The 69,202-nt window shown below is 42.8% G+C and overlaps 7 protein-coding genes and 1 long non-coding RNA gene across 9 annotated transcripts in view; 6 read left to right on the top strand and 2 right to left on the bottom strand.

Moving 5' to 3' along the window:
• LOC136768423 (transmembrane protein 272) overlaps positions 1 to 4,539 on the top strand; it is a 7,431-nt gene extending 2,892 nt beyond the window's left edge. Inside the window, exons 2-5 of the mRNA XM_066722638.1 lie at positions 57 to 143; positions 432 to 482; positions 1,735 to 1,944; positions 3,405 to 4,539. Of these exons, the coding sequence (XP_066578735.1) occupies positions 77 to 143; positions 432 to 482; positions 1,735 to 1,944; positions 3,405 to 3,613 (537 nt within the window). The 5' untranslated portion in view covers positions 57 to 76 and the 3' untranslated portion in view covers positions 3,614 to 4,539. The remainder of the gene's footprint in view (positions 1 to 56; positions 144 to 431; positions 483 to 1,734; positions 1,945 to 3,404) is intronic.
• Positions 4,540 to 8,564: 4,025 nt separating this feature from the next.
• Positions 8,565 to 17,425, bottom strand: LOC136768436 (uncharacterized). Its single transcript, XR_010821970.1, has 5 exons — positions 17,344 to 17,425; positions 12,892 to 12,935; positions 10,969 to 11,232; positions 10,294 to 10,341; positions 8,565 to 8,824 (listed from the first exon to the last, which is right to left on the bottom strand). It is a non-coding gene; the product is annotated as an uncharacterized LOC136768436 (long non-coding RNA).
• A 2,930-nt stretch (positions 17,426 to 20,355) lies between these two features.
• On the bottom strand, positions 20,356 to 26,827 carry LOC136768427 (thialysine N-epsilon-acetyltransferase-like). Its single transcript, XM_066722646.1, has 6 exons — positions 26,708 to 26,827; positions 22,751 to 22,802; positions 22,411 to 22,494; positions 22,049 to 22,150; positions 20,972 to 21,012; positions 20,356 to 20,591 (listed from the first exon to the last, which is right to left on the bottom strand). Exons 1-6 carry the CDS (start codon positions 26,768 to 26,770, stop codon positions 20,412 to 20,414), a joined length of 522 nt encoding a protein of 173 aa, XP_066578743.1. The 5' UTR covers positions 26,771 to 26,827; the 3' UTR covers positions 20,356 to 20,411.
• A 5,270-nt stretch (positions 26,828 to 32,097) lies between these two features.
• Positions 32,098 to 37,411, top strand: LOC136768418 (single-pass membrane and coiled-coil domain-containing protein 3). Its single transcript, XM_066722627.1, has 3 exons — positions 32,098 to 32,215; positions 34,771 to 34,870; positions 36,213 to 37,411. The coding sequence occupies exon 3, from the start codon at positions 36,245 to 36,247 to the stop codon at positions 36,905 to 36,907; it is 663 nt and encodes a 220-aa protein (XP_066578724.1). The 5' UTR covers positions 32,098 to 32,215; positions 34,771 to 34,870; positions 36,213 to 36,244; the 3' UTR covers positions 36,908 to 37,411.
• A 3,890-nt stretch (positions 37,412 to 41,301) lies between these two features.
• LOC136768420 (single-pass membrane and coiled-coil domain-containing protein 3-like) lies at positions 41,302 to 44,403 on the top strand. Its single transcript, XM_066722631.1, has 2 exons — positions 41,302 to 41,363; positions 42,994 to 44,403. The coding sequence occupies exon 2, from the start codon at positions 43,059 to 43,061 to the stop codon at positions 43,701 to 43,703; it is 645 nt and encodes a 214-aa protein (XP_066578728.1). The 5' UTR covers positions 41,302 to 41,363; positions 42,994 to 43,058; the 3' UTR covers positions 43,704 to 44,403.
• Positions 44,404 to 49,860: 5,457 nt separating this feature from the next.
• On the top strand, positions 49,861 to 54,508 carry LOC136768424 (thialysine N-epsilon-acetyltransferase). Of its 2 annotated transcripts, none has more exons than XM_066722641.1 (6): positions 49,861 to 49,992; positions 51,031 to 51,082; positions 51,409 to 51,492; positions 51,615 to 51,716; positions 52,342 to 52,382; positions 54,211 to 54,508. In XM_066722641.1, exons 1-6 carry the CDS (start codon positions 49,930 to 49,932, stop codon positions 54,388 to 54,390), a joined length of 522 nt encoding a protein of 173 aa, XP_066578738.1. In that variant the 5' UTR covers positions 49,861 to 49,929; the 3' UTR covers positions 54,391 to 54,508. The 2 variants fall into 2 exon arrangements, with proteins under 2 accessions (XP_066578738.1, XP_066578737.1); XM_066722640.1 differs by lacking the exon at positions 54,211 to 54,508 and adding an exon at positions 52,845 to 54,129 and having other exon boundaries at positions 49,862 to 49,992.
• Positions 54,509 to 54,771: 263 nt separating this feature from the next.
• Positions 54,772 to 57,528, top strand: LOC136768429 (cytidine deaminase). Its single transcript, XM_066722648.1, has 5 exons — positions 54,772 to 55,043; positions 55,213 to 55,335; positions 55,644 to 55,755; positions 55,947 to 56,004; positions 57,015 to 57,528. The coding sequence occupies exons 1-5, from the start codon at positions 55,037 to 55,039 to the stop codon at positions 57,126 to 57,128; spliced, it is 414 nt and encodes a 137-aa protein (XP_066578745.1). The 5' UTR covers positions 54,772 to 55,036; the 3' UTR covers positions 57,129 to 57,528.
• A 520-nt stretch (positions 57,529 to 58,048) lies between these two features.
• fis1 (fission, mitochondrial 1) lies at positions 58,049 to 62,855 on the top strand. The gene is made up of 5 exons (XM_066722642.1): positions 58,049 to 58,148; positions 59,493 to 59,625; positions 60,354 to 60,430; positions 60,953 to 61,058; positions 61,195 to 62,855. Exons 1-5 carry the CDS (start codon positions 58,059 to 58,061, stop codon positions 61,290 to 61,292), a joined length of 504 nt encoding a protein of 167 aa, XP_066578739.1. The 5' UTR covers positions 58,049 to 58,058; the 3' UTR covers positions 61,293 to 62,855.
• The last annotated feature ends 6,347 nt before the right edge of the window (positions 62,856 to 69,202 follow it).

The raw sequence follows: 69,202 nt of genomic DNA, 5'->3' as shown, positions 1-69,202 counted from the left end.
TTACATAGTGTGTGTGTCTCCCTGTTCTCACTGGTGACTCTCCATCTCCGCCCCAGGTTTCAGAGTGCCCGTGACCATGGACGAACGCAGAGACCTCCTTCAAAACATCCCCAAGCCACCCACGCTCAACACCCCCAGCCTAGGTACCCCTGTGACCCCCGACCCCCTCACCTGAGCCCACACAGCACAACCGCATCATGAGCCAAACTGAACGGTCGTCCTGTGTTTACACACACACACACACACACACACACACACACACTGTATTCTTACTTTATTTTCTTGACCCAAATCTGTGCTCCACAAGCCCAGAGAAAATACGAGTCGACGCACAGGTCCAGTTCAACGCACAGCGTCATTTCAGCGAAGGGACTAATAGTGTTTCAAATCAAGGGGGTGAATAGGTTTGACTGTGACCTCTCTCTCCACAGTTATCTCCAAAATCATCACGAGTGCCATCCCTGTGGCCCAGATTGTGATCGGTGAGTATGGATACAAACTGTGACGCATGCACACACACACCAGACCTGGATCAAATATTTATTTTCTGCATTTCCAATTACTTCAAATACTTTCACAAAATCTTTATTTTCAAATGTATAAATTGTATCCTGTTTCACAATTACTACTTGAATGTATTTGACTTTTAAAGTGTTGACATGTATTGTGCAAATACTTCAAATATGTATTTCCGTATGTGTTTTTCAGTTATTTGTATTTCAATCTATGGCTTGTATTTTCAAATAGTCTCATTTGTACATCACAATAAACTCAGCACAACATATTAACTCCATATTATTAATATAATAGTGCATTACAGTTCCAGCTGGGTAATTATTCATGTAAAGCTTTCAGTATTATTTCATAGTATTTCATAAAACCCTTCAAATGGCAATCTGTACACTGGTTCTTATTTTAATTATATTTTTTGTTAGCTGTGGTGTCAATTTCACCAGTGTACACCAGAGCATTATTAATACATTTTGTCAATGTCACAAACAAAAACGTAACTATTTAATATGTAAAACTAAACGATTACTGATTATGAATCGAGTTATGAGTAGTTCAGTTACAAAAGTAGTACATTGTGATTTGGTACATTTTGTTCCCCTTAGTACGGTACTATGCATAGTTAGTCCGTAGCTGGAGTGGGTCTAAGTTAGTCCCATACTTTGCCTCCTCTAGAGGCAGTAGCAGTGGTTTAGGGGTTTGCTGCAATGGAGACCTTTTTCCGACCGCAGCTGAAGACTAACTTCAGCCGCCGAGTTTGTTGCAGTGGGTATTTAACCTATGGACTAGTTCATTACGGAGCTGTGCGTTAACCACGGGATTGTCTCCGGTTAGTACTGCTTTCAGTTCGTTGCAATTGACCTTCAAGTCTCCAATTGACTCTTTAGACACCCCATTTTTCTCTGTCTCGTCTCCTCCCCCACTGGGTAATAGAGGGGCGCAGAGGAGACGAGTTCTCCCGCTCTCCTTGTTGGGACTGATTGTCATTAATCTTCTTCTGTTGTGTTAATGTTGTGCAGTGCTTGTGTTGTTGTGATTATTGCAATGCAACTCATTGATTTAAATACAAATGCCTGAAAATGGAGAATATAAAATACTAGTGAAAATGCATAACTGAAGTCTTTGCAAATACATATCAATACTTTTTTAAAGTACATGCACACACACGTTGCCATTTTTGTGGAGACTATCCCCCATTGTTTTATTCTTCTCCCCCTCCCCCAGGCGTGCTGTACCTGCACGACTGCCCCCGCCAGCGCTACATCCCCATCTACCTGGTGGTCTCGGGGGTCTTCACGGTGGCCCTCAGCCTGCTGGCCTGCCTGCCCTGCACTAAGAACGAGGAAGAGGGCGGCACCGGGGGGCTGCTGGGCAACGTCTGCACCACCTGGACATCGCTGGCGTCCCTCTTCCTCTTCTGCTGGTTCATCACAGGTAAGGGGCTGTGCCCAGCCGGGGGGGAGACGTGTTGTGGAGTTAGATTCTATCTCCAGGTGTGTAGGAGTAGCCCCTGTGTAGGTTCTGTGTACTTTAATGGCACAGACGGCCGGCCTGCAGTGCGGGTTCGAGGGTGGGAAGGGCTGTAGCACTGCAGTAACAGAGCGGAGAGGTGGAGGATGAGTCTGATCTTGTCAGGCTTCTATGCAAATGAGTGTGGAGCATGGGGGGGAGGGCTGTGCAGTTTTGTGGTGTTCTCGGCTATGTAGTGTTGTGTTCTGTGCTATGGTGGGGGGGGGGCGGGTAAGCGCAGTGATGCAAAAGAACTAATGATATGATAATAAGTAACAAACGTGTGCTTTCAGTTTTGTTTTGTGTGGATGTTCCCTGCCAAGAACTTTTAAGTTCACTATTTGCTTTAAAAAAAAAAAATCTTAAACGATCGTATTATCAAACCGTTGGAGCCCAAAAAAAGCATCCTCTCCTATAATATATATATAATAGTATAATAGCATTACAAATATGTTCCTGTTTAACGGGCTACAAAGAGTCAAACTGAGAATGACACTTGCTCATGGACGACCGTAATTACTCAATGAGTGTATCTGACATAAAAGCTTTACCCGCATAAGTTTAATGTTCTTCAATTAGTTGAGAATAAGAAGTATCCCCACATGGTTTCTGTAACTGTCCGCAGGGGATACTCTTGCATTGAGGTTCATTCAGAGACAGTTGCTGTAGAAATGTTTCCTCTGCGGACACCTATTCCACTGACTCTCACCACAAATAGCTTTAGTTCCTATCGCAGCTTGTAATGAACCCATATACAGAGTGCATTAAACATTTTTATATGCGCTTCTATTAGTATGTCTGTGACACTGGTTTACCTTGCCCGCTCCCTTTTCTGTACAGTGCCGTTAGAATACTGAGTTTATAGAGAGGAACGGGGAGTGAGATGTCGGATAGCGTTGCCAGTACGAAGTACAGCTTTTGTCATCTTAATGTCTTTCCGTTTTTGTGCAACGCAGCATTTAAGTTTGTTGCAACGTGTCTGAAAGACGATGCATGACCGAGCCCAAACCGTGGACTCCTGCCCAATAATAAACCCAGTTTGATTGCCCCTGAGAAAGTTGCCTTGTTTTTTCTCTGCCACAACTTGGGGGCTCGCTGTACAGCCAGTGGGGCCGCAACCCTGGGCCCGAAGTGCCTTCTGTTTTTTTTAACTATATAAAGATATATTAGGTATCATTAAACTGCTCAGTTGACGTGATTTGTTGGGCTTAATCCAGGTGTCCAAGACGCAGTGCATAACATTTCTACTAGGCTAGTTCATCGGGGGCTCCAGGCAGCTGCTCACACAGTGCTGAAGCTAATGAGGGTTGTGTGTGCGTGCCTGTGTCTGTGTGTGTGTGTGTGTGTGTGTGTGCACGTCCATCTGTGCTCTGCCACCCTCCCAGGGAACGTGTGGATTTACTCCATCTACCAGCCCAACTACACCCCCGGAGCCGCCGACTTCTGCAACAAGACGCTGTACCTGTTCGCCTTCTGGACGACCACCCTGGTGTACATCCTGCTGGGGGTGCTGCTCGTGGGGGGGTGCTGTGCCTTGCTGTGCGTGTGCATCTGCGGGGGCAACAACAGTGGGATCCTCAGAGAGGATGTTTAAAATTCCCACCCACCCACCCATCATCCACTCGGTGCGAATTCTTATGCCCAACATGTTCAGTTTCTCTCTCTTTAGCTCTGTCTCTTCCTCACCTGTCGTTCTGGTCTGTATTTTAATTGCACTAAAGTAATTGTTCATTAAATCGACCCTCCCACACACAGACGCACACACAAGTAAATTGCAGCACTGTCTTTTTCTTTTGTTTTTAACAAATTTCACTTGCATAACGATGAAAAAACTTGTCTTTCAAATATCCCAACATGGCCGTTTGCTTCCACAATCTGCTCTGATCTGTGTGTGTGTGTAAGTGGTTTGTGGAGTTTGCTGCAGTCCCCTGGGTTGGCTGTGTGTTGCTCTCTCTTTCTCTCTCTTTCCGAACATGAAATGCACATGCACTTGCTACACTAAACAAAGAAACCCCTTGAAAGGTACCCCAGTATTGAAAATGTTTACGGCTTTTAAAAGAGAGAGGGATGGAGAGAGAGACAGATGTGTACAAATACACCCGTGCCCTCCACTCAAGAAAATCTTCTCCATATCAACTGATGTCCGACTGTCCTCCAGCTGACTGTGACAGCGTGTGATTTTACGGTTTAATTGAACACGACTGTGCCTTCATAATGGGCCTCTAATTAAACTTAATTTCCTGTGAATTCATTACTTTTTTATTTATTTGTATATGTGTGCCAATTGGATTTTCTGTTGTTTACACCATTGTGTTTCACAGATGAGTGGATATTAATGTACCCTCTGTTAGAAAAGCATTAAAAAGCCAATCAGAGCTTAAACACACTTGGAATCAGTGTGTATGACCTGTGCCTTTAAATATTGTTTTGCCTATAGGAGACCACTAGGTGGCGTCTGTACCCAGTCTGCTGAGACTGTGGTGTATTAAATTGTTTGCCAATAAAAGTGTCAGGAATGTCTCGAGTGTCTTGCCGTCTGTTAAGAGTGGTCCCGGTGTGGGGGGAAGTTAGTTGGCCAGAGATTGAACGTGCAGGATGAGGAAATTGTCTCCATAAACGGAGATACAAATACCACTGCAGATGGAAACCTTTTGACAGCTGCACTCCTATATAAATCATAAGGTTCTCAGTTATTTGTTTTGCTTAAATTCTCTTTATTGAAACAAATCACAATGCTTTCATGATCACCTCATCTGCAATCCAGCTTGTCGTCCGGAAGGTGAAGTGACAGAAATATACTGTGAAAATAACATCATAGCCCTTTCCACACCGATGTGTCTCAAAGTGCTTTACAAAGTTAAAAACAAAAACACATCCGTAACATCCATTAAAATACATAATGGTAGAAAACAAAATACATTACAGAGGACCACATGCAGTAGAGAATAAAAAGGTTTTCATGCAATTTTAAAGTGAGAATTCCACAGGGAAGGAGCGACAACTAAAACTACGCCCATGAGATGTGATGCATTCTGGGATTGTGGCCATGCATTGCTTTAGATGTAAGCTCAAATATTTTTAAATAAATGTGGTAATGGACAGGAAGCCAATTGAGAAATTTGAGAACCAGAGTAACGTACCTGTTAAAATCCTAGCTGCCACATCGATCTGCAATCGATTTATAAGACGAGCAGGATGGTTAAGAAAAAGTGCATTACAGTAGTCCAATCAGGAAGTAACAAAGGCATGAATAAGAACCTCAGTATCCCTAGGACACAGAATGACTGACTCCTTCCTTGAGCTGATAAAACCCATTATTTACCATTGAGGAAATGTGTTTTTCAAATAAGGGCCCAAAGTCTAGTTGGACTCCTAAACTGTGAAGTACCGAGGAAGTCTAGATACCATCAGAACATGAGAAACCAGGGAAGGAACAGAGCTTGGCATTAGATACAAAACCAATAACTCAGTTTCAAAAAATAATTTGACATCCAAGTTTGTACATCTTGAAAACGGGCACCTAAGACTGCATCAGTGACAGAATTGATTTTTTAATAAAATAAAAGGTTCCTGGTTAAAGACAGATGTATCCCAACAAGCTGCCGTCTAAAAATGTGCTTAAAATCTAGGGTGAGAACCGTCATCCTCATCATAATAGTGTCAGTATTTAAGTTCACTTGCAGCTGGAAGGGCAAGGGAACACGGGAAAGCAGTATATTATTATATTTCTCAGCAGATGCCCTTTTTGTCCAGGGTGACAAGATATCAAATGTTTACATAAAGGGTACAACAGCAGTGTCCCCCACTTGGAACTGAACCCTTAAACCTCCACTCAGGAGTCGAGAGTCCTAACAGGTAAGTCACATTTCTGTGAGGTCTTGATGTAATGTTCCCATCAAATTCAAAATGAATTGATAAAACAAAGTATTTGGTCCATAAATGACAGTGAACATGACAAAATGTAAAGCGAGACTGGAATACACCAGGAATATTAACTGAACCAAGCAGGGAAGCAGAATCTGCCAAGCTTACCATAAAACAGAAAGGGTTTATGGTGGAAAAGTTGTGTAGTGTCATTTACTTGTGTCACAGCTTTAGTGTCAACAATATTGCTGGTTCAACCTGGGCTAATATCATCATAGATTAAGAACATAAGAAAGTGTACAAATGAGAAGAGGCCATTTGACCAATCGTGCTCGTTTGGTGTCCATTAATAACTAAGTGATCAAAGGATCCTATCCAGTCTATTTTTGAATGTTCACAAATTGTCTCTTCAGCCACATCGCTGGGGAGTTTTGACTGTGACGACTCTGTGTGTGAAGAAGTGTCTCCCGTTTTCTGTCTTTACGTTTATAAATGAACATGTATTCAGACGCTTCTCTGGGTCAAGATTGGGGGTGGATGGTCTCTGGCTGTGGATCCAGGAACCCAAGTCCCTTTTCTAACGTGGTTCCTCTGGGGAAGATGAGGTCTGACTCGATCACATCCCTCCGAGTGACACTGCTGCCATCAGGAACCAATTTACCTGTGATTTATCCCAGGAATCTGCAAACCGAGTGTCCAAAATGTGATGACATCACTCGCCAACAATACAATTACAAAATATATCAATTTTAGGCCTAGAACAGGTAAAAGTTTAAAGTGTTGTTTTCCACCAATGCACGATGTTGACCTGTGTCTGGAAACGAGGAGAGGGGTGGGATGCGGCCAGGCACTTAGTTGGAGTTTTCAAGCATTTGTGCCCTCTGCGCTTTCTTGTAAACCGCAAGCACGGGCGCCAAGATTTCCGCGACAAAGCAACTGAAAATGTCCTGCACGTCCAGGAAGTACGTCTCCCGGTAAGATAACTTGTGGAGCGGTTTCTTATTCCCCACAAACAGCACGTCTGCCCGCCTCATGTTCCCCAGCACCCCCATGTGATACTGCAGGCTGAACTCAAAGTCTTCTGCCAACTGTTCACAGGGCTTGAGGATCTTTGGAAACAGGTTGTTCTTGGTCTTGTTGTTTTGGGCAGTCGTTTCATCCTCCTCGTGCGGAGTTTCAATTCTCAGCAGGACGCGCTCCTTGCGAGCCGTGTCGTTGTACACGAGGCACTTGGTCACGTAGAGCAGTCCGTACTCTTTATGTTCTCTATAATTTATATAACTTAAGGTCGATAGGTCCTTGATGTTGAATTTCCCCAAGTGCATATTTATTTGCTGTATTTCATCCACTTTTTTGATAGCACGTCGACCTCTGTTGGTCTTGCTCCCTACTCCTGTCTTTTTGGGTTTAAGGGTTGTCTCCTCTTTCAACCTGTTCTTGCTCGTCACTGTCGTTGTGGATGAGATGATTGGCTTGTCGACTGGACTGGCTGGCAGCTCTGCACAGGTTGTGTTGGAGGTCTCTTCTCCATTATAGGCAATGGAGTCATTAGCGGTTGCATTTTCATTGCTCTCAGAATTAAGAGCAGCACTGCCCGTCCCAACACTTCCCACTGGAGTGTCCGTCGGCCTCGAGACACTTTCCTCTGCGACCCACTCCATCGGCGTGCTGTCCCCAGTCATGTTCGGTTTGCTGCACGTCTGCGGTGCATCATCCAACTTTTGCTTTTTATGAACTGATGTTGTCCTAAGCCCTGATCTTTTTCGATAGGCAGTAACTTGCTCTTCGGCCCTGGTTTCCAAGGTCCCCTGAACTGTTTGGGAGCTGGTCTCATCTGAACTGGGGGCATCTGTTACCTTTTCCTCAAAATTGCTATTGTCAAAGCCAATGTTTTGTGAGAGGCTAGAATTGCCACTATCGATTGACCCAGGCTGGTAAGGAGGGCGCTGTCTGACAGGCTCAGATGCCAGGGTACTGGCTGTAACGCTGCTGATGGACTCCGGTGGGGCAGTGAATGGGGTGGTATTCAATGAGGGGTTACCATGCTTTGTGCTGCTGCCTATTTTATCCTCATCATCGAGGGTCTTGTGCTTTTGGAAGCTGTCCACTGACTTTTGATGGTTCGACTTGCTCATCAGTGCTCTGCTGTCCAGGGAGGCACCACTGCCTTCTTCTCCGCTCTCCTCAGAGTGCCCAGTGCAGAGATCGGCATGCCAAGACTGGCTTGGAATGCTTGCACCCAATAATCCCGTCTCACGGGAATTGGGCGCTTCCTGGGAGACAGGCTTTGAAGAGTCATCATTGAAGGCAGCTGATTTTGTCTGGAGGGTTGCATGGTGGGTAGGGGCAGTGAAAATATATTGTACAGGCAGGTCTTTTGGGCTGCCTTGCGCCACTGTTGTATCCATGTGTCTTCCAGCTACAGGGGGGCGTAGTTTGCAGGTGCCACCTTCTTGGGCAGTATGTCCGGAGATTACCGATCCTGCACAGTGTCTGGTGCCAGGTGCCAGGGTACTGGCTGTGCCAGACTCCAGTCGGGCGTTCCTCTTCAAGGGGCTGGCAACCTGACTTGTATCTATTGCAGGCTTGGTGTCATCAGATGCGCCAGTGTCTTCGTGGTCTTCTTCTTCTTCTTCTTCTTCTTCTTCTTCTTCTTTATCCTCTTTGCCCATCTTTGAAAACAAACAGTCCGTGGCTTTGCTCAGTGGTACAGTGACGCCCACCCGCCCTGAGGGACTGATCTTCAGGAACACTCCCACTTTCTTATTTGTGTAGATCTTGTGTACTTCACTTGGAGTAAAAGACCATTTTTTCTTTAACCGATAGTGTTTCACTTCGCGTTCAATACGATCCACTTCCTTTTCTCCCACTTCTTCCTTCAGCTGTTGGATTAACTCGGATTCGTGCTCATCCACATACTGCTCGAGGTCGGACTGGTTTCCTTAATAATAATAAGAAACACAAACACACACATCTGAGCAATAACTTCTTTCAGAATGCGTATTTGCCAGGTTTAAAACTGGCTGCTATTCAGAGCTTCTCTCTTTAGCTTACATCGATACTTCTAAATACAGGTTACACAGTGATGTTCTGTGTGGATAAGAGAAACCTTTCAAGAACAGACATGTATTTCTCAGGATTCACACACATTTAGAGCAAATACAGTCCAGGACTTTTCTAAAACTATTCCATAACATAAATACATTTCCAAGACCCACTTACTCTACGTTTTTAATAATTGGTTTATTATTCTATACTGTACTGATTCTGATTGAAATACTTGTTTTAAAAAAGGTTATTAACCACTGCACTACCATTAAATAACTGCTTTATACAGTATTTGTTTCATGTTTTTTGTATTATTGTAAACAATTAAACTGTTTTAAATGAATACATAATAAAGGCACTAATATTAAAATAAAAAGTTGTGTTTGTCTTGTACAGGAATTTCTTTTTTTTTTTTTTTAACATTTCCTGACTGTCACGGCTACCATCTAGCACTTCCACTTTCCCCCACTAGATGTCACCATCACCCTGCCTTATCAGTCACTTCTCTCAGCTCCCTTCAATCAACATTCCTGGAACCCTTGTGCACTTCTGTGATCACCCGCTGCTCCCATTTGCCCTGCACCTCTCATCTTGTTTCTCTGCTCCACATTTAAACCCTTCACTCACTCCCAGTCACTGTGAAGTTTTGTCAGTACATCTCCGAGCAGTCTACCCATGCCTTGATTAGTGCCTTGTTCCCTCGATTGCTTGTCTGACCTCCCGACCACAACTTTGGACTTTCCTCTTGACTTTGTTTGCCTGATCGCCCGACCCTTGCCTGTGACGACGACCACGTCTTTGCCTTGCCCTTGGTTGCCCTTTCCTGATGGTATCTGCCCCATGCCTGTCTGACCACCTCTACCGCACACCGCAACTGGGTCCGCTGTTCCCATTCCCCGCGGTACGTTACACTATGTTCCTTCAGTAACCAGGTACCACATTCCCATATCCCTGCAAAACTCTAATCTAGTTGCTCTCACATCAGTAAATACATACTATTTTGTAACTAAATCAAAGTGTGTGTGTGTGTGTGTATACAAAAAACGTAATGCAAAATGTCTAATACAAGTAGCCTGATTTGGGGTTTGGAAAGAGTATGTGATGTTTATCACTTAGCAACACTGAAAATTTTAAAGATAGTTGACCCAAACGATACTCTCAGAAAGTGATGCACAAATAATTGTGTATTTAAAAAACAAATCAATGACAAATCTTGCCTGTGTGCACCAATAATGTAATTAGTGTCCTTTAATAGCCAATGTTAGTGGCATTTAAAATTCCCCTATTGTGAATGTTTAATGAGCATAAAAAACACAAAAGAAAATCTACTAGAAAATTAAATCAATTTCTTAAGTTTCTTACCCATATGTTTTAGGATTTTTTTTTCCATTTTCTTTTTCTTTTCATTATCTAGAAGGATTAGAACAAACAAATGCAAGTCAGATACAATACATATAACAGTGTGAAACTGCAGTGTAAATCCACATAGACTATGAAATGATGCTCTAGCTGATTTTTTTTTTTTTTTGCATTCAATTTCTTTTTTGTTGTGTTTTGTACATCTGGTCCACTGTACTGTTCCCGGTAGACACCCAAAGTTTTCTGGGTTTTCAAGCACCTGTAATAGTCACTTCTCTGAGCCCATTTTCAGGTCATTTACTACTTGGTGCAAGAATACTACTGCCTGCAATCTTTGACATTTTAAATGACATATTGGAAATTAAAATGGTCACAGTTTTAGTCCTGTATGCCAATGTTTTTTTTCCGCCAGGGGCTCTGGTTTCCTCCCACAGACCAAAGATAGACTCATGTCAATTGTCTACCCTACACAATGAGCCCCATCACACATGGATGTATGCATATTTAAAACCTATGGTATTAATCAAAGTGTACAGATAATTTGATTTCAGACAGTAATTAGTAGAGAGTAATGATCAGGATGGGGTTATAAAGGAGAGGGGAACAGGTCAAAAACACTGAAAAACAGCATCCTGAATGATCATTTTACCGTGTACAATTTTTCCACACTATAATTACCTGCTTTCACCATGGCACTGAACTCATGTTCCTGATTCTCTTTTAGGTAGTCAAATACAATTTGTAGCTGCTTTGCAGGTTTCTCTATGATGATGTACATAAATTCTCTGTTTTTGTCCGTTGTCATAACTTTGCACAGGATCATATTTTTCTCCTCTGTGCTCAACACTTCTTCACTTAAGAGGTGGTCCAGTAGTGATTTGAGAGCCGCTATGTTTATTTTCTCAACGAACACTGCAAGAGAGCTCCTGAAAAACTGTTTATCTAAAACAAAACAAAAAGATTATACATGTGAGCGACATTTAAAGTATGTCTCAAACAATCCGTGTTCCTTTCTTCCTTCAGTCAGAGGAGTGTAAGTTATAGCATAAACACAGAAGTCACCAATACAATACAATAACACATGAGAAAGACCTAGGAGTCTATTGCCTCGGTTCCACTGGCTTAAGCGTCGTGTCGTGCCATGCCGTCCTCAGACGCGTCCCAGAGCTTTTACTGCAAAACCAGGCCGCTGTGATCCGTCCCTCTGATGGGAGGAGCAGCGACTGTGGGTTTGGTTTGTGTTTCGTTTTAAAAACCGAGACAGGAAACACTACGAGCGACACAGCCTGACGAGGAGAGGACTTTTGTGTGTATTTTATTCTTTGTGCTTTACATGATTGTAAACAGCGTAATAAATACACATTTCTGTTAAGAGATATTAGGAAGAGCTGAACGTGTAGACAACATTATATTCACACAAGCATGTTCACATACGTTTCCATGTGCAACAATAAAATAAATAGCAAATATGTATTAGTATTATCGTCATCATTTGTTCTAGTAAACATGTATTTTAAACGGCACAGCGTGACTCCCTTAATTTATTACTCTTACTACAGATTTGTAACTGCAAACGATACTTTTTGCCGTATTATTTATAATGTACTTATCAGACGTCCTTAACCAGGGCAAGTTACAGTTGAAACAAAATACACACGTTTCACGAATATAGCAGGTTTAATTAAACTAAAGTGTGCGCGTCTCAGTCATGGCGTTTATGGACGCATTTATTAAACCAGTCCTAATGTTTTAGAGGGAAACCCAGATCTGCTGTATTTATTTATTCATTAATTTATCTTGTAAATTCATCACGTTAATTGAATCGTGTTCCTTCACACTGACTGTCTCTGCGGATTGTCCTGCACACATTCACTCACACAGCCTGAAACAAGAATTGAGAACAAGGGCAGTGATGTTCAGACTGTACAATGCACTAGTTAGAGCTCATCTGGATACTGTGGACAGTTCTGGGCTCCACACTTCAAGAAAGATATCGCTGCTCTAGAGGCAGTTCAGAGGAGAGCAACCAGACTTATTCCAGGTCTGAAGGGAATGTCCTACTGAGAGACTGAGGAACTGAACCTCTTCACCCTGGAACAGAGAGGACTACGTGGGGACTTGATCCAAGTCTTCAAAATCATGAAAGGCATCGACCACATCAAACCAGAGGAGCTTTTCCAGATCAGCAGGGACACACGCACCCGGGGACACAAATGGAAATTGGGCTTCAAGGCATTCAAGACAGAAAACAGGAGACACTTCTTCACACAGAGAGGCGTCACAATCTGAACAAACTCCCCAGCGATGTGGCTGAAGAGACAATTTGGGAACATTTAAAAATGGACTGGATAGGATCCTTGGATCACTTAGATATTAATGGACACCAAACGAGCACGATGGGTCGAATGCCCTCCTCTCTTTTGAAAACTTTCTTATGTTTCTTAGTAAGTTCCTCAGCTAACTCCAATTTCCAATTTCTCTTGCAAAAAAACGAAACAAAACAAAACACTGCACTGGGGTACAGCAAAAGCCACTGCCGCTACACTCCTAGATTGTGTGTGTGTTTGGTGTTTGGTTGCTTTTATCAGTCCAGTTACTTACGATCTTCCATGGCTTCAGCTGCATGTGCCTGACTGGAAGGAGACCTTAAAAGAAAGAGGAAAACAATAATAAATAGTTTAACCAGTAAAATACTGATATAATTGACCATTATTTATGTAAAGACAACAATGCAAATTTACCATTTATCTGTAGGCCAGTTAAACGATACATAATGTGTTAAATATATATACACGCAGCAAAAAAAGAAACATCCTCTCACTTTGAACTGCTTTTATTTTCAGCAAACTTAATGTGTAAATATTTGTATGAATATAAAAAGATTCACCAACTAAGACATAAACTGAACAAGTTTCACAGACATGTGACTAACAGAAATGGAATAATGTGTCTCTAAACAAAGTCAAAATCAAAAGTAACAGTCAGTGTCTGGTGTGGCGACCAGCTGCATTATGTACTGCAGTTCATCTCCTCCTCATGGACTGACCCAGATGTGCCAGTTCTTGCTGTGAGATGTTACCCCACTCTTCCATCAAGGCACTTGCAAGTTCCCGGACATTTCTGGGGGGAATGGCCCTAGCCCTCACCCTCCGATCCAACAGGTCCCAGAGGTGCTCAATGGGATTGAGATCCAGGCTCTTCGCTGGCCATGGCAGAACACTGACATTCCTGTCTTGCAGGAAATTATGTTCAGCGAAGGTGGGTTTGTGCTCATAGACGACGTTGTTGCGGTGATGTCTGGTGAGGACCTGCCTTACAACAGACCTACAAGCCCTCAGTCCAGCCTCTCTCAGCCTATTGCGCACAGTCTGAGCACTGATGGAGGGATTGTGTTCCTGGTGTAACTCGGGCAGTTGTTGTTGCCGTCCTGTACCTGTCCCAGAGGTGTGATAATCGGATGTACTGATCCTGTGCAGGTGTTGCTACATGTGGTCTGCCACTGTGAGGATGATCAGCTGTCCTTCCTGTCTCCCTGTAGCGCTGTCTTAGGGGTCTCACAGTACGGACATTGCACTATATTGCCCTGGCTACATCTGCAGTCCTCATGCCTCCTTGTAGCATGCCTAATGCACATTCACGCAGATGAGCATGGACTTTGGGCATCTTTCTTTTGGTGTTTCTCAGAATCAGTAGAAAGGTCTCTTTAGTGTCCTTAGTTTTTATAACTGCGACCTTAATTGCCTACCATCTGTACGCCGTTCCACAGGTGCATGTTCGTTAATTGTTTATGGTTCATTGAACAAGCATGGGAAACATTGTTTAAACTCTTTACAATAAAGATCTGTAAAGTAATTTGGATTTTTACAAAATTATCTTTAAAATACAGTGTCTTGAAAAAGGCATGTTTCTTTTTTTGCTGAGTATATACACTCACCTAAAGGATTATTAGGAACACCATACTAATACTGTGTTTGACCCCCTTTCACCTTCAGAACTGCCTTAATTCTATGTGGCATTGATTCAATAAGGTGCTGAAAGCATTCTTTAGAAATGTTGGCCCATATTGATAGGATAGCATCTTGCAGTTGATGGAGATTTGTGGGATGCACATCCAGGGCACGAAGCTCCCGTTCCCCACATCCCAAAGATGCTCTATTGGGTTGAGATCTGGTGACTGTGGGGGCCAGTTTAGTACAGTGAACTCATTGTCATGTTCAAGAAACCAATTTGAAATGATTCGACCTTTGTGACATGGTGCATTATCCTGCTGGAAGTAGCCATCAGAGGATGGGTACGTGGTGGTCATAAAGGGATGGACATGGTCAGAAACAATGCTCAGGTAGGCCGTGGCATTTAAACGATGCCCAATTGGCACTAAGGGGCCTAAAGTGTGCCAAGAAAACATCCCCCACACCATTACACCACCACCACCAGCCTGCACAGTGGTAACAAGGCATGATGGATCCATGTTCTCATTCTGTTTACGCCAAATTCTGACTCTACCATCTGAATGTCTCAACAGAAATCGAGACTCATCAGACCAGGCAACATTTTTCCAGTCTTCAACTGTCCAATTTTGGTGAGCTTGTGCAAATTGTAGCCTCTTTTTCCTATTTGTAGTGGAGATGATTGGTACCCGGTGGGGTCTTCTGCTGTTGTAGCCCATCCGCCTCAAGGTTGTACGTGTTGTGGCTTCACAAATGCTTTGCTGCATACCTCGGTTGTAACGAGTGGTTATTTCAGTCAAAGTTGCTCTTCTATCAGCTTGAATCAGTCGGCCCATTCTCCTCTGACCTCTAGCATCAACAAGGCATTTTCGCCCACAGGACTGCCGCATACTGGATGTTTTTCCCTTTTCACACCATTCTTTGTAAACCCTAGAAATGGTTGTGCGTGAAAATCCCAGTAACTGAGCAGATTGTGAAATACTCAGACCGGCCCGTCTGGCACCAACAACCATGCCACGCTCAAAATTGCTTAAATCACCTTTCTTTCCCATTCAGACATTCAGTTTGGAGTTCAGGATTGTCTTGACCAGGACCACACCCCTAAATGCATTGAAGCAACTGCCATGTGATTGGTTGGTTAGATAATTGCATTAATGAGAAATTGAACAGGTGTTCCTAATAATCCTTTAGGTGTGTGTGTGTGTGTGTGTGTGTATGTGTGTATGTATGTGTATAAGCAATGTTATCTTCCTAAAAGCAAACAGTAGGTGTATTCATTCTAAGATTCACCAATCAAGAGGTTACACAAACTCAATATTATCCTGATGCAGTGATAAAATCAGCATCTGCATATAACACTTCAGTCCCTTACACACATTCCCTATTTCTATGCACATGGCATTACTTTATCACTTAGGCCTACTATCACTTAACTACACGTTTGTCATTATACTGTAGCTCCTTTGTAGTTAACTTGCTTCATTAATGGGCTCTCTCAGAAGCACGCTGCTGCACCTGGGACGATCATGAACAAACATCCCAGCAGGCACTCAACGTAATTTCAACGTAGTTTCGTGTTTGAAATCTAGTTGCGACGTGGTTCAACAAGAATACAACTGCTGTTCAACCTGGTTTTGGCAACAATTCATCGACATCGAAATGTACGTTGCTTTCAGGTCGAATAGACTTTGTGAAGTGTAGATAACAAACAATATCCCGTCAGTGTAAATCCCCCCCAATCCCCAAAATGTTTTCAAAATGTACCATTAAATAAAGAGAGAAAATGTGAATTGAAGCAGTATGTGTGTATTTCTGTATTATATACATGGATTCATCAACCAAAACAACTAGGAGTGATTTGGAGGTAAAGCAACAGATTGATTCTAATGCACAACAGCTTTTTAACACAGCTGAGCTGATGAATCAGTGGTGTATCAGGAGGGTTATCAGGTAATCAGCCAATCAGATAAGAGAACCTGTTCACCTGGAGACAATCCTACAAGAGCCTGCATTTCACACTGGCTATGTGGACCAAAGATTTTTCAAGTAAGACTATTTATTTTTGTATGGGCTATTGAAAATGTTGGTATTTGCTGCTTAAATGTTTAACTATACTGTAGCTATATACAGTAAAAAATTACAAAGTTAAAACTAGTATTTAAGCACATTCCTCTAAAGGAATTTGAAAAGCATGTGTTAATTTAACTAAATTACAATGTGACATAAACAAATGTAGTTATATAAAGATTATTAATAGTACATGGTACTCTTTTAAATAAAGTAATTTGAACCAACAATCTGTTTTGGGGTTTTCATTATAGGTTCATCCAACAGATATTGGTTGCATTTTGCCGATTAAATTGATGTTGAACCAACGTTGATTCCATCTGCAAACCCACCCAATTCTCAACAAACTTTCAACGTTAATTATTCAGCGTTCAATCAACGTTGACAATTCGACGTCGATTCCATTTACAAATCCAATACATTTTCAGTGTAAATTCTAATGTATTTTTCCGGCGGGGGTCTCATTCTTTCTATAACCTTTTGGATAGTTTTTCCAACTTAGAGTTTTGCAATCTTGCAGACTTCTTCACTACATATAGTACATTATGTTCGTATCTTACAGTGTATCTGTTGTCCATATATTACAATCTAAAATGCATACAAAAGCAGATAGGCAAAATACAGTAAACTCCTCCATTGAATGAACCTGGGGTCTGTTGATCTCCTGATATCTCCGATAGATTAACTTTATGGCACTTTAACTTTCGTTTCAGCAAAAAGAGGACGAAGTTAATTTCCGTCTGTAGTAGGTTGCAAGCAAAGTCTGACTATAAGCCTTTTGGTTTGGAGGACTATAACCCCAAATAAAACCTAGTAAACTCGCCAGTCACGACAGCGATGACGCCATATTCCCAGCACTAGAAAGTGGTTACATTGCAGCTTGAGAAGTTATAAAACGGTAAATCAATGCGATCTGAGAGTGACGATTTATAATATATTTTACACTAGCAGACTATGTAAACATCGCTACAAAATCACAAAGATCGTATTTCTTTGAAATCTGTATTTAAAACAATAAGGAGAAAAAGACAATGCATACCTGCACGTAGCCACGCGTGTTATTGCAATGGCACCGCTGAGCTCGGATACGATTCGGGCCGACCAAAGTCTATGGATACATGAGAACCCACCAATCACAGAGCAGCATCTCCAAACACGTCATAGACCCATTCGGCCTGACGTCATCAAGACACCGCTTGCACGAAGAAAACTCTCACTGGTTGCGATGCGGTCCATTCCTCTTATCTTGTGTATAAACGTCCTCCCTTCATGTCACTTACCAACGACGGTTCAGGCAGAGTTTCACAGGATTCACTTTTATTTTAAACATTTTTGTTGCGTTTAAGCAGCATGGAAACACTACACCGATCGGCTGCTGTGGGTCAGTCACAGCGGATCCCGGACAGAGATGTTTTTAGATGGAGAAAGCAGGGTTATTGTTAAAGTTAACTAAAATGAACGCTTTTTCGCACTGTCAAGATATTTGTGTGTCTAATCCTGACGTGCGTGATTCATGATAGTTTAAAAGGTCGTGTAAGGGTTATTTTATTGTGACTTTTCTGTTTTTCTGCTGCTCTTATTGAACTCCCTGGTGAAACAAGCCACGTTTCGTTGCATTTCAACGGGAATGATCATAAACTACAAACTACACCAACAATAGGCATACTATTACTACTCATAATTCTCATCATGATTATTATACTAGTAATAATAATACATTATAGTCTAAAAAGACTGTTAAAAGAGAGACGAAGTGTGCGTCCACATGAGTTACAGAATCAAAATGAATTACTTTTTTGTGTAGTCGTACAGTAATGCAAACGACTGTATTAAAGCTGAAAGATTTTCTGCTTTAAAATAACACGTTGCATCAACAGATCATTAAAATCATGATACTTCATCTTTCAATCTCTCTCTATCTGTGTCTGTGTGTGTGTGTGTGTGTGTTTAATTTGTTAATTCACAGATAAAGTATGCATGCGTTTATAATTAGTGCCGTGATGATGACTATTCATTAGTGTTGCACTAGGATCGTTGCCTTATATTAGTATATACACTCACCTAAAGGATTATTAGGAACACCTGTTCAATTTCTCATTAATGCAATTATCTAACCAACCAATCACATGGCAGTTGCTTCAATGCATTTAGGGGTGTGGTCCTGGTCAAGACAATCCTGAACTCCAAACTGAATGTCTGAATGGGAAAGAAAGGTGATTTAAGCAATTTTGAGCGTGGCATGGTTGTTGGTGCCAGACGGGCCGGTCTGAGTATTTCACAATCTGCTCAGTTACTGGGATTTTCACGCACAACCATTTCTAGGGTTTACAAAGAATGGTGTGAAAAGGGAAAAACATCCAGTATGCGGCAGTCCTGTGGGCGAAAATGCCTTGTTGATGCTAGAGGTCAGAGGAGAATGGGCCGACTGATTCAAGCTGAGAGAAGAGCAACTTTGACTGAAATAACCACTCGTTACAACCGAGGTATGCAGCAAAGCATTTGTGAAGCCACAACACGTACAACCTTGAGGCGGATGGGCTACAACAGCAGAAGACCCCACCGGGTACCACTCATCTCCACTACAAATAGGAAAAAGAGGCTACAATTTGCACAAGCTCACCAAAATTGGACAGTTGAAGACTGGAAAAATGTTGCCTGGTCTGATGAGTCTCGATTTCTGTTGAGACATTCAGATGGTAGAGTCAGAATTTGGCGTAAACAGAATGAGAACATGGATCCATCATGCCTTGTTACCACTGTGCAGGCTGGTGGTGGTGGTGTAATGGTGTGGGGGATGTTTTCTTGGCACACTTTAGGCCCCTTAGTACCAATTGGGCATCGTTTAAATGCCACGGCCTACCTGAGCATTGTTTCTGACCATGTCCATCCCTTTATGACCACCATGTTCCCATCCTCTGATGGCTACTTCCAGCAGGATAATGCACCATGTCACAAAGGTCGAATCATTTCAAATTGGTTTCTTGAACATGACAATGAGTTCACTGTACTAAACTGGCCCCCACAGTCACCAGATCTCAACCCAATAGAGCATCTTTGGGATGTGGTGGAACGGGAGCTTCGTGCCCTGGATGTGCATCCCACAAATCTCCATCAACTGCAAGATGCTATCCTATCAATATGGGCCAACATTTGTAAAGAATGCTTTCAGCACCTTGTTGAATCAATGCCACGTAGAATTAAGGCAGTTCTGAAGGCGAAAGGGGGTCAAACACAGTATTAGTATGGTGTTCCTAATAATCCTTTAGGTGAGTGTACATATTAATAGCGCTCAGAGTGGGACTGATTTAAACTCCCATTTAATGAAGGTATATACGGCTAACTTGTCATATGTATTTTATACGAGTTTACATCAATTTTGGATTCATCTGATGTTTGTATTTACAATAAACACAAAACCTCAGGGGTAAATTGCGAGAACTGAAAGAAGCTTATTTTATCGCATAATCCCAGTAGCCCGAACTCCTTCAGCATCTTCACATGCTCTCTGATGGCATCATCCAACCTACTCTTCTCTATGGTGCCAAAAAACAGTTCTAGGCCCAAACCGAGCACAGGAAGTACAAGACATCCAATACAAGCAGAAACAAGAAACTCAGGTGAGACAGTGTTACAGAGGGGAGACCTGAAACATATCAGTATAACCAAAACAACCAAGGAGGTGCTAGAAATGTCATGCAGGACACCCTTTGCCTTCCTCACATCTCTTGGTAACAACTGCGATCCAGTCTGTCCTTCAGCCTGCTGTCAATCTCCTCGATCTTCACCTGGATCTTCTTCCAGGAAAACATTGCAGTTCTGTTTGCCCTGTTTGCCCTGTTTGTCCTGTTTGTCCACAGCGATGGGCTGGAACTTGCAGTGCTCGTTCAGAACCTCAGAGAGATGGTTGGTGACCCTGGTCCTGCAGAGAGAGAGTCCAGTCCAGCAGGGTCTCCAGGATAACAATAAACAAAACCACAAACGACAGATATAACTGCATTGAAGTCATTTAATTGTTTATTTCTTTAGTATACTTATATTGAGCATGGGAAGGCAGCTGCTTATGCCAAATCATTCAAAAACTGGTGAGACAGAGGGAAGAAGGGAGGGTCAGTTCTCGGGCGCTGCCTGTGCCAGTGTGTCCAGGGCACCCCCCTCAAAGCGCAGGACATGCCAGCCCTCAGCGGCGGTGAGGTCCTTGGCCCCGTGCTGGAGGTAAAACTCCAGTGACGGTCTGTTCCAGTCCTGCACCATAAATTGCAGCCGTTTGCATCGCTGCTCCCGGCTGATCTGCAGCGTACCACACAACAATAGAGCAATCAACAACCACTACAATGAGACAAATGTGAGCAAATTAACAGCACATCAACAAAATAAACAGTGGCCCCGCTGATCTTTGTTGCAGCCGTTGCTGCTCAATGACGTCATTGAGAACTGACTCGGTTTCAGTCGAAACCACTTTGCCGACACAACGTCTGAGAATTCGAGGGTCTGATATCGCTTGACATTGAACTCAAGATCTCTCAACTGTTTAAAATACATATTTTAAAAGCAAAATATCAGATATGGGCATATTATGAGTTCAGTTAATGAGTTCATAATTCAGTACATAAACCAGCAGGGCAGCCCCCCCAGGAGCATGGAGCAGAGACACTGATGTACACACTGACCTGGGCCACTCTCTTCAACAGCGCTTTTCCTAGGCCCTTTCCTGTAATACAAATGTCACAAGCTATGAGGCTGGAATAGCTGTGCACCCAAAGAATCGACTATGCCACTCTGTTTTATGAGAAAGAGGACTCGTGCCACCAACTACCCCCCTGACCAGGACCCCAGGACACCAACACAGGCTCAGGTAAGGTTTAACTATTTTTACAGGCAATAACACACAAGCAATGCAGGGCATGAAAACTACCATTCAGAGAAAACAGTTCAACTATAATAGCTAAAGTCTAATACTAAAATGTAGTAATTAAAATACCTTTAATTAAAATACTGGGTGATAAAATAGACTAAATCCCTAATCAAACAAATACATAGAAGAAAAGAAAACAGTTAGTAAAACAACAATTTAAAGTCTCTTTATATTGCAATTTTACTGTTTCCTCTTCTTCCTCCCTGTAACAGATACAAATAGTCAGTAACAACATTCATAAGGAGTTAAAGTGCAAAGTTTAGCAATGTCCCAACTGTAATCAGTTTGTCCGTGTCTTCTTTCTTTCAGGGGTGTCCTAACTAAATTGAAGAGGGAGGAGAGAGCGGCAGAAGCAATAAACAATCCCAGAACAATCCTGTGTGTCTTCTTTCCCCAATCCTTCTACCTAGCTTTCAGCAAGTGAAAACCAAATATAATGTAAATAACATAATTCATTGTTAATTGGCAATTTCACCATCCATGACACAAAGATAGAGGATTATTAAATATTTGTATTTCTCAGTTGACAGCCCTAACCCTGTTCGAGTTACAGCAACACATTATGTACAGTAACTAATCATTTCCTAAATCAGAGCCTTTTAATTATTTTAAACAGTAGGGTTTTAAGTGAAGTAAGAAATTGTAAAAGGAACTTATCCGTTACACAATTTAAAAAGTCCAATGCAAGCAAGTTATTACTTCAGTTAAGTTTCAGTTAAGTAATTGTGAGCTCGTTTTTAAGAAAAAACAGCAGGGTAGGGGCCCCTCCGGGACCAGGGTTAGGAGCCACTGCTTTAGGTGACACGCGTGTCCGAGAGCACGCCCCACTCACCGCGGAACTCAGGCATAATGTACAGGTCCTCCATGTACAGTGCCTTCCCCTTCATGGTGCTGTAGCTGTAGAAGTACAGCGCATACCCCACCATAGTGTGCCCTGCCCACAGACACAGAGACAATCAATCAATCAATCAATCAATCAGAATTCATATAGTGCCCTCCACATCAACAAAAATGCAGGGACTTTACAAAGTAAAACAAACACAGCTACACACACAAAAAAGAAGTACACAAAAATAGATGTATGGAGAGACAGAGAGACAGTGAACCAGACAGTCACAGAGACAGTCACATAACGATATAAACAGAGAGACCAGGAGACGAGGGAATAGAGAGACGGAGAAGGACGCCTCTTACCGTCTCTGCTCTTGTTCTCGTCAGACACCTCAACTATCAGGCACTTGAAGAACGGCTGGCCAGAGAAGCCGTCCTGCTCCAGCTCTGGAGGAGTGGAGGGTGAAGTGAATTTTATTTCTTTATTGTTTGTTTTTCTCCACCCATGTTTTGCTAGTGGATTAACATTTGGGGGCTTGGACAGTTTACTCCATTTATGACGTCACTTATCCAGGTAGTCTCAGCCCCGTTTAGAGTTTGAGGTTTCTGACCACACAGGACACCCCCCACCACTGAAAAGCTCCCAAGACCAGAGCCCAAAAAACAACCAACAAAGTTACAGAGGCATGTTCACATTCCTTACCTTTGCGAGAGACTTTAACTTGCTCAGGCAGTTTTAAATGAACAGCCAGTTCCTGTGAATAAAACAGGAGATGGATTTACTGAAGCGACACACTAACAATCCCCCCAGACCAAGTATTAATACAAGAGGCACCTGGAAAGAGCGGCTGCGCCTTTTCTTATCTCCCGCCTCTCATTGGTTTGGTTTACTTGGGATTTCGTCTGATCCCTGTTTGAGTTGAAATAGAGAAGTTAACAGTGTGTATTGAACTGAACGCTGAACGATGTCTCTCTTCGCGCGGTTCAGAGAGTGCCTGTCCTCGGATGTGGCAGCCCCCCACCCACACACACCTCTCACCCCCCACCCCCCACACGGTACTCATTTAGGGGAGTATATATATATATATATATATATATATATATATATATACATTCATCCTCCATTTGCAGCAATTACTGCCTTGCAGACCTTTGGGATTCTAGTGGTCAATTTGTTGAGGTAATCTGAAGAGATTTCACCACATGCTTCCTGAAGCACCTCCCACAAGTTGGATTGGCTTGATGCACACTTCTTATGTACCATACGGTCAAGTTGCTCCCAGAACAGCTCAATAGGCTGACTGCTTCTTCCCTAAATAGTTCTTGCATAGTTTGTAGCTGTGCTTTGGGTCAGTGTCCTGTTGTAGGAGGAAATTGGCTCCAGTCAAGCACCGTCCACAGGGTATGGTATGGCTTTGCAAAATGGAGTGGTAGCCTTCCTTCTTCAAGATCCCTTTTACCCTGTACAAATCTCCCACTTTACAACCACCAAAGCACCCCCAGACCATCACATTGCCTCCACCATGCTTGACAGATGGGTCAAGCACTCCCCCGGCATCTTTTCATTTGGTCTGTGTCTCACGAATGTTCTTCTTTGTGATTCCAACACCTCAAACTTAGATTTGTCTGTGCATAACACTTTTTTCCAATCTTCCTCTGTCCAGTGTCTGTGTTCTTTTGCCCATCTTAATCTTTTCTTTTTATTGGCCAGTCTGAGATATGGCCTAGAAGGCCAGCATCCTGGAGTCGCCTCTTCACTGTTGATGGTAAGACTGGTGTTTTGCGGGGACTATTTAATTAAGCTGCCAGTTGAGGACCTGTGAGGCGTCTGTTTCTCAAACTAGACACTCTAATGTATTTGTCCTCTTCCTCAGCTGTGCACCGGGAACTCCCACTCCTCTTTCTATTCTGGTTAGAGCCAGTTTGCGCTGTTCTGTGAAGGGAGTAGTACACAGCGTTGTACGAGATCTTCAGTTTCTTGGCAATTTCTCTCATGGAATAGCCTTCATTACTCAGAACTTGAATAGACTGATGAGTTTCAGAAGAAAGTTCTTTGTTTCTGGTGCTCCAGATACTCAACTAGTCTAAAGAACACCGGTTTTATTGCTTCTTTAATCAGCACAAGTTTTCAGCTGTGCTAACATAATTGCAAAAGGGTTTTCTAATGATTAATTAGCCTTTAAAAATGATAAACTTGGATTAGCAAACACAACGTGCCATTGGAACACAGGACTGATGGTTGCTGATAATGGGCCTCTGTACAACTATGTAAATATTCCATTACACTCAGCCGTTTCCAGCTACAATAGTCATTTACAACATTAACAATGTCTACACTGTATTTCTGATCAATTTGATGTTATTTTAATGGACAAAAAAAATGCTTTTCTTTCGAAAACAAAGACATCTTGACAAAGTGACCCCCAACTTTTGAATGGTAGTGTATATATCACACACACACACATACAGTATATATACACTCACCTAAAGGATTATTAGGAACACCATACTAATACTGTGTTTGACCCCCTTTCGCCTTCAGAACTGCCTTAATTCTACGTGGCATTGATTCAACAAGGTGCTGAAAGCATTCTTTACAAATGTTGGCCCATATTGATAGGATAGCATCTTGCAGTTGATGGAGATTTGTGGGATGCACATCCAGGGCACGAAGCTCCCGTTCCACCACATCCCAAAGATGCTCTATTGGGTTGAGATCTGGTGACTGTGGGGGCCAGTTTAGTACAGTGAACTCATTGTCATGTTCAAGAAACCAATTTGAAATGATTCGACCTTTGTGACATGGTGCATTATCCTGCTGGAAGTAGCCATCAGAGGATGGGTACATGGTGGTCATAAAGGGATGGACATGGTCAGAAACAATGCTCAGGTAGGCCGTGGCATTTCAACGATGCCCAATTGGCACTAAGGGGCCTAAAGTGTGCCAAGAAAAAAACATCCCCCACACCATTACACCACCACCACCAGCCTGCACAGTGGTAACAAGGCATGATGGATCCATGTTCTCATTCTGTTTACGCCAAATTCTGACTCTACCATCTGAATGTCTCAACAGAAATCGAGACTCATCAGACCAGGCAACATTTTTCCAGTCTTCAACTGTCCAATTTTGGTGAGCTTGTGCAAATTGTAGCCTCTTTTTCCTATTTGTAGTGGAGATGAGTGGTACCCGGTGGGGTCTTCTGCTGTTGTAGCCCATCCGCCTCAAGGTTGTACGTGTTGTGGCTTCACAAATGCTTTGCTGCATACCTCGGTTGTAACGAGTGGTTATTTCAGTCAAAGTTGCTCTTCTATCAGCTTGAATCAGTCGGCCCATTCTCCTCTGACCTCTAGCATCAACAAGACATTTTCGCCCACAGGACTGCCGCATACTGGATGTTTTTCCCTTTTCACACCATTCTTTGTAAACCCTAGAAATGGTTGTGCGTGAAAATCCCAGTTACTGAGCAGATTGTGAAATACTCAGACCGGCCCGTCTGGCACCAACAACCATGCCACGCTCAAAATTGCTTAAATCACCTTTCTTTCCCATTCAGACATTCAGTTTGGAGTTCAGGAGATTGTCTTGACCAGGACCACACCCCTAAATGCATTGAAGCAACTGCCATGTGATTGGTTGGTTAGATAATTGCATTAATGAGAAATTGAACAGGTGTTCCTAATAATCCTTTAGGTGAGTGTATATACAATAAATAAAAGTATACAAATCTAAACTGAAGAAAGGAACTCTGTAAAATCAACACCTGTGTCACTATAGGTCAAAGATTAATTGTGATTAATTGCATATATAATTGCATCTTACATTTACATAAAAGTCAGAAGAGGTTGTCGTAGTCTCAAGAGTTTTCTATTTCATTATAAAAGTACAGGGACGACTGTTTCATTTACCATGGTTTCAGAACAACACGGTCAAATAATTAAGGAACAAATTCAATATTCTTTTACGGTAATTGATTTGACATTTACTATGTATGTATTTATTACATATGTTGTATGTAAGGCCAATATGTTTAGTTTATTTTTCCTTTCCTACACTTATTGACCATTATTTCTCTCTCACTGGCTTTCATTGGAACGCATCTTCTTTTATAACATGTCTTCCTATGGAGAAATCGGTTTGGTTTTACATGGTTTCAGCAGTATGTGAGACCTCCCTGTACTGAAAAGGTCCCCTGCAAATGCAAAATCTGCACTGTATCTTCTAGACTTTTAAAGACATAGGCTCAATACAGGAACTAAACCCATAGCACTGCAGGTGCCATATCTTCTCACTGAGCCAGTTGCGCACACAAACCAGTCTGTTAACATTTTTGCAAACATAGTTCTACTCTCTTCTATTAAAACAGCCATTCATTAATCCACCTTTCTTCTCAATCACGATCACATCTGTGGTTCAACTACGGATTCACAAGAACACTCAAAATAGAGAAACACGAATAATTGTGTTAAAAAACATGAAGGTGTTATTTTTAAAGTATTTGATTATAAATTAATGTGTAAAATTCCAATCTGAAGTAGAACTCTCGAAAAACAACCACTGTGTCACTAGGTTAGTCCAGTTTGAGAGGTACAAAGATTTGTTCAGTGCTTCTCTGTCTGTGTCTGTGTCTCTCTGCTTCCCTTTTCCTTCTTTGCTCACCATGATCATGCGGGATATATCTTTGCAGTCCTTGGCTTCACATTCCCGTATCGTGAACTCCATGTTTTCCTCCTAAATTTTCAAATCAGATCACAGTTCTTCCACACCGACATGACGCTGACTGTCTTCCAAGCCTTCAGACACCGCTATTGCACCACTAGAGGCTAAATATATATATATATATATATATATATATATATATATATTTTGTATACAATGATTAAACCACGCTGTTAATTATCAACAGCTCCATGGTTCATTGCTTGACTGTCAAGCTGTACCCTCACCACACCATGGATCTGTCAGTGAGGCCTTCAGCTGCTTTTTGGTCCTTTGGCATCCGGATGACATGGCCAAGCCATCTGATTTGGTGGTGAATGATGGACGCTTTGATGCTCCTACAGATATATGATCCTGCCAGGTCACTTTCAAGATACGCTGAAGACATTTCAAATGAAAGTGGCGGCTGTAGACTGTCCAACTATCACTTTTGTATCTACATGCAATATTGGCATCCCTCCAATGATAGGGGATGCACTCTTGCCTCCATGTCTCAGAAATGAACAGGTGGATCACTCTAGAGCAGAGATAGATAGTTTTAAGATTTCAACAGGGATGTCATTGACTCCAGGAGGTTTGTTGTTCTTCAGTGACCTTATGGCGGTGCAGACCTCAGTGAAGGTGGGTGGGGTAGGTTCTCGAAGGTGGGCAGGGTTGGAAGCTCCTCCAGGACTGACTGGTCAACCGGGTTTGTCTGGTTTAAAAGGGCTTCAAAGTGCTCTGGACTATCTTAGTTTGGTCCTTTATGAGAGTGGACCCCTCTGCACTTCTGAGGGGGGAGAGAGAGTAACTTCTTGGGCCATGGGTGGTCTTCACAGCATCATAAAACATATGCATATCATACCTGTGATATGTAGTAATAATAATACTAACTATGCCTATACTAAGAGACATTTTGAGACACGTCATGTTGGCCACACAGAACCTCTTTTACAATTGAATACAGTCTAAAATCCTTAACCAATTAACACAAAAATATTTTCTCAGTGAACGTGGTGTACTTTACCAGCCAAATTCCCTTAAAATGCCCAGCTAAGGATTAATGTGGGTGGGGGGGGGGTTACTGTTTTTCGTGTGTCCTTTCAGTTGATCCACCTGTGTCCATTAATTGTTTTATGAGATGTCTGAACAAGTTGAAATCTCTCACACAGGTAAGGACTGACATTCTATAACACATTAGCACTTCTCATTGTTCAAACATCTTGGTAGCTTTCCAGTACATTGGGGGTATTGGGGGAAAGTAATTAATCTCTGTAAACGAGTCTGCATCAGATTATCTTGTTACTGGTCTTGGTGTCTCTATCTCAGTCTGTCTGTGTCTCTGTGACTCTCTCTCTCTCTCTCGGACACGTGTCACCTATAGGAATCTTAGTTTCATAGAACCAGAGTTTTAATATGAGAGAGCGGAGCAGCCCAGGAGATCAGGTGGCTGTGTGACATGGACAGTCTGAATATGAAATGCATGATATCCGGGTCAAGCCAGTGTCAGTGTCCAGGACATGGTGTGCTTTTATTAATTTAAGTACCAATAGCTCATAAACTGGTCGTATATGAGCTAAGTACCATCTGGCGAGTTTGGCTTCTCATCCTACAATGACGTTCGCGTTCCTTCGTCTTGCCCCTGCCTCCCCACCCCTACCCCAGTATGGAACTCGCTGAGTGGCACCTGGACTTTTACAATCTCACCTAAACAATTTAAAGAGCCCGTTTCATTGGAAATGGGCAAGTAATAAAGGCCCAATTCGGCATTGGACCTTAATTGAGAACCGGTGGATAAGGATTAACAATGCTAATTACAGCTCTTACTTGATACTTGAACGAGAGTATTTGCTGAGATATGAACTTAGTTCAACAGTGTGGTTAGGTGATAAACATGATGGAAGGATGGGGATGGGGGTTCCAAGCACCGCTGTCAGGGATAATTTGTATCTGTGTATAAAAACACAAAGTAAACTGTGAACTTGAAGACAGGAAGTCACTGCTGGGAACTTATCCAGTAAGCCAGGGGGGTGTTAGAGATTAACAGCGTGGTTTATAGTGATGGGGGAACCGAAGCTTTATGAAGCATTTAACCATTTTAATCTATTGTACCAAAAAAAGGTTCACTGCTTCGAATCGCTCTACACAAGCTCTCCATAGTGACATCTGCTGGTCAATATGCGGTACAGCGAATGTATCGATTGAGTCGAAAGGCAGCAGTGCTCAGACATCAGCGAGGCGATATACAAATGAACCCATCGGCATCTGTGATCTGGAGTTCAACAAAGCTTATGTGGAAATAATGTGTCGATGTCTTGCTCTGTCACCAAGGTATAAGTAACATTATGAAATTGCTTATCCCTGTGATCGCTATAGAGACTCACGACTGGATGTTGAATTTATAATAGGCAGTCATATTTACTGGATGAACGTGGTATGTCATACTAAGTAACCACGTCAGATAAATGCAATGAACTATAAGTGTAGTCTACATTTCATATAGCCTGGATATAGTCAGCATTATGATGTATTTCCTATTTATTTATCTATATATGTGGTAATGATCCAAGTGATGCAAAGCCTACATTTTGTTTATCACACAGATATGCTTGTGCAACTGGGAAAGTGATGGTTTATATAACATGGCAAAAGAAGACTATATTTTGTAAGTGGAGTGAGACGTATGTGCTTGTATAAACAAGAACAGTGATTGTGTAGAAGAGGCAAATGTGTTGGAGGGACATGATTATGCAACTGGACAATGAATGTATGTTTTAGAGTTGCAAATCTTTCTGCTCTCTATAACCCCTCGGATTTGAGGTGGTTCAGAGCTCTTTTAAGCATGATGGGGGTTTGATACACCGACACATATTCCAAACCAATTCGATACTCAGCTGCTGGTGTGACGTAACGAAGCTTCATTTGCAGTGACCACGGGGTTTGTGACATGGTGTAGCGGGGCTTCCACCTAGTGTCCATACATTGTGCTTCAGAAGGGTCGGTACTGCTTCGTGAAGACTGCTTCAAGCGTAACGACACTACCTCGTAAAGAAAGCGGCTTATACTACTACTACTAATACTACAACAAAAGGCCATTTCCACGTTTAAGTGATGAGTATCTATTGGAAAGCGTCGCTTCGGTGTGTGAACAGGTGTCTGCGCAGACGGCTTGCGGGGGCTGGCGGAGACCTGGACGCGTGTTTGGGAGCGGCCTTGAAAACACAGGAGGAAAACAAGAAGTTCAAGATACGGGAAGGTGAAGCTGGGGACTGCAGAGATATATCCCGCATGATCAGGGTGAGCAAGGAAAGGAAAAGGGAAAGACAGACCGACTCACTCGCACTCGCCGACACATCTGTGACTCTCAAGCTGGGCTTTGACCTATAGTGACACAGATGCTGATTTTACAGAGTTGCTTTCTTCAGTTTGGATTTGTGTACGTGCATTTATTGTATATATTTATACCGTATGTGTGAAATGTATTCCCTCAGTAGACCGATGAACAAGGAACGCTCAGGGCCGAATCAATTGCAATCATACTAAAGCAGTTACTATAACCAAGCGCTCCGGAGACGGACAGTAATTGAGAGCTCGGTTGGAACAAAAGTAGCCAGTAGCCAGTAGCCAGTAGCCAGTAGCCAGTAGCCAGTAGCCAGTAGCCTCCTGCAGCTCAACACTAGTAATCCACTGAAGCTATGCAGGTCTGGACCTGCCAAATAAATGATTATTTGAAGTTTGAAGTCATATCGATTCATTTAACACTTTAGCTTGGCTAAGGAGGATGACGAAAGTTTGCTACTGTAACGTTTGCATGTGTAAAATGTTAGCGCAATCCATAGAACCAAAATCTGGTCAAATATGGCTCTCATCTCACAGCGACGCTGCAACCCAGCCAGAGCTCTGCAGTCCGGTGATTAATCCGATCTTGATTGAGAAACGATGGATACATTTTCTGTTTTCTTTGTTAAAACCGTACTTCATTGTTGTTCATTGTGCGGTGCATGTAATGGAGGTTTTGCTGTAAATCGAGCAGGATAAGGGCTGTCAACTGAGATTATAAAATAAACAATACATGATCTAATAATCCTGCATCTTTGTATTACAGGAAAGGGCCTGTGCAACGCACTGTTGAAGAGAGTGGCCCAGGTCAGTGCATACAGTGTCTCTGCTCCTGGTCCTGCGGAGGCTGCCCTGCTGGTTTCTGTTCAAATCCAGCTCTTCCAAATCCAGCGGCCAAAGACTGACACTCCCTCCCTCCTTAACCTTTATTATTATTTATTTTTTTGCATAATCAGCTGTCTTCTAATGAGTATACTGATTAAATAAACCATTAAATGACTTCAAGTACGCCGATATCTGTTTGTGATTTGGTTTATTTTATTCCTGGAGACCCTGCTGGACTAGACTGGATTGTCTCTGCAGGTCCTGTGCTTCTACTTAATAGTCTGACATGAAAAAGTTTGTGTTTTATGAGGTATAACTGTAAGGAGACATAACATGGGGGGAAAGTGGCTTGCATAGCATCGTACATGGCACTATATCTATAGTGTTTAATTGCACTTTTGTATTGCTCTTGTATCCTGTAAATCACCCTGTCTGCCAATAATTACATAATATACCTAGACAAGATTGCGTCTCTGTTTACATAACAAAATGACACTATAGTCCTTCTACTCCTGTGGTCCCCTCGAGGGAGAGGAAGAGACCCCGAGTGAATAAGACACAGGACTTCTGAGATCCGCTGCAGCGAGACGGCAAAGCAAAGGGCACCGGGATCTGACCAGCTTCATCACTCAGACATGTGAGTCTCCCTTTACTTTATTACCGGCACACCGTGTCTGCAGTTTGTAGCCGAGGCACCGGGGAGGCCAGATTGAATGTGGGAGGGCAATGATGGATGTGTGTCCATGTTATTAGCAGGTTTTAGTCTGACACTGTTTAGACGTCGCTGTGTAGATATTTTCCAAATTGTTAAAAAAAAAAACAATTCTGAAACTTATATGTGTGTATTTATGTTTGTATCTTAATGGATATATTATATATCTCTGCTGTTGAAATGACGTCGAGTGCTGCTGGGACAAACAATACAATAATGTACTGGACTGTGTCTCTGCAGGACCAGGGCTTCTACATAATAAAACGACATGAGTTTCATGAGGCATAACCGGTAGAAGACATAGCATGCAAAATGCTGAAAATAATAAAAAGCTTACTTAGCATAACATCGCACATAGTATTATATGTAGACAAGCTTGTGTCCCTCTTTACATACCAAAATGACGTCATAGCCAGTCTAGTGCTTCTACCCCTGCCCCCCCCAGGAGAGAGAGATGCCGCGTTAATAAGACACGTGACTTCTGAGAAGAGTCCGCCGCGAGACGGGAGAGAAGAGGTTCGAGAGGCCGGTTAACTGCGGCTGCGCACTGGGTCTCCGGGACTTCACTGCTGTGGTCTGGAGCCAGGCAGCGGGTAGGTCCGGGTGCGGGTCCGAGTGCAGCACTTACAGCCTGTGCATCGCTGTTAGTAGCCGGTTCTAGTCGGGTGCTGTTTTGCAGTCGCTAAAAAAGAAAACACAATTTCTGGAACCCGCACCCGAGTTATGATTTGAACTTTCACTTTCAGTTTGATATTCGGTTTCCGTTCTACAACAGGAGTGGGATTGATGCTTACGAGAAGGAAACCTAGATTATGAAAAATGAATGAATCCAGAATGAATAATAAATAATCATTGTAAATGTGAACACTATTGCATTTCGAGGTGCCTATTGCCGTTCAGTGTAGTTGGGTTTGTAATGCATGTCTTCTTTCGGTGTCTATGTAACTTGAATGTGTGAGCATGTCGTGATTATTACGGAGGTGCCGACATCTGCTAGGGGGGTCCGGGGACATGTAAAATGCCTGTTAAAAACTAAGTTTGTAATGTAAGATTGAAGCAAATTACAAGGATAAGCTGGGCAATTCGCAAAAATTCAGCAAACATGTACCACCATATTTGCTACCATTTGAGAGGGATACAATTATTACACAATACACATTAACACAATAGACAACAGTGCACTTAGCTTTTACAATCCAGGATGTAAGACCTAATTTATTGTATTCAATTGTGTTAATTGGAATTTGTAAAAAGTATTATGCTTTGAATTGCACTGTATCCTGTAAATTTGAATTTGTAATGTTTTATGCCTTGTACACTGTTTTTTTGCACTTTGTGTTGCGCTTATGGTTTGTAAGTCGCCCTGGATAAGGGCGTCTGCCAATAAATAAAGAAATAATAATAACAGTGCTACCTTATTGCCATTAACACAACAGACAATATAGACAACTTCTCCACCTGCTTCATCCCCAATAGTGCTTCAATATGGATACATCGCTGTGCATTTGTTCAGTGCAAAATGGAATGGTATTAGTGAACAAAATAGGGTCCCCTCAGTGTACAAAAATGAAAATGTAAAATGCCTGATTGGACAGAATGCATACACGTCCCCCAAAATCAATGGAATGCTGTACATTTAGTAGCCTCTTTTTTAGCAAAAAAGCAATTTAAAAAAGACATTATGAGTGTACCATTAAATCCCTGGACCCTTATGTTATATACAGTGCAAATATATACACCGATCAGCCATAACATTATGACCACTGACAGGTGAAGTGAGTAACACTGATAATCTCGTTATCATGGCACCTGTCAGTGGGTGGGATATATTAGGCAGCAATGTAATGGTCATAATGTTATGGCTCATCGGTGTAAAAACTGGTAAAATAAAAATCAGCACTTATTTGTTCAATACATGGTTGAATGGCAAAAAGGTGCAAAAATGCTCTACCAAGAAAAAAAATAAAAATGTTTTTCTAAAACATAACTCATAACAATCAATAACATATAAACAATATACAACATTAATGATTAGTATTAAATATATATATATATATATATATATATATATTGCATGTTTGTTTTAGTTAATACAATAATGTATATAAAAAAGTATTAACTTTACAGAAACAAATTATCTGAGAAGGTGAGAAGGTGTGAGAATATGTCACTGCTGTCGCTGTGTTTTCAAATGAAATCTCTAAAACATGCTGCTGATTTTCTATTCATAATCACCCTCGGCAATTCTGACTTTTCACTTCCCTGTCAATTCTGTCCTCTCACTCATACTCTGCCTTCTCATCTCAACCTAACTTTACCTTTTGTACATCGTTAACGCCCCAACGACAAAAAACCTTCCTGATTGTTGTTGAAGCTTTTACAGATATCAGTCATTTATTGACAACCAATAGTTAAGGCTGAAATAGGCAGTCACTTTCACTACACACATCATCATTCATTTAAGATCGAATTGTAGCGCTGCCAGAGCGAAAGGGTTAAACACACTGTAGTTCAGTGTTGAGCGCATCAGCAGCAACACAGGTGTGTTAAATTAATAACTTCTCTCTCCCCTGGATTCTTGCCGGGCGGTATACACACAAAAAGGACAACTTTGGTAAAATAAATTAACACACCCCATTGTCCACAATATGACTATGAATCATATGAAAATTGGGGGCCAATCAGATTTCAGCAGGGGCCAGTGCCCCTGTGGCCCACCCCCTGGCACCGCCCCTGAATACAACTACTACTCAACCTGGTTTTGGCAATGATTTATCAATCTCGAAATGTAAGTTTGCTTTCAGGTTGAATAGACATTGTGAAAAAAGTGTAGATAACAAACAAAATATCCACAATGTCATTTTCTTCCCTAATCCCCAAACTTTAGTCATGCGTGTATTTTCAGTGACATGTTCAGAAAATGCACAAATTTACCCTTACATAAAGAGAAAAACAAGTTAATTGAAGCAGTTTCTTAGTGTGTTTGTATGTGTGTGTGTATTCAGCAACGAAAACTACTAGGATTGAGCAGTAGATTGATTTTGTAGCCCAACATCTTTTTAACACAGCGGAGTTGATAAATCAAAGGTCTATCAGGAATGGTTATCAGGTAATTATTAATATTTTTATTATTTTTATTTCTTGGCAGGTAATCAGCCAATCAGATGCAAGAAAATACCTGTTCACCTGGAGACAATCAGACAAGACTCTGCATTTTAGACTGGCTGTGTGGACAAAATATTTTTCACGTAAGACTTTATTTATTTTTGTATAGGCTATTGAAAATGTTGGTATTAACTGTTATACTGTAAACATTTACAAACTAAGCACATTTCTCTGTAAGAGTTCAAAAAGCATTAATTTAAATAACAAAATACAATATGACATAAACAAATATAGTTATATACAGCTTATTAATAGAACATGATAGTCCTTTAAATAAAGTAATTTCAACCAACAGGCTTTTTGTTTGGGGTTTTCATTCTAGGTTCATACAACAGATATTGATTGCATTATGCTTATTAAATTGATGTTGAACCAACATTGACAATTCAAGATCGATTCCATTTTCAAATCCAACAATTTTTGAACAAGATTTCAGCATTGATTGTTCAACAATGAATAAGTCTATAATGCAACAATGAATCAACTTTTATTATTCAACATTGAATCAACGTTTACAATACAACGTCGATTACATTTGCAAATCTAATCAATTTTCAATGTTTATTCAACATGAAAAAAAGATGTTGAAACAACATTGTTACTAATTAATTTAACCTGCTGGGTAGTTTATGAAAACCTAAGTCATGTATAATGAATGATAAAGGATAATTGTAAATTTAAACAGCCTTACAGGCAATTGCTGTTCAGTGTAGTTGAATTTTGTAATGCACGTCTTCTTTCAGTGTCTATGTATCTTTAATATTGAGCTACCGGTTGCTAATGAAGAGTATTTTAATATCCATTATGGGCGTCACGGTCGCGTGGTGGTTGCTACATGGCCAAGTGCTGCCTCACAGCTCCACAGTCCCTGTCTGTGTGGAGTTTGCATGTTCTCCCCGTTTGTGCATGGGTTTTCTCCGGGGACTCTGGTTGCTCCCACCAACCAAAGACATGCAGGTTAGGTTGATTGGTCTCTCTAAATTGCTCTGTGTGTGTGTGTTGCATCCCATCCTGGGTGTATTCCTGCCTTGCACCCTATGCCTTCTGAGATCGGCTCCAGCTTCCCTGCAACCCTCACCAGGATAAGTGGTTTTGAAAATGGATGGATGGATGGATGATTATAAGAAAGTGCATGGGTGACATCTACAGGTTAGAATAAGCCACCTGCTCAGTCTGAGCATCATCTGGCAACCTCTTTAGAAATGCACTAAACACTGACACTAACTGGAGGAGTGGTCAGGGCACTGGACGATTGACTGTGTGTGTGTGTCACATGGATCTGTCTTTACGCCTGGAGAGCAAACGTCTGGATTAAAACCCAAAGCTCTGGGGTCCTCTGGGTTCATTGCACCATTTGTTCCTGTTCACTGTCCTCTATATTCACTCCTGACAATGACAACTCTTCTCCTCTTCACATCTCCACAGCACCAGCTTGTTTCCCCCCCACCCCAGCAGAAATGGCTCTGAGCGAATGTGTCTTCAACAACAACGAGAGACGCGACCGTCTCTGCCGGCTCAACCAGACAATCGTGGAGAAGATAAAGAACAACTTCCGCGCCACCAACAAGCTCTCCGAGGTCCTGAACGAGCACTTCAGCTGCAGGTTCCAGCCCATCGCCGTGGACGAGGGCAAGACGGTGAAGGAGAACTGCGACTTCTTCCTGAAAGCACTGATGAAGATCCAGGCAAAGATCGAGGAGATCGACAGCAGGCTGAAGGAAAAACTTGAGCCCCATTGTTACCAGGAGATCCTGGCCATGAAAACGCCTTCGACTGAACAATGGAGGAAGGTGCACAATGCACTGAACGGGGTCGTTTCTGTTGTCTCCGTGATTGCTTGTGGTGTACTGATATATTTAATTAAGAATGGTATCATTTTTAGAAGCATCGTCACAACTGTGGGCAGAATTGCTGCTGGTTTTTTGGGATGTGTTGTAATTAGTCTGCTGGGGATGGGCATTGACCTGATTTGTGGTGCCATAGAGAAGAGTAAGCTGGATGATGCCATCAGAGAGCACGAGAAGGTGCTGGAGGAGTTTGGGCCGGCCTCTGATGCCTACTATGATGGTATCATGCAGGTGATGGCAAGAATTCAGGTGATGAGTGAACTCCAGGGTTAGTTGTTGCCATAGGCGTAGGTTTAGGGAGGACGCATCCCCCCCAATGTTGAGAGAAAGTTTAATAGTCCCCCCATAATGTGTGCCCGGCTCCATAGGCATAGTGGATTCGTCCCCCCAATTGTGAAACCAAACCTACGCCACTGGTTGTTGCTGAAAATCAAGCTGATGACCAAACTCTACAGTTATGTCAATACTTGATAAGGATAAATCCCTCATGTGGAATCAAATGATTTAAATGCTTTAATTGCCAAACTACATTCTGTGTATGTGTGTGTTGGTACTGACCAGGCCTAACTACCAGCAGGGTTACATATATGCTTTTGTCTGTGATGCTTGAAACCCCAGTCATAGAAAGTCACTGTTACCTGCGTGCACTTTGTACACGAATCTCACATTATAGTGATTCTGTTGAAGCGACATGTCTTTTCTGTGAACCTGCTGAGTCCGACTGAAGCAAAGAAGGAAGTTCTTGTTGACAAATTAAAGTAAAAGAGTGTTTGTACATTTTCATGTCCTTCTACCTTTATTCTTGTTTCTTCTTTAGTGTTTTTCTCCCACTTCACGGCACGGGGGGGTTGTATGTGTTAAAATACACTTCTTTCAATTCCTTGCAATTTATTTACCCATAATGTTTTGTGTTCATTATACATAGAAGCTTCTGTTTGATACTAAATAGATGTAAACAAACTCATATAAAATGTAACACATCAAACAAGATCGGGGACTCTGTGTGTGTGTGTGTGTGTGTGTGTGTGTGTGTGTGTGTGTGTGTGTGTGTGTATGTTGGATTTTGTTGTGTTGGGTTGGGGAGGGATGTTTGTGGTTGTAGGGGTTATGTGGCTTCCCCCAACTCCGGGGTGGTAAAGCCTAATCTCCAGGTGATTGGGGGGTATATTATGGGGTGGCGACGTGCCACTCAGGGAGTTGGTGCGGGAGAGTTAAAGAGAAAGAGCAGCAAAACAACGTGACCAACGCGGAAGACGAGTCACCCGGTAAGCCCACATAGGAGTGCTTTATGACCGAGGCGGAACAGAGTGCATGGACTGCCGATATGCTGGTCAAGAGACTGAGCCTACCCGAGTTTGCGCTGATACGACCGCTGTTAGAAATCGAGCCTGTGAGTATCGAGACTGTATAGCAATGCTTACATGTGTTAGCCAGGGGGGTAGATAAGTCTCTCCAATATCGGCGGGGATATAGGCTATGAAACGGCTCGGGCCCCGGCTGCACGAGACACCACTCAGACCCCGGCACTGCGGCCTACACCACAGGCCCCACCCCTTGGTTGCACCACACCGCCAGCCGGCCGGAAGGAGCTGAAACCGGGGCGTTATGACTGAAAGGCCTCCTGGGAAACCTACATGGCCAAGTTTGAAATGGTGGCTTGGGCCAATGCGCAGTCCCGGCGGCAGGATGAACTTGGCGGGGGGTCAACAGAAATGACTGAGGGGGCACAAGTCGGTCTTTGATGAGCAGGGGCGGAGGGGGACTGGCTACCATATGCAGACCAACATGACCAAAAGCATAAAGCAGACATTGAAATCAATGATCACCATAGCAATCATGCCACCTGGCATAAATGGCTGTCTGAGTTCCGAACAAGAAAGTACCGGGCATTCGCCTGCAGAGGTAGCATTGGGCAGACCCCTAAAAGGGCCTAAAATGTCCTTAGCCACTGTTTATCTCTTTTGTTATTTTTTAATGTTCTTCATCTATTTTCTACAGTGCTTAATGTGGTTAAGGTATCTTACTGTCTGTGGCTTGTACATATGTATATAAATATATTTGTGCTATGGTACTTGGGGGGGCACATTACACTTTGGGATATCACTTTATCTGCTTCATTTGGCCTTATTTATTAAGTCTGCCAATACTCCCTAAGTACAAGGAGATTGTTACAAAATATAATATACAATAAGTGCGATGCAATAGGTACATTTTGTTAAAACTATTCCATGATTTATTTTTTCTCCAATTGTTAATTTGTTCTATGCTTTATTTTCAGAGTACACTGAAACATTAAACTGCGTACATTTAAATAAAAATGGGAAAAATTGAGGTGTTCTAAAACTTTTGACCGGTAGTGTATGTCAGATTTTATATATCTTAAATCATGCAAAATAGATCTCTATACATAGGAAAGTGTTAGACTGCAGTTTGCAATGTCAAACTTAAAAAAAAAAATATCCTGAACTTAGAATAGATGTGGAATAGATATATAGATATACAAACAATGTAATGTGTCATGTTTCTTTTTCATTTATTTTAGTTGATTAAACTTTGCTGCAGCATATGTCAAGTCAGTCTATCACACAATGCCTCTCGTTATGCGACCATGAACCAAAAACTGAGTCTCAAGCCCGGTTCAGTGGTTCCAATGAACTGTGACCGCTGGGTCCAGTGACCACACCACAAAGACACACAACCTGACAACCTGGTCATAGTGTGAAAACACTCCTCAGATTCTCAGTTAATACAAACTTTGTCTTCTCGTCCAAACAAGCTACCCGCACCAGCCCACTCAGCCTGGGGGTGGAAAATAACAACAACACAGAAAAAAACAAACCAGAGTTCAAACCAAAGAAAAATATTCTGTTTCATCTGTTGATTTTCTATGATTTATTCACTATGGTTGTCAGTATGGTTCGATTGCTACTATTGATTTTGTGTTCGCTAAATGGTCCCAGTCGCCATCACAGTGAACTTTTAAAACTTTGATATGTATACACACACACACACACACACACACACACCATATTTCTATTTTTCTATAATCATATTGACAAGACCAGAACACAGAGTCGGTGTCAGTCACCATACCCAGGACTTAGTGAAAAGTCAGCAATTGTATAAATAAGTTATAGCCTGATATAAAGTAAGTTGTAAGTATTGCACTTATGCTGGATAAGGGCGTCTGCCAAGAAATAAAAAATAATAATAATAATAATAATAATAATAATAATAATAATAATGTAGATCGTTTTTAAAGATATCAAATGCAAAGCGATGAAAACACACTTCATAAACTGTTTTCATCGCTTTGCATTTGATATCTTTAAAAACGATCTACATGCTCTGTACTGTGTTTGTATAGGGCTGTTATCTGTGGATGACATGTAAACAACAGCTCTATATCCTGATTAAAATAATCTGATTATGACTTGCAATTAGTATATTTCACTCTGCAGTTCTTACTCAATTATTTTTAATTTAAACCAACACAAATTAAGAATGAGAATGTAAATTAATTAGTAAGTAATACTATCAGATATAATATATGGACCTTTGGATTCCTTTTTAGCACTTGTATCTGTTCTGTATCTGTATCTATATACACTCCTGACAATTGCAATTCTTGTTGATTCAGATTGTCCTGTTCTGATATGCACAGAAACACAAATAGTTTTATGGTGCTGGGTTTGGGCCTAGAACTGTTTTTTGGCGCCATAGAGAAGAGTAGGCTGGATGATGCCATCAGAGAGCATGAGAAGGTGCTGACCGACTTTGGGCCGGCCTCTGACGCCTACTCTGATACTATCACATATGTGAGAGTGAGAATTCATGTGATGAGTGAAAAAGCCATATCAACATAAATATCAATCTTAATACAGTTATTTACAAGTTGATTTCATGAATTAACGCAGGTGTTATGACACAATCAGAAAACCTTGGGGCTGCATAGCTAAACTAACTGAATATGAGTCACAGTTGATTTCAAATATATATACATAAAGCTCGTTCTCTTAAAGAAACACCGTACAATTAATCCAAATTCATAAACACACAAATACAGAGTAAAATATATTTATTCTAAATAATAACACTGGTAAATAAACTAATTGGCTCCTACACTGCGTGTTGGTACTGATCACTACCAGAAGGGTTGCATAAGTGTAATTCTTTGTGTGATGCTTGAAACCCCGTGTCTACAAAGGGTTTGATATGAAAACTGCATTTCTCAGTCCACTGCCGCCCAGAGTGTCTGCTATAACTGTGTAATATACAAATAACCACTAGTACACCTGCATCTCACAATAAAGTGATTCTGCAGAAACGACGCGTCTTATCTGGGAACCTGCTGAGTCAGACCGAAGCAAAGAAAGAAGTGGTTGTTGCCAAGGAGCTTAACAATACGAATGCAAAGATAAAGATGAAAAAATACTGATAAAAAATATTAAAATGTACTTGACCATCTCTCTGCAGGACCAGGGCTTCTACATAATAAAACGATAGGGATAACGTTTGAGTTTTATGAGGCATAACCATTAGAAGACTGAATATTGAAAAGAATAAAAAGCTTATAGCATTAGATCTTACTGTTAATTCAAAGACGAGAGTGCGTCTCTCTGCACACACCTCACCCCCCTCGAAGGAAGAGAGGGATGCGAGCGCATCAGACACGTGACTTCTGGGAAGCGCTGCAGCGCAGAAACGCGAGAGAAAAGAGGCGCCGCAGGTAAGGCTCCCGTTTTTGAAATATAACTGTAGTTTCAGGTGTCAGATTTGATGTGGGAGGCCATCTGTGCAGGACTATCCATGCCAACATTGTGAAATAAATACGCAGAGGGAAGAAAAAAAGAAATGGATGAATACAGAAATGTGGAAATAAATACAGAAATTGAATGTTGATATAAATGCATGGACATGTATCGGTTTGTTTCTGAATTTATTTATGTATTCATTTGCTTATTGCAAAATGTATTTATTCATGCATTTCTCTGTTGCCGCTTTGCTAGCTGCATTTCTTAGTGCGCTTTTACTTTCGTATTTCTGTATTTCTTTTCCCTTGTTCAATGTGACAAATGACAGCTAGGGGGCGCGATGCGGTTATTGGCTGATCCAGTAGTGGTTTTTTTTTAGTTTGAGTGGAAATTTAGAGTTAAAAGAAAGAAAGAAAGAAAGAAAACATGTATTGTTGTTTATTGCAATAGATACGCGTCAGTTATTCAGAGGTTACATTAACACTAGTTAGAGTGGATCATTACAGCCAAATTAAATGTAAGAAATCAGTAACAATAATTGTATTGTTGTGTAAAAGCTTCATTAAATGGTGTCATATTTAGGTATTGATTTGTTTTATAATGATCTATATTTAGTGTGATCGAACCCACAACGCCAGGTTCCCAGCAGTGTTTCTTAACCACTATAAAAGCAAATACCAGTGAAAGCTGTTTTAAGTATCCTACTAATGCAGACATCTGTCCTGATTAGGTGTAGTCTATATGACTGAATTATTTGAATTAATTTAAAATAAATGTATACATTGAGAAATAAAAATGGTGTGTATGGGGTTACAGCACTTTGTTACATATACTTTTTGGACATTAATAATAATACTTTAAAGTAGTTGTCAGGAGTAGTTGTCTCCGTGAAATATTGTCACACAACCAGCACAGCCAGCCCCGCTTCACAATTACAGCACCAAAGATGCTCGATTGAAATATTGAAATAAAGGATCTTTGACCCCCTCGGCTGATGGGCAACCTTTACAAATAAGTTTGAAAGATCACTCGGCAAACAGCGAAATCAATTATGAATTAATTGACGAATTTAATAATTCGTTTTTGAATGACAGATCAACAGCCCAATGATAAATGTAAATAGCAAAGCAAATACAGGAATAAATTTTGAAATAAATCGATAATGGCCATACATGTACATATTATTTATTCATTTATTTATTTTATCTTTTCTCCGTGTAATTATTTTTAATTTTGGTATGGATCCTCCATATCTCCAGTCCTATTAAAACACAGTGCTGCCCATTGCGAGCAGCCTTCTCTTCTCATCCAAAAGAGCCACCCGCACTAGACCACTGGGCCCTGGGGTGAAAAATAACAACAAAAGAGTCAAAGGTGTAGTTAAAACCAAAGAAAATTAGCCAATTTCATTTAGCCAGTTTCACTCTGCAGTTGTTACTCATTTTGTTTAAAATTTAAACCAAAACAACTCATTAATGAGATTGTAGATAAATTAGTCAGTTATACAATTAGAGATCTTCTTTCTATATGGTCCTTTGGGTTCCTTTTAGCACTTGTACCTGTTTGCTGTATACACTCCCTGCAATTACAATTCTTGTTTTTCAGATTCTGCTGTTCCGATCTGCACACACACACACACACACACACACACAAACCCCAGCCCATCAGAAATGGCTCTGAGCGAACTGGTCTTCCACAACTCTGAGAGACGCGACCGTCTCTGCCGGCTCAACCAGACCTTCCTGGAGAAGATGAACAACAACTTCCGCGCCACCAACAAGCTCTCCGAGGTCCTGAACGAGAACTTCTCCTGCAAGTTCCAGCCCATCGCTGTGGACAAGGACAAGACGGTGAAGGAGAACTGTGACATCTTCCTGGAAGCAGTGAAGAAGATCCAGGTGAAGATCGAGGAGATCGACAGCAGGCTGAAGGAAAAACTGGAGCCCAGTTGTTACCAGGAGATCCTGGCCATGAAAATGCCTTCGACTGAGACCTTGAGGAAGGCACAGGCTGTCCTGGAGGGCATTGCTGGCATTTCTTTAGTTGTTTTCGGTGCACTGAAATTTCTTGGTCCTCGCCTCAGTCTCATTGTTTCACCTGTGCTTGGTGTTTCTGCTTGTATTGGATCTCTTGTACTTTCTGTGCTGGGTTTGGGCCTAGAACTGGTTTTTGGCGCCATAGAGAAGAGTAGGCTGGATGATGCCATCAGAAAGCATGAGAAGGTGCTGGAGGAGTTCGGGCCGGCCTCTGATGCCTACCATGATGGTATTGTGTACGTGACAGTGAAAATCGAGATAATGACTAGTCACACTTAGGACAATACTGTGTTACAATAAAACCTTAATGTGGAATCTAATTATTTTCATGCTTTTCACATTTTCTGGCACCAGTAGGAATCCGAATTTTATACTGGACTTTATATACGTTTATACTGGAAGAGAGGACTGCTCTGGAAATTGCCCAACTACTTTCTGTGTGTATTTTTGAAGAAACCGCATGCTGTTGAAAGGAAATTTACCCACTTTCCTCAAGAGAAAAGTATCTGATCAATGCATAGTACCAGTGCTCACTTATGAATGTGAAACTTGGTCACTTATGCAAAAATGATACAGAACCTGGGAAGATGTCTGCTTGGAATAACACAGATAGAAAACAAATGGATCCGAGAACTATGTGACATCATTGAAAGAGTGAAAATGTTCAAATGGCAGTGGGCCAGACACATTGCATGAAGAACAGACAAAGATGGACAAAGGAAGTTACTGAATGGATCCTGAGAGATGAGAAAAGACAGAAGACGACCACATAGATCAGAAGATGAAATCACAAAAGCTGTAGATCGAAGCAAGTGGAGACATCTTCATCCAGCAGTGTATCGATATAGGCTGATGGTGATTATTATATATATATATACCATCACCATCATGTATGCAAGTGTGAGGCTTGAAGCCCCATGTATAGAAAGTCACTGTTGCCTGCTGCACTCTGTACACTTGTGTCAAACATTAAAGTGATTCTGCAGAAGCGACGTGTCTTTGCTGTGATTCTACAGAGTCAGACTGAAGCAAAGAAGCAGGTTATTGTAGTCAAGATGATTTAAATTGTACATTTATTCTTCTTTGCCGTTTTTCTGCCACTTCACAGCATGGGAAAATTATGCTGCCTGTTTTCACAATGAGACAGGAGTCATGGGGGGCGCAACAGCTACTGGGATTGTGTGATACAATATTACCCTTCTTTCAGTTCCATGTGTTACGTACTGCAGGCACGGGAACAGAGGGAACCCGGTTCCGGTGCTGGTGGGATGGTCAAGACAGGCAGGGGTCGGATATCGGCAGGACAGGGCTATCAGTGGTGAGGCAAAGACGTGGTCGTGGTCACGGGCAAGGGTCAGGCTGAAGAGTCGAAGAAATTCGGAGAGAGATATACGTTTCCAATCAAAGGTTTTTAATACATGCAGCTGCAAGGAAGAGGTTCAAGAGGCCTTAGAGAAGTTACAAGCTACAGGCACTTTTATGCAGACCAGACAGGCGAGAAAGATAACAGGCTCACGTCTGTCCTGTTAAGAGTGCAAGTTCGGTTTCTGCTTGACAACTCATTAGGAAAACCCATGTATGGTTAAACCGGGGAAAATGTAAGGCATACGTAATGTTTAATATAAGGGGGGTTTGTACAATGTATCAAGCCCAAGCTGCTGGAGAAAACTGGTTCTTATCAGACTCTGTTCCTCTGGGAATCAGGGTTGAACTATAGCACAGTACCGTAGCACAGCAAGACAGTGAGACAGTGACCTTGTTTACACACAGGGAAAGAATTGCAGTTCATCACAGGCGATCAGGCAAACAGGCAATCAGGGGAAGAGCGAGGTGCTGGTCCAGATGTCAATCAGCAGGTCAAGGAAACAAGGCTATAACAAGGCACGTGTGGCTGTATTTGAATGTATGGTTTTGATAATAAGAGCTACAGGATTTTTGTAAATGTCTAAACCATCTTCCATCCAATATTCTGATAAAGAAATACTTATTATTATTATTAATAATACAAATGAAAACACGGCAGCTACCTGTACGAATTTTCTCTTACTCCCAAAACTCCGATCTTCAATGAACCTCAACACATTAAAACCTGTACAACAGTCTTAGGCAAGGAAGAAACATATTAACTAAATAAATGTTTCTTTGCTGACTAGATTTTGAAACTATTTTTTCAAGAACGGTTATTTTGTTTTCAGTTCAACCTTTTCCACCACTCTTTTTGTATTAACTATTCACTGTGCAGTTTTACCTCCTATTCCTGTACTAGTCTATATAAGTGTATACAGCCTGCATGGAACATCTTTATACCAAATCACCAGCATAAGCACATCACGATCACACAATGCCACCCTTACTGTTTAGTTTTTCTCTTTAAATCTGTTTTAACCTCAAAGTCCCCTTTTTAACAAACACAGTATCCAAAAAATACAAATAAAATAGATGTCCTGAGCAAAATAAAGTGTCCCAAATGAAGCTGGCAGGTATAATTACATTTCTGTTGCTCCTGGTGTGGTGCAGCGATGTAGACGTGTTGATTGGAAACTGCAGAACATCTAATCAACAATGCCGAACAGCAGCAAACAACCACATGTCCCACCTCTTTTGCGGCTTCACTCACAAAACTCTCCTTAACAAAAGCACAGCGGCTGGATACTGACACACGGCTTCAGTCTCCAGTCCCTTCTGCACCGACATACCACCAGTTTTGTTTTTATGTCTTAAAAAAAAGGCCTGGCTATTTGAGCCACAGGCTATCTGTTTTCTTAAAATTTATTCGGAAAATATTTTAAGAGCAAAAAAACGATTTCCATGCACTGTACCTCTCTTTTCTTATACTTAAAGAAATGTATGCATCTTAATAAACAAACTCTGTCTGATGAGCGGGCTGCAGGAATCACGACTCCTTCGTCTCAACCCGCTACAAACTGCCAACCTTCTCGAACTTTCCTGACATTTCACCTGCACCCACAATTCCCTGCGAGGGTAATCTGCAGAGACAGTGATTGGACATCGTCAATAACACTAATTAGAACATAGATAATACATAAAAAAATATAAACACCATATTTTAAGTAAGGGGATCATTCTAGTGCCTTACATTCCCCCTTGCTTGAATAACTATCATCCTTGGTATTTCGGCCCACACAGCCTTCACAGAATTATGAAAAGATGAAGACATAAACACTACAATATCTGAACACCACTTTAACATGCTTACATTTTAATACATTTTTTTAAGCTGTGCATTAAGTCAGACCTATTTTACCACCTAGCAATTGTATCTAGTCACATAATCTTCATGAGATCTTAATGAAATAACAGCCCTATTTGAACGTCTCAGTTCTGGGGCAGTTTCCTCCTTGACACCAGTTTCACTACTTATAGTGTCAGGAGAGACGGATCTCAAACCCCTGTCGTTCTCCGAGACATGGCTGCTCCCACTCTCAGAACCACCATGTAATCGGTCGCCATGATCAATGACGCGGATCCGGTCTACAATATCACCACCTGTCTCTACAGCCGGTGTCTGCAATAACAATTCAGTTTACAGATGGGCAAGGGTTCCCATTTATCCTGTATTTTATTATGACCACAAAACTTGTGGTTGTGTAACAACACACGCTCTCCTGGTCTCATTAAGGCACCAACATCTTTACAATCCTGGGCATCCTTTCACGGCCCTGGGCAGTTGCTCGAGTGTAATGGAAAACAGCTTTTGCAAGCGCACATCTCCTGTATTTCTTAACCCAGGCCTGGACATCATCACTCATCGATGGCCAATAGTAGCTGAGACACACGGCCTCCAATATGCTCCGTTCTCCGGCATGACCTCCAAAGTCTTGTTTGGATTCATAGACTTGGAACTGTAAAGGCTCCGGCACTATTAATTGCCATATTTCCTCACCATTTCGAGGGTTACACAAAGCACACCTCTCTGTACCTTCGATCTCCCCCACTGCCCTAACAACTTCTTACAACTACGGCTCCAGAATTCCAGTTCCCTCTTTCTAGGTCTGATGTTTTTCCCAATAGCCTTCAGTACGGGGCCAATATCTGCATCCTGGTGTTGTAACTCACACATTTCTGACCACGAGCAACCTGACACATCAATTCCGTTCTCTGGTGGCAACTTACGTCTTCTCACTGAATTCTGCCCTTCACTTCTCTGGAGGACTTTCCATATACCTCCCTCCTCTGCGGCCACAGATACACCTTCTGGCTGTGGCGGACATCAGTTTTCATGTTACCATCAACAAACAACACCTTCTTAAGCTCACCAATTATATCCACTCCCAGTACACATTGTATCAAACCTGTTTCATTAGTTAGTGCAGTGTCTTTAGTGACAAAAACACATTTGCCGGGCAGCACCCTACCCATGCACTCTATGTCAACGTCAAGGCAGCCCAACACAGGAATTTCGAATCCAATGGCTGCCGTCAGCTGCACCCACTGAGCTTTCCGAAGAAGTGAATCTCCGGCTTCCAGATGTTCCTTAAAGAAAGTCTCATTAATTGTTGCAACCTCTGAGCCTGTATCTACAAGGCAGACTGTTCCAGCCCCTCCAATTAAGACTTGCACTGTGAAACAGTTCCCAAAAGCCCCCTTGCAGAAATCACTTGATACACCTATAACCCTTAATCCATCATTATCACATTCCCCCGACTGACACTTGACCACAGCTGACCTAAGAGTAGCTACTCTCCCCTTGACATGAGGTTGCTGTTGTGTCACCTTCTCTTTCGGTGCTGCCTTAATCTTGTTTTGTTCCTCTGAATTTCCACTTGAAGGACATGCTGTGCTAGTGTGTCCAGGTTTATTGCAAATGTAGCATATTTAATGCCCCTGGCTATCTCTCAGTGGTGCACATATCGACCTTGGTGAGGTGTTCACTCCTCTCAGCACGTGCCCACTCAAGTATTTCTTCTTATTGTGCAGCTAATTTATGTATGGCCTCATTTAAACTCTCTAGACATAACATGGGTGGGCATCCCCCTGCAGATGTCACATTTACACCCCCCCTGCTTTGTTCTAACATTATTTCTGAGTAGTCCATCTGCTGGAGCCTCCTCTTCCTCTGACCAAGTGATTGCTCCCTGCATGAGCTCATTAAATGTCAGCATAATCACACAAAATCACAAAAAGTCACAAAAATCCAACATTTTCCTATCCCTCTGTATATAAAGAGCAGAGGACAATTTCTGTGCAGCCGTCTGCTGTTCCATCATGACTTTTGCTAAAGACAGTGCCTCGCGCTGCCCTAGCCTGGCTTGATGTATTGCCCCTGCTTGCTCCAAATATCTCTCTTTCTGTGCACTGTTTTTGCTGCAACTCAGCATCCTGTACTTGTAGCTCCTCCATTTTTACAATTTAGGCAGACCTAACAGCGATATACAACGTGGCAAAACACACTTAGGCCGATTCTGTTCATGACGCCAAATATATGTGAGCACAATTTTATCTCACTACATATGGCGGGGAAAGTTAGAAAACCCAGGCGCTTTTAAAATATCTTCCTGGACTGTATACCTCTAGATCGGCTAGGGATGGTACACAGGAGCTCGGGCCAGTGTACTATTTGTATAGTTAATCACTGGAATGGTTTTGATAATAAGAGCCACAGGATTTTTAAAATGTTTAAATCATCTTCCATCCAATATTTTGATAAATGAATAATAATAATAATATATATATATTTTTTTTTTATGAAAACACGGCAGCGACCTGTACGAATTTTATTTCCTATACTTCAATAAAATGATGTATCTTAATAAACAACTCTGATGAGCGGGCTGCAGGAATCACAGCTCCCTCATCTCAACCCGCTACAAACTGCGAACCTTCTCGAACTTTCCCGTCCTTTCACCTGCACCCACAATTCCCTGCGAATTTAATCTGCAGATACAGTGATTGGACATCATCAATAACACTGATTAGAACATAGATAATTAAGAAAAACATAAACACAACATTTTAAGTAAGGGGATTATTCTAGCCCCTTGCACATAGTTTATCCGGGAATCAACACATTAAACACACGAATTATAATGATTTAAATTATGTGTTGCTGCAAAAATCATCATTTTGAAGCAGAAAGTCTGAGGATCTAGTCATGTGCCTTACTGTAGGCCTACACAGCCACTAGCGCACGACATCCCGACCTTGCCAAAATCTCTATTTTTCTAGACATTCATTATTAACTATACTTATAACCCCCCCTAAGTTATAATAATTTAAATCCCCAGCATTTTCAATTATATACATCCCACCAGGGGCTGCCCCAAATAATACAACAAAAGAATCCAAGAATGAAGAAGTAACTCTGCAGAACAATGTCAGCAACCCCCCACCCCCCGGCTCCAGCTGGACGGATCCATTGCCCCCTTCCTCCCCCGTGGTGTGGTGATGGTACAGCCCGACTCTGGAGGAGAGGAGCTGCGTGGGTTGCTGGTCACACACGGGCTCTGGGGGCGGAGAGCCGCGGGCTGAGCGAACAGAGGGACACATGGACTTCACGATACGGGAAGGCCAGGCCGGGGACTGCACGGACGTGTCCCGCATGATCATGGTGAGCAGGGCAGGCAGAGAGACAGAGGTTCCCGCAGATCTGCGCCACTCCACCAATGGTAACGGTGGCATGCTGCAGATCTGCGAAATCTGCGCAACATAAATCTGTGCAGCTCTGACACTGGGCTTTGACGCATTGTATTGCAATTACATTTAGTACCACCAGCGTGCTGCTTTTAGCAATGTAACGAATTCTAGGCTAAAACAATATTGATTATGGATTGTTGATGAACATTATGTGTGGTATATTTAATTGTGGCATCAAAATACTATGATGCTGACCAGCAATTCAGCAGGGACGACCAATAAAACGTGTGTGTTGTATTTCATTATGGCACGAAAATGTAATGAGCCACATGCTGAAATGCAATACCCCGATATTGTTTTCAACATTTTGTATTTTGGCACAAATCAGACGCACGCCTGTCAGCTCAGCTCAGCAGCAAAACTTTACTGGATAATATGTCTAAATATTATTCTTATAATATTAGTATAATTATTATGGCTAGGTTGTTTCAGTCGCGCAATCCAGTCTTATGTTTTTGTGTTATTTATGCGTGAGATGGCTTTTTTAATATATTGGACGGTTTTTGTGCTTCTACTAAGTAACCTATCCCTGAACCATGTGTTAAATCATAACTGAACCAGTTATAGATTACATCCGATTACGGGTCTAAATGAAAAGACAAAAAACTACTAACTATGCATAGTCGCAAACCAATAGGTCGCTGTAAGTCTTAAACAGCCGACCTCTGGACTAACTCACAATGACAGGTGCTCTTGCTCCTTTTAAACAAGTTATTCAAGTTGGAATTGCATACATTTATTTATATGTGTGCAGCTTTTTAGAGGAAAAGATGGTAATAAAAGCATTTAGACCTATAAGAAGAATACATGTGGGTCTGGCATGCAGAATGTATTAATATGTGAACCTCTTTTACACTTAAATCCAATCGCTAACTGCAGAACTCAGTACAGTGAACGATAAATAACAAAATGCTCTACTAGCCTCCTCCACCATCTCCTTTTTTATTGACAGGAACTGGCTGTTTATGAGAAACTGCCTGAGCAAGTTAAGATATCTCACAAAGGTAAGGAATTTGAACATACGTGGGTTTTCAGGGCCGGGGGGTGGCCTGTGTGGGTCAGAAACCTCAAACTCTGTTACCTGGCTGTGTCAGATTACCTGGATATCGAATAAGTGACATCGTAAATAATGTAAACTGTCCAGGCCCCGTTATGGTAATCCACTAGGAAAGCAGAGTTGGAAAAACAAATTATGTAATTAAATGAAACAGCGTCCTCTGGTCTGTAATGGGGTCTGAGAAGCAGAGCTGGAAAGGCCCTCCAACCCGAATGGCCTGAGTCCTGCTCTGCCTCTATGCTGTCCATAACCCCTCGGCTTCAACTCCCCCAGAGCTGGAGCAGGACGGCTTCTCTGACCACCCGTTCTTCAAGCTCCTGATAGCCGAGGTGTCTGACGAGAACAAGAGCAAAGACGGTAAGAGGCGTCCTTGTCATTCTCTCGGTCTCGCTGTTTTGCATTGTAAAGTCCCCCCTGTACTTGGAGGGCGCTATATGAATTCTGATTGACTGATTGATTGTCCCCATATCTGTGGGCAGGGCACACCAAGGTGGGCTACGCGCTGTACTTCTACAGCTACAGCAGTTGGAAGGGGAAGGCGCTGTACATGGAAGATCTGTACGTCATGCCTGAATTCCGAGGTGAGTGGGGCGTGCTCTTGGCCACGCGTGTCCATTAGAGGGTCCCGCAAAGACCACCAAAGCCAAGATTATTGGACCCTTTTTGTAGACGCTGCAGAACTCTGGTGTTTGCCTGTGGTCGGAACATATACAACTCTTTTACATCCATCACCCCGTAATATATGCAGACATTTCAAAAGTAACTTGTAGGTACAGGTTCAGATATTCCCCGCTATGTTTGATCCACTATGCACGGATTCGTTACGGGGAAAAAACATTTTTAAATCCGTACAATATCAAACATTAGCAAAACTCATGCCTTGCATAGATAGATCACATAGCTGTTTAAGAAATGTGCAGTCTATGTTAGGTAATATGTTAAAATCCACAAAAGTGAGTTAAAAATCAAACAAAGCACATATTCCTTAGCTGCAGTAAGGCTCACCTTGAATAATGTGTTGACGACGGTAGATCCGTTTAGATGCACTATTTTAGTTGTAAAATAAAAGAGAAAATGTTTAAAAGGAACAGTTTTTTATAATATTTAAAAAAGGTAATCATTATTTTAAGCATACTTACTTTTCTCAAAACTAACTAAATTATTAAATAATACATTATTTAATATTTCTGCTTCATCCTATTACAGGAAAGGGCATAGGCAAGGCGCTGCTGAAGAGAGTGGCCCAAGTAAGTGTGTACATCAGTGTCTCTCCTCCCTGGTCCTGGAGGGGGCTGCCCTGCCGGTTTATGTTCAAATCGAGCTTTCGGATACTGCATTGAGCCTTTAGCTTTAAAATATATTTATTGTTTGGGAGATCTTGAGTTCAATGTCAAGCGATATCAGGCCCTCGAATTCTCATACGCTGTGTCAGCGAAGTGGTTTCAAATGAAGCCGAGGATGAGTTCAGTTCTCCATGACGTCATTGAGCTCAATGGCTGCAACAAAGACCAGCGGGGCAGCGGGGCCTCCAGGACCAGGGCTGAGTTGTGTGTGTGTTTGTGTATATATTGTAGATATACATACATCACTCAGGGGCATCAGCAAAAGAAAGAAAGAGTGAACTGCTGACAACTGACTGGGGGGGATTCACAGTGTGGCCCTTACCCTCAGTGTGGGCTGTGTGTGTTTTGTGTCCCCCTGGGGGGCAGGTGGGCCAGGAGGCGGGCTGTGCGCAGCTGGACTTCACGGTGTTGGACTGGAACAAAGCGTCCCGGGACTTCTACCACAGCCAGGGCTGCTGGGACCTCACCACCAGGATGGGCTACCACTGCATGCGCTGCAATGGGGCCGAACTGCGGTGCCTGGCTGGGGGGGAGGGCGAGAACTGAGCCCCCCACCTCTGAGCCGTCTGGGCTCTGTCGCTGACTCCCTCCCTGTCCTCTGTCTCTGCTGTTCTGTTCTGTCCTCTCTCCTCTTTTTATCTTCCCGTCTGTCTCTTAGTCTCTCTGTCCCCCCATCTCTCTTTCATATCCAGGCATAATTTCAGAAACTATAAAACAGAAAGTGATCCCAGTGCTCCCTCACAGCACCCTCTAGGCTAGTCTTTATTCAGGAATAAGTCAGCGACCACTTGGTTTCACTCTGGAACTTCACTGTTCTCGGTGTTGATTTCCGTCGCTGTTATCATTGTTTTGTACAGTTCATTAATGGATCGTTTGTATGCCTTTATCTCCAGTGCAAATTTGAAAGGTCTCATTTACAAAATTGTCATGTATTGTTACATAAGCAAGTGTATTTTATTTATATTCTGTTTATTATTTATGTGTAGATTAATCGCTACAACTCTGCAAGGCAATGTACAAGCTTTACAATTGAGAAAATACTTGTGTGTGTGTGTGTATGATGTGTATTGAGTCTCAGAGATGTAGACTGTGGTAGTGCAAGACATAGTTCAGAACTTCACACTGTACGATATGTGAATATTGAACATGAGTAAATGAATGACTTGTGAGTTTTGTGTCCTTCAAGTGTGATTATTCGCAAGCCCTCAGTTGTGCTTCAGTACAGATCGATCACACTGACATGGGGTGTCCGGCTGAAGTCCTGTGGTGGCTGTAGTGTCTTCTGAGTCTCCAGGACTGGCCTTTTAAACACCTGCTATAGACTGTTACCTCTGTACTGGGGTAGCTACACTGTCTGCCCACAAAATACCTCACAGAAGACAAGAGGCTGTTACAGAGTTATCGGTGTCCAATAGAATAGACCACTGACAATTTACTGTAACACTGCAGCTACTAGTAATAATGATAATTTGATTACAATCACAGATAATTGTATACATTGCCTCCGGTATTGTTGACCTCAGCTGACGTTGTATGGGTTTTTAGTCTGGATTTTATCCTCTGTTTTTGAACTGTGTTTTCAATGGTGCTGTCCTTTTTCCGGGCTCTGTATTAAATCGACATGAGCAATAAAAACTGCGTCAATATCTTATTTTGTTGTATTTTTAAATGTTGCTTGTGTTTGTCTGATTGTAGTGGTTGTTGATTGTCGTTGTTGTGTGGTACGTCGCAGATCAGCCGGGAGCAGCGGTGTTGCCGTCTGCAATTCACCGTGCTGGACTGGAACACACCCTCAATGGAGTTCTACCTCCGGCTCGGGGCCCAGGACCTCTCCGGTACCGAGGGCTGGCGCGTGCTGCGCTTCGAGGGGGATGCCCTAGACACACTGGCAGAGGCAGCGCCCAAGGACTGACCTTCCTTCCTTCCATCCCTCAGTCCCACCTTTTTTTGTTTTAATGTAGCATAACTAATAATCGGCATAATGAAGAAATGAACAATTTGATAAATAAAGCACTTCAAGTAGACAGTTATATCTGTTGTTTGTGATTGTTCATTTTAATCCTGGAGACCCTGCTGTACTAGACTGTGCTGAACAATTTAATACCGGCTGTACAGTGTCCACCACTGCTTTAAAGTGCGTTTTTGTGTTGCCAGCGAGTTGCATACGAGAGTGTACGGTAAAGGGGGCGAGGCCGACACCAAGAGGTACGTCATACTGTACACGTCCACTACAGTGTTGCCAATTGGGTGGGCGTGTCCATCGACGTCACAAATAAACCTATTATCACTGCTGAGCCGCAGCGCACGGGTGACTGGGACCGTACGCTGTACTTTTAATTCAGCCCCTTGTGTTGAATAATGTTCATGAAAATGCATACAGTCATGATTTGAGAGATTTGTATACATGCGCGAAAGCTACGGTACATTGCAACCGAAATATAAACTAGCAACATATCCTCAAATGATAGTACATGCTTTTCCGTTTGTGAGTTTGGCATAGGAAGCTCTCGTTGCGTGTGGATCCAGTGCAACCGTGACTGGACCATCGACTGATTGACATGACGGGTATGTTTCAACAAGATCAAAAGGAAAGTGAATTAATATTTTCACAAGAGTTGTTGGGAATATTTGATTGACTCATTTGTAGTATTGTTGTTGTAAGACTTGTCATGCTACCCCGGCGTGTGCATCACGTTTTCACAATGCAACTCCTCACTCTTTCATCGCCCCCCAGACCCCGCTGTGGTGCAGCAGTTGGTGTCCCAGTGCATGGAGGCCCGGGGTCGCGCCTACTGCCCCTACAGCCGCTTTCCCGTGGGCGCCGCTCTGCTCACCAAACAAGGCGCTATAGTGACAGGTGTGGAAGGGGGTGGGTCGTTAAAATACAGCACGTCTATCAGGCATACATGCAACATGTGTCTTAAGTTTATGTCTGCTAATTAATAATAATAATTACAAAGGAGATATTATTATTATTATTATTATTATTATTATTATTATTATATGAAGAAAGCTTGCAATGCTATTGAAACTGTTGCTGTGCTGTCATTCTTAAAGACAGGTGGAGATTATTTTCACCCCAGTTTCCAGTTGTGCTGACCACTCAGTGCGTGTGCATGTGACCGTGACTGTGCGTGTGTGTGTGTGTGTGTGTGTGTCTTACAGGCTGCAATGTAGAGAACGCTTCCTATGGCTTGAGCATGTGCGCGGAGAGGACAGCGGTCCAGCGGGCGGTTGCAGAGGGATACAGAGAGTTCACAGCCATCGCCGTCACCTGGTAAACACCGCACTTGACACCTGTGCATCTCTTACTACAATTGGGAGTCAAGTGAAACGAAGTGAAGTAAAAGTGTGCTGCCACCAGGAGACGCCACACACAACCATGTAGTGTTGGTCTTTGGGAGCCCCATTGTCTTGTGATGTATGCCTGCGTGTAGTATTGAACACTAGGCTCTCTGTGTCTTGCAGCGACATTGCAGAGAGCTATGTGGGCCCCTGTGGAGCCTGCAGGCAAGTGCTGAGAGAGGTAAGTAGGAGGTAGGAAGACACAGGGCATGAGACTGCCCTGCCATGATGATCTCAGACTCTCTCAGACTCTCTCTGCCCAGGGCGGGGCCAGTGCCGCTCCTGGAGAGCCATACAGTGCCTTCTGGTGTTGTTTTTGTTCTGTCCGGACAGGGCTTAATTATTATTATTATTATTATTATTATTATTATTATTATTATTATTATTATTATTATTATTATTATTTATTGGCAGATGCCCTTATCCATGGCATCTTACAACATATGTGCAATACAAAGTGCAAGAATACAGTTAAGTACAAAGCATCAAACATTACAAATTGAAATTTACATTTAAACAAAGCAATTCAAGATGTAATACATTTTACAACTTCCAATTTATACAGTTAAGTACAGTAAGTGCGGACATACATCCTGGAAAGTGCCGTCCAGATTTAAGGTCACAGTCAAGGGCTATGGGAAAGGGAGCAAGGAGGAAATCAATCAATAATGCAAGAAGCATAATAAAATGCTATGAAGTGCTATCTAACAGGGAATAAAAGGACTAATATTACAAGTACTGTCTGAAAATGTATTAGTGGCAATCACACACACATTCAGAGTCTGCAGTGCTTGAGGGCTCAGAGCAGGCAGTCATGCGTCCATCCAAGAATGGTTATGATTGCCAGGAAGGATATTTGGTCCCAAACAATGCCAGCACTGGCACATCAGCACCCACTAGACACAAAACGAAGCCATGGACACATCACCTGTCAAGACTTACACAAGACATATCAAAATCGATCAATATTGTGAAAAGTGTATTCCTGACAATATCATATATATTTTTAAAATACATAATAATTGGCACAAAATAACTCATTTTCTGATGTAGTGATCTTGAAATGACTGCACAACATGAAGCACCTGCTTTAAATATTATATAGACTTCTAATCCATGACTATCGTGTGTCTCTATGTGTCTCCCTGTGTGTTTCTTTGCATCCCTGTGTGTCTCCACATATGTGCTCAGTTTGGAGAGGACCTGGAGGTCTACCTCACCAAACCCAGCGGCTCCTACATGAAGACCTCTCTGCTGGAGCTGCTGCCCATGAGCTTCTCCCCTGCCCACCTGGCCCAGCCATAGCAACCTGGCCCCCCAGGGCTCCCACACAGAATAAAAAAACAGACACCCCAGCTTGGTCTCCCTTCACTTGGGGGTGCAACACCCTCTGGCAGAGAGTGAAATGGAGAGAGAGAGTGGTGGGAGAAAGCAGAGGAAGAGAGGGAGGGATAGAGAGGAGAGAGGGAGCAGGAACGTAGGGATGGAGGAGGCTGAGGGAGTGAGAACTTACCAGCATTTTCATTCTAGGATGTAAGAACTTATATATTGTTTGCTGTATATCTTGTATATACTTGTGTCAATTGTGAATTAGTTAAATGTATTATGCCTTGAATTGCTCTGTTTAATAGCACTTTGTATTGTGCTTACATTTTGTAAGTCACTCTGAACAAGGGTGTCTGTTAAATAAATAAATAATAACATAGGAACACTACCCCCTACACACCCTCCCTTTAGCACATACCGTGACTGAACTGTATTGAGTCGGCGCTTGTTAGCTCATTCTGCTCATGTTTAGTGCTGTTTTTTTACAGCACTTGTATAATGTTTTGAAATTATTCTTGTGTGAACTGTAAGTCCCCCTGGACATTAATAATAATAATAATAATAATAATAATAATAATAATAATAATAATAATAAACATTGCAGTCTTATGTAATTTCTAACTACTAAGTGAACTGAACGTGGATTTATGTAAATAGCATGTGATGTTAAGGAGGGAACACTATACAGCTCTGGAAACAAATTAAGAGACCACTTAACATTGATTTCTGAACTTGGCGTGGTCTCAGTTTTTTCCAGAGCTGTATATTAGAAAAAGTACAGATGTGCAGAGTTTGCGTCAATTGCGTAATTGTGTTTGTGGGTACGTCATCACTGTCACTGTGAATTGCGGCTGTTATCGCGACAATACGGCGCCTCCCTTGCCTGCTAAACCGGAAGTCGCGGATCACATGACACGGCCATTTCCGCCGCCCGAGCGACACACTTCCGGGGACATGGAGGCGGTCGTGAGCGAGGTGGTGGCTCCCGAGGATCTGCTGGTGAGTTAGCGGGGCTAAAGGCGGGCAACTCCCGCAGAAAATATGCGGCGGCGAGGGGCGAACTGTACGTGGAGCCGGTTGGGGACGGGGGGTCGATCACAGCGGCCATCAGCCAATATGGAGGGTGACTATAAACATGGGTGGCGTGACGTTGTCGTTTTAATTTGAATTGCCGTCTCCTGTCCACAACTCTGGACCTTCACATCCCTCATATATTCTCTAAAATTACATCGATTTTGTAGCCAAATATAAACTCGCCAAAATTCCATACAAAAGAAACGTCATAAAAGTAGCATTTCGTCATGTTTTCACATCCACAACAAAGCTTGCAATGTGTATATGTAATGTGTGTTGTTTATGGGGTCCACGTATTTGTGTTACAGTCTACAATATCGGTAAGAGTCTTAATTATTTATTTAAAAGCGTATTTTAGACACTGAAAGTTACATCGATGGATAGAAAAGGTGACTGAAATGATGTCATTTTATTTTTGGATCCACCATTCACCGAAACCTTAATCAAGTCGGTCATTTCCCCAGGCTGCAGCTCACCCACAGTTGTGACAGGGGCTTTGTTTTGCTCTGTCGGTCAACGGGGGGACATTTTCAGTGTCTGTGGCATTCAAATGTGTGTTAAAGTTATATTGATCAATATAATGTGCAGACTCGGCTCTTCCGGGGTTCTAGTGCAAAGGACAGTTATGACATCAGAAAACGATCGAATTACGTCATTGTGCTTGAACAGTGTAAGTTTATTTTAGAAGTGCTTTAAAAAACTGTAATCTATTTGGGGATTGGAAATTGAATGAGTTATTTGTATGGTCTTATTATTGATATGCTGGGCTGTGTCCACAAGATGGCTCTATTTTCTTCTCCGTTTTTAGAGGTGTGTTGATAAGAGCGCATTCCTGTAGGATGGATAGAAATCACCGTGTTTGATCGTTAAATAAAAATAAATTAAAAAATAGCTGATCCAATCAGAACTATTTCATCTCCACCAAATGTAGGTTCAGTGGTTGTCAACCCCGGTCCTGGAGGAGCCCCTGACCTGCTGTTTTCTGGTCCAATCGAGCTCTCAATTACTTAATTGAATCCTTAATTGAAATAACTCCCTAGATCGGAGCCTTTTAATTATTTTAATTAGTTGGGGGTTTAAGTTAAGTATAATATTGTGGAACAGGTATTATCTTATTAAGGAACCATTTTTTTTTATCAGTCACACAGTTAAACATGATTTTTTCAGTAAAGGTTCTAGGGTGATCGCCCCTGATGAATAGCAAAGACAGGAAGTGCAAGAACAAGTTCCCCCCTCATAATTTGAGTTGTTTTTTCCCCTCTCTCTCAGAAATTCGAGAAGAAATACAACGCCGAGCTGGTCAAAGGCAGCATTTCCAAGGAGACCAAGTTTGAGTACGCCTGGTGCCTGATCCGGAGCAAGTACAGCGCGGACATCACGAAGGGCGTCGGGCTGCTGGAGGGTAAGGCAGGCCTCTGAAACCCCCTCGGCACTGGGCTTTGTTACCCCTGGTCTGATCTACTTTGTGCTCCGGATTGTAGCTCTATACCTCTGCTCTGTCAATGGCTTCCCTTGTCCCTCTGTCCTCCTTGCGGCCGCACCTGTTTTTTGACTCGGCTTGCACATAGCTCTAAAGTAAACGCTGCCATTGCCAAATTCCTGCTCTTACCTGGAACTACCCCCCCCACAAACACACACGCACACTGATCCTAAACACACAGACTGTACCCTCCCCCTACTTGAAATGTCTCAAACTTGTGTATGATGCGTTCAAGGCAGCAGTCGAAGTCCAAATCGCAGTCTCTTTTTTTATTATGTCTTTTACGGTTTAAAATCTGAATATATGCCTTTTAATATTGCCGTGCTGTTGGTTTAATGGCTTTTCCTGCCTGATAGTTTGTGTATGTATTTTAATACTGACATGCTTTCGGTGTCCAACCATGGAAGACGCTATATAAAATAATATTAGTTGTAAATTTAATCTGACCTGGGTAATACACATACAATTGGGCATCATAAGAGGGCGGAGCATAAAGATTTAAGATTGCCAAGTCAGGGAAAGTTAATTTCATGATGAATTTTTACTCATTTTCGTTCTCTTGGGTGTTTGGTGTCCTGTCTCTGGGGAATGGGTGCAGGGAGAGTAAAGGCTTGCACCTGCAATTCAAACCTCCTCTTTCTTCTCAACAGACTTGGTGCAAAAGGGGACCAAGGACGACCAGAGGGACTATCTGTTCTACCTGGCGGTGGCCAACTACAGACTGAAGGTGATTTGGGTCCTATTGATAAAGGAGTTTATTGATGTCCTTGCTTTGTCAGTGTGTGGATTAGCTCGATACGAGGAAGTGTGTGTGTGTGAGAGACGGACAAACGCAGAGACGCCATATGAGGCAACGCAGCCCAAACACTGCGCGTACGATGAAGTGTGGGGTGGGTTAACACTTGGGAAATTCCAGAACTTTTCTTGCCTGTCGGGGGGAGGCAGAGGGAGAGAGAGAAGAGCGGGAGAGAGTGAGCTTTTGTGAACGGGAGACAAGGCTCTGGTATTGTAGTCACGCGCAGTATTGTTTCTTGGCCTTCTGCCCCGCTCGTCCCTTTTAATTCGCTCCTCCCTGGACTGGGGTTTGGAGTGGGGGGCAGCAGCATTGTCTTCTCTTTTTTTTATTTTATTTTTTACTCAATTTAATTCCCTCCCTACCTTCCTCTCCCTCTCTCGCTCCCTCCCTACCTTCCTCTCCCTCTCTCGCTCCCTCCCTACCTTCCTCTCCCTCCCTCTCTCCGGGCCCCAGGAGTACGAGAAGGCTCTGAAGTACATCCGCACGCTGCTGAGGAAGGAGCCGGGCAACACGCAGGCCATCGACCTGGAGAAGCTCATCGACAAGGCAATGAAGAAAGGTGCGCAGCCGCTGCTCAGTCTTTATCGACCGGTCTGTCTTTGGGGGCACAGAACCATCCCCCTGCACCTGGCCTTCTTTCCGAGCTCTTCGGGAACGAGAGGAACTCACGATCTCCATTTGTTCATGCTTTGCAGACGGGCTGGTCGGAATGGCGATCGTCGGCGGGATCGGCCTGGGCGTGGCCGGGCTGGCGGGCCTCATCGGATTGGCTGTGGCCAAGAGCAAGTCCTAATCCGTGGGGGGGGGGATTGCGCCACCCTTCCCTCTACAGGAGACAGAGACCCACCCCCCCACCAGCTGCGGCTCAGCCCAGATCACAGACTTATCAATTAAAACTCAAGACAGGCTCACAATTTGGTTATTGAAAGGGCGCTCAAATTTGCTCTGACCTTTTGTAACATTTGTCTTCTGAATCGAGTGACTTGCTAATCTGGATCCTCCCTTCTGTTAAGAAGTAATGTGTGTGTGTTCACCTCAAGACGGCCGGTGCTCGGCAGCTAGGAAGCAGAGATTGGGCCATACCTTATGATCATTTTGCGCTTTAACATTTAATTTGTTCTGGCAGCCTCCCTTCTACAGCAGATAACAGCCGGCCGGGCTCGCTCTGAGCACGTGCAGGAACCATAGTTTATTTAGCGCGCAAGTGTGTGGTTTTGTTTCGTTCGCTTGTATTCCCGCCCGGGACGCCTCCGCTTTTCCTGAAGTTTGCCGTCCGGGAAGTGTGACTAATGGCTTTTACGTCTGGTTCCTTATTTGGCAGGTTTCTTGGGAAGTGGCTTTGAAGGAGAGAGAAAGTGGGAGCGCATTATGTGGCAGGCAGGTTCTAGACCCTCTAGACCCAGGTTCTAGCGAGACCTCTTGAGGTGGGATGGGTTTTTAAATTTAAAGTAGCGCAGACGCTGACTGTTAAATCTAGAGCTGTTAAAGCTTTGTATTATTATTATTATTATTATTATTATTATTATTATTATTACAGACAGCAATGTGAGCAGCAGAGCAGTGTTAATTGTTTGGGAGGGAAGTGAGAAATGCAAATTAGTACATTGTATTAATTAATAAGTCTGTCTCGTGATTTATTTTTCCCCTTCAAGATTCATTTAATTTTGCAGCTCAATTTCCCCCAAAGGATTCAGCGAGAGCTCTGTGTCTCTGTTGGGCATCGGCGTAGATCAATTCAAGTTTGACCCCATTTTTACCAAGTTTCTCCCCTCTGTCTTGGCCTGTTAAAAGGGCTCCTTTCAATTAGTTTGACATTTTATTCTTGGAAGACGTGGCACTTTATATTTTAAGAAGGGAAGTTGATTTATTTATTGTTGAACCTCTTTCTCAATGTTTGCAGTGAGGGGATCGGTGTGTGTGTGTGTGTGATCTGTAGATATAGAAAGTAGAGACTCACGGCGAGGTGAGCTGTGATAGGCTGTCAGTCAGGGCGGTAGGCCAATCGCCAGCGAGCTTGTTAGGATGTGTGGATTCTCGTGCAGCAGCTGTCCAAAACTTCAGTTGAGCCAATAGAGATCTACGCCGTTTGAGGTTAGAAAAAATGCTAAATAGCAGGTTTATAAACTTTTGTTATAACAATATTGATAAACATAAAGCATTGGGTGAGGGTGTTTATAAAACCATAAATAATCCTAGCTAAATTGCTTTCACAAAAACTGGGCAATTATTACTGCTGGTAGTACTGTATAATAAACCTCTCTTTCTGACTATAAGAGTATAGCATGTTGCCAAATCCATTTAATTTGTATCTGAAGTCTTTTTGTTTGAATGTAAATAAAATTATATTATACTAACACTTCTGATGGAAAATGAATGATCTTTTATTATTCCTGTTTGTTTTTTAGGCAGTATATTTACAGGGTGAGGGTGCGTGTTTACGAGAGTGTGTGTGTGTATGTCAGGGATGCGTGTGTATGAGAGAATGAGCGAGTGTGTGTCAGGGTTGCGTGTTTATGAGAGTGTGATTGTGAGTTTTGTAAGGAAAATGGGAGTAATGTTTTCTACACATATTTGAGGTGTTATGTGACATAAGCGTGGTCCATCAAAATCTGTGTTTATTGAGGTTGGGAATATTCTGCTAATGGCAGAAATGGAAAGTGAAGGTCCGGTGGGATCTTGTCCCACAAGGGTGACACATCCTAGAGGAATCACGGGCTGTGATGGGTGGCCGGGTCTTGGCCTTTCTATCTAGAAGAACTTCCTCCGCTCTCTGATGCTGCGCTGTGGAGAGGCTGTGCTCAGCTGCTCCCCCATGAGGCGTCAAATGCCGGTGTCTCCTTTCCCGTCAAATGCAATTGTTATCATACATATCAGTATCTTGGCATCAGTAAACGTCGGCTCAGGTTCTGTTCTTCTGTGATTATTTTAAATCGATCTAAAGGACAATAAACAAAATCTGCCTATCGGTTATGAGTGTGTGTGACCAGATCCCGCCTCCCTCTCCTATCACACCTGTTATTTCAAATGAGGCCAGACGGGCACCTTGGACTCTCGGGTATCGTATCACCACCTGCAGCATGGAGCTCAGAGTGGGGATGTTTATAGCAGTGGATTATGTTTGCGAATTGATTTTTGTCCGGTTCCCTGACTGCCCGTCATGACTCATTCACAAGTGGGTGAGAGTGCACTGGAAGAGTTGTCATTTAAAAAACAACACACAATTTTCACAGTAAATACATGAAGATCCCTGGAAGTCGTCCAATATTCACATTGTGGGAAGGGTACGCGAATGTAAATCTTGCACCTTTCCGGGAAATTATTACAGATGGCAGCTTAGCGTTGATTGATCTGTTCTTGCTTGATAAGGCCTTCATCGCCAGGCATTCCACCGGTTGATGAGGCAATTTGGCATTCGAAAAATCCCTTTAATCTTATTCTTGGCAAAGCGCTTGGTGTCATAGAGAAGGTGTTCTCGCGGAGCGGGTGTCTGGAATGGACCCAGCTGGGCCGAATATGAAATATTTTGTTAGAGGTCGGCAGCGATTCGAAGCTGATTCTGTTCGGAATGATGCACGGCAAACCGCGACACGTTTCGGCGGACGCGTAAAAGTTGCCTGAAATATCCCCCTTTTGTTTTTGTTGCCTTATTAGAAGGCAGTTCATCATGGATGTTCCTCGAGTGGGAGCCCTGAAATGGCCGCCGTCCTGCCAGAGACCCTGGAGAAGCTCTGAGTCCGGTTCCTGGTTTCGGTGGAGTCGGCCAAACCGAAACTTGGATATGCAAATGCTGGCTGTGGAGCACTATGTACATTGAGGTCTGATTAATGGCCCATCATAAAGTTTTATACCTCTCCAGCACTTTCTCTGGCTTCGACTGGCCTCCTCTCACTTTCTCGCTCACTTTCACTCTCTCTGGCCTTCTTCCCTCTTTCTCTCTCTCTCTCTGGCCATCCCTCTATTTAATTCTCTCTCTCTCTCTCTCTTTGCCTTTCCTCTCTCTCTCCAGCTTTTGTTTTTCTCTCTCCGGACTCTGAAATGTTTTGGTGACAATATCTTGAATACATCCACAGATTTGAAGTTCTCATTGGAAAAAATAAGTAAATGTGGAAAATCTTGAGGAGGGAATCATTCAGTTAATGCAGGAACTGAGAGCTCCTGTTGGAACCAAACCCAGAAGCTACTGTCTCACCCCCCATCAGGACTTAGATCTAACACCCCCTTGGCCTGGATTGACACACTGAACTGATCTACGACCTGACTGGGCCATTCAAATTAGCGTCAGCTGTTAAAACGGGGAAGAACGTTTGGTTAATGATTCACGATGGCAACCGAAAGACTCGACACAGCCAAAAAACCAAACCGAAGATACTCGAGGGACTAACGCTGTGTCTGTAACCCTTAATCGTACGAGGTGAAGCTCCAGATTTGCGACTCAAAGGATATATAATCCTATTTCGAATCAGGAAATGGAATGGATCATTATTTATTTATTTAGTAGCAGACAACCTTATCCAGGGTGACTTTACACAAGAAACATTACAAAGTGCAGCAATACAATCAGTACACATCACAATAAGCAAGACGTCTTAGTGCAATGAGCTAATAAGTGCAGACAATATTGTGAAGTCCCAGATTCGTGCTAAAGGGGGGGGGGGAGGAGAAATCACAGTAAGACAATAGAAGAGTTTAATAAGAAAGTGCTTAGCCGCCCAGGAGATCGGGCTGCTGTATTACATCTGTCTGAACAGATGTGTCTCGAGGAATTGCAGGACTTTGCGCCCTGACCTCAGTGGGAAGCTTTTTCCACCCCAGGGATGAAAAGGAGCGTCTCTGGAGGACGGGGAGCAGAGAGGAGGTGCAGTGAGTGTTTTGGGAGGACTGGAGAGTGTGTGGAGAGATGAAGGTCTGAAGGTGGCTCGGGGCAGCCTGGTCGAGACAATGGTAGGTAGGAGCCAAAGTCTTGACCTGGACGCCAGTCGAGATCGGGCGGAGCGAGCGGAGCGGTGGGGCAGTGAGGGCGAAGCGTGGCAGAGAGCGCCAGACGAGTTCTGGCTGAGCCAGTGCGGGCGGGGAGCAGAGGCGGGCGGGGAGCAGAGGCGGGCGGGCCGGCCTGGAGGGAGCTACGGTAGTCCAGGCGGGAGAGAGCCAGGGTCCGGACAAGCCCGGTTTAGTGTGGATACCGATATCCGTGTTTCTGGAATCCCAGCATCGCAGTTTGGATGACTACACTCTTGGCTCTTGTGAACAAACTGGGAGCATCGTTCTGTGCTTCGTTTGACCCCAGAAAGATGGCGACCGGAAAGGAGAACACCGAACCTCTTAAAAGATGGTCAGGCGGGGGGTACGTTTTGCAGGCTGGGCATATTTTTGCCCCAAATGCCACAGAAATAAACATCTCCCGGGGAATGTCAGAGTCATACCAAAGTTTTTTTAATTTGATTTGATGTTTTTACAACAAATACCTCAAACAACAGTGGGGGGGAAGGGACATTCCAGGGCTGGCCCACTCTGGAGGTTTGTGTTTCTTGTTGTTTTCCTTTGCTGTGGCCGTGGATCAATAACAAGGCAGGGTCTCGGCTAATGTGGGCCGTAATAAAGCAATAAAAATGTGTCTGTAATAAACACCGGGCCATAAATACTTATCGCAGGGCGGACTCTGCTCTCTGGTGCCGGGGAGGACCGTGCTCTGTGCCGATTAAGAGGAAACGGTGGTGCAGCCCATGTGTAACCTTGGGAATCGCCCACCGCTTTGCTGTACTGGGGGGACTGGTCTCCCATTGGCGGACTGCAGCTGACGTTGACCCTGACCTCGGTGGACCTGACAGAGTCCTGTGATTGATCTGTTTCTCTGTAGTTTCGATGGTGGGCACACGCTGTTTTCTCACAGATACACACACCCACACACATGGAGTAACGGAGCAATTAAGCTGGAGCTGTAATAAAAATCACAAGACACTGTGCCCCACCCCCCCCTCAGGACTGGAATCTGATTGAATGATCGAATATGTGACTCTCATTAAGATCTCGTTAGCTCTTTCTCAATAATTAGGTCCCCTTTTGGCAGCTACCTGTCTCATTCTCTCTCTCTCTCTCTCTCTCTCTCTCTCTTTCTCACTGCCCTCTCTTTCTTCCCTCTCTCTGCCCCATCTCTCCCTGCCTTGTCTCTCTTTGCCCCCTTCCTGCCCTATTTCTCTCTCTGCCCTCTCTCACTGTCAGCCGTCTCTCTCTGCCCCCTCAATCTTTTCCCTCTTTCTTCCCTCTCTCTGCCCCCTCTCTCCCTGCCTTGTCCCTCTTTGCCCCCTTCCTGCCCTCTCTCTCTCACTCTGCCCTCTCTTTCTTCCCTCTCTCTCTGTCCCATCTCTCCCTGCCTTGTCTCTCTTTGCCCCCTTCCTGCCCTCTTTCTCTTTCTCTCTCTCTCTTTCTGCCCCCTCAATATCTCTCTACCCTCTCTCTTCCCTCTCTCTCTCTACCACTCTTTCCCTGCCCTCTCGCTCTCTTTTCCCCTTCCCTGCCATCTATCTTTCTCTCTCTGCACTCTCTCACTGTGCCCCTCTCTCTCTTTCCCTGACCTCTGCCCCCTCAATGTGTCTTCTCGCTCTCACTCTCTGCCCTCTCTATCTGCCCCCTCTCTTTTTCTCTCTCTCTCTGTGCCAACCCCCAGCCCCTCTTAATTACAGACACGATGATTCCCAGGTGGCAGCATGTGGCCGCTCACTCAGCCTCCGAGGCACCTGCACCCTCCCACTGGCACATTGGCTGGCATCGCAATGAATAACTGTGCTGCTTCCACAGACCCCCTGCTGCATTCTGGCCCAGCCAACAGGAAATTGCCCTGTGAGTTATTTGATTGATTTCCGTTTTGGGTCCATATAAAATAGAAATATTGGGCAAGAACACGTAATATTTAACAGATGGGCTGCAATCTGAAAATGGCCTGACTGGAAATGGCGAGAGAGAGGGGGCAGTCGGGGTTATCAAGCAAAGAATGGACAGTGATTCATAAACTTCACAATCGATAGTCTCATGCCGGATTTAGGGCCCTATTTACATATTATTTGAAGGCGTTGGTGTTGATATTCTCTCACCCCAGACCCATTGTTCATAAAGCTCCTTGGCAAAGGCCACCCGTGGAAATCCATAACCACACAAACCAAAACCCCAAGTATTCCCAAATAAACATCCGACTAAACAAGCTGAATAAACAGCTGACATCAAGGGAAACAGACATACAGGTACACGTTCACACGAGCAGGCAGCCTTGGCAAAGCCCTCGGCCCTCGTTTACGTGATCGATCGCTGGTCAATTGGTATTTACAGAAACGTAGGTGTTAGAGTTTCGGTGCTTAAGGCGAACAAAGTCCAGGGTGAGTGTTGAGCCAAAAGCCCTGGCAGAGTCTGCTTTTCATTCATGTGAAGGTAGTTGGAAACCGCAATCCATCTTGCCTGTGCTTTCAAAAAAATGCAAAATCATTCATCAAAAACGTCCCGCTCTTTTCACCTGTGCTTGTGAGTGAGGGCGTCTCCGTTATTGATGTCTTGAGTGGCTGTTACTCCACCTCGGACAAGTGGATCGTGGGCGCAGCTGGCAAATCACCTCGATTTGGGTGGGAGTCGCCCGTGGATTCAGCATGTGCCCTGCAAGTAATGTATACGACACAGCATTTAAGGGACAGTTTTGATGATGAATCCATAAACCATCCATTGAATGAATCAATTGCATAGGCATACCTGAGAATAAACATAAATGAGAATATTTTTTCAATTTGGTCTATCTTCAAACTCAAATTTCACTAACTCTCCACTGAACTGGTGAAGCCCAGTCTGGCCTTACACTCTAAGAAGAAGAAGAAGAAGATAGTTCTAATAAGAAACTTTCAGGGTTCCTGGGGTTGAGACTGTGGAGGAAGCCTTCAAGGTCTTATTAGAAGCTTTTACCAAGGTTCCTTGCAAACAATGATCATTAAAGAACCTTAAATATTTTTTAAATCAACCACAATCATGATGAAAATGGGTTCTAAAATTATCCCTTGTGTTTACGATGGACCTCGCAGTTCTTAAATGATCCCTTTAATGAAAATAAACTCATGAAGAACCCAAGGGTTCTAAACAGAACTGCCGAAGAACATCATTTTTTAGAGTGAGTTTCTTCAACTGCAGTGTTTTTTGGCGAACCAGGGTAAGCACAAACTCTAAATACATTGGCATTAAAACTGTGTGTGTGTGTGTGTGTGTGTGTGTATTCATGGAAAGGTACTTTCTGGAAACTACAATCCATCTTTCCCTTGCTTTCAAAAGAATGCAAAATCATTAGTCAAAAACGTCTCCTCTCTTTTCACCGGTGGATGTGCACAGGGCGTCACAAATTAAAGTGTGTGTGTGTGTGTATATATATATATATATATATATATATATGACCAAATAAATGATTATAGGAGAGTTGTGGGACTTAAGGTGGGTTTACACACTGGAATGAACTTCTACGAAATCAGCTAAAAAGTAGTATTACTTATAAGGGTTAAACATTACACAATAAAATATATCGCCAAATATTTCATGGTCTCGTGCAGTCTCCAAAAACAATAATGATGATGATGATGATGATGAGTATTTAATCATAGTTTGAAATGCAGCTGTGTTTCCCGGATATTTACATCGTGTGGGCTCTTAAAATACCGCACTGAGGACAGCGGGTTTGCGAACATT

Source organism: Amia ocellicauda, chromosome 14 (assembly GCF_036373705.1).
Source record: "Amia ocellicauda isolate fAmiCal2 chromosome 14, fAmiCal2.hap1, whole genome shotgun sequence".
NCBI classification, from domain to species: domain Eukaryota; kingdom Metazoa; phylum Chordata; class Actinopteri; order Amiiformes; family Amiidae; genus Amia; species Amia ocellicauda.
This window is presented reverse-complemented; position numbering and strand designations above follow the sequence as displayed.

What these genes read in the sequence shown, in the direction of transcription:
- LOC136768420 (XM_066722631.1), top strand. Translation starts at nt 43,059, where the DNA reads ATGGCTCTGAGCGAACTGGTCTTCCACAACTCTGAGAGACGCGACCGT.
- LOC136768429 (XM_066722648.1), top strand. An exon ending in ACAAGGCGCTATAGTGACAG is followed by an intron (nt 55,336 to 55,643) that starts GTGTGGAAGGGG and finishes TGTGTCTTACAG; the next exon opens with GCTGCAATGTAGAGAACGCT. An exon ending in GCAGGCAAGTGCTGAGAGAG is followed by an intron (nt 56,005 to 57,014) that starts GTAAGTAGGAGG and finishes ATATGTGCTCAG; the next exon opens with TTTGGAGAGGACCTGGAGGT.
- fis1 (XM_066722642.1), top strand. Translation starts at nt 58,059, where the DNA reads ATGACACGGCCATTTCCGCCGCCCGAGCGACACACTTCCGGGGACATG. An exon ending in GGGCGTCGGGCTGCTGGAGG is followed by an intron (nt 59,626 to 60,353) that starts GTAAGGCAGGCC and finishes TCTTCTCAACAG; the next exon opens with ACTTGGTGCAAAAGGGGACC. An exon ending in CGACAAGGCAATGAAGAAAG is followed by an intron (nt 61,059 to 61,194) that starts GTGCGCAGCCGC and finishes CATGCTTTGCAG; the next exon opens with ACGGGCTGGTCGGAATGGCG.
- LOC136768427 (XM_066722646.1), bottom strand. Translation starts at nt 26,770, where the DNA reads ATGGAGTTCACGATACGGGAATGTGAAGCCAAGGACTGCAAAGATATA. An exon ending in ATATATCCCGCATGATCATG is followed by an intron (nt 22,803 to 26,707) that starts GTGAGCAAAGAA and finishes TTTTATTCACAG; the next exon opens with GAACTGGCTGTTCATTTAAA. An exon ending in CATTATGCCTGAGTTCCGCG is followed by an intron (nt 21,013 to 22,048) that starts GTGAGTGGGGCG and finishes TTTGTATTACAG; the next exon opens with GAAAGGGCCTAGGAAAAGCG.
- LOC136768424 (XM_066722641.1), top strand. Translation starts at nt 49,930, where the DNA reads ATGGACTTCACGATACGGGAAGGCCAGGCCGGGGACTGCACGGACGTG. An exon ending in ACGTGTCCCGCATGATCATG is followed by an intron (nt 49,993 to 51,030) that starts GTGAGCAGGGCA and finishes TTTTATTGACAG; the next exon opens with GAACTGGCTGTTTATGAGAA. An exon ending in CGAGAACAAGAGCAAAGACG is followed by an intron (nt 51,493 to 51,614) that starts GTAAGAGGCGTC and finishes ATCTGTGGGCAG; the next exon opens with GGCACACCAAGGTGGGCTAC.
- LOC136768418 (XM_066722627.1), top strand. Translation starts at nt 36,245, where the DNA reads ATGGCTCTGAGCGAATGTGTCTTCAACAACAACGAGAGACGCGACCGT.